The 72,089-nt window shown below is 36.5% G+C and overlaps 1 protein-coding gene across 2 annotated transcripts; it reads right to left on the reverse strand.

The window, feature by feature from the left end:
• Positions 1–12,848: 12,848 nt before the first annotated feature.
• On the reverse strand, positions 12,849–38,248 carry LOC121969949 (tubby-like F-box protein 6). Of its 2 annotated transcripts, none has more exons than XM_042520282.1 (5): positions 37,554–38,248; positions 37,023–37,110; positions 15,304–15,424; positions 14,510–14,689; positions 12,849–13,461 (listed from the first exon to the last, which is right to left on the reverse strand). In XM_042520282.1, the coding sequence occupies exons 1-5, from the start codon at positions 37,905–37,907 to the stop codon at positions 12,999–13,001; spliced, it is 1,206 nt and encodes a 401-aa protein (XP_042376216.1). In that variant the 5' UTR covers positions 37,908–38,248; the 3' UTR covers positions 12,849–12,998. The 2 variants fall into 2 exon arrangements, with proteins under 2 accessions (XP_042376216.1, XP_042376215.1); XM_042520281.1 differs by having other exon boundaries at positions 15,304–15,433.
• Positions 38,249–72,089: the final 33,841 nt, after the last annotated feature.

Here is a 72,089-nt window from a genome sequence, read left to right on the forward strand (position 1 = left end):
AATCCCAGAAAGCTTCTGATCTCACTGGCGTTCTTGGGTCTTTTCCAGTTGCTCACAGCTTCTATCTTACTGGGGTCTACCATGATACCATCCTTTGAGATGATGTGACCCAGGAAGGACACCTGATCTAGCCAAAATTCACATTTGGTGAACTTGGCGTACAGCTGATTCTGCTGAAGGGTCTGCAATACTGTTTTCAGGTGCTCTGCGTGTTCTTCCTGAGTTCCTGAATAGATAAGAATGTCATCGATAAACACAATAAAAAATTTATCTAGGTAATCCCTGAATACCCTGTTCATGAGGTCCATTAAAGTAGCTGGAGCATTTGTCATGCCAAAGGGCATGACTACGAACTCGTAATGTCCGTATCTAGTCTTGAATGTTGTCTTGGATATGTCCCCTTCTTTAACCTTCACCTGATGATAACCTGATCTGAGGTCTATTTTAGAGAACACTGCTGCTCCCTTTAGATGATCAAACAGGTCATCTATTCTGGGAAGAGGATACCTGTTCTTGATTGTGACTTGGTTCAGTGCCCGGTAGTCTATACACAGGCGCATGCTCCCGTCTTTCTTCTTCACGAATAATACAGGTGCTCCCCATGGTGAGTGACTAGGACGGATGAAGCCCTTGTCAAGCAGCTCCTATAATTGCTCATGAAGTTCTTTCAGTTCTGCTGGGGCCATGCGATAAGGCGCTTTGGAAATAGGATTTGTACCGGGAATGAGCTCTATCTCAAATTCTATCTCCCTATCTGGTGCTAAGCCTGGTAACTCTTCAGGGAAGACTGCTGGGTAGTCACATACGACTCGGACCTCTACTAGTTGTCGGTCCTTGTCCTAACTGGTACTGACTACGTGTGCTAAAAACCCCGTACATCCTGAATCCATCAACCTCTGTGCCTTCATAGCTGAGAGAAACTTCTTGGCCTTTCTCTTGGGTTCTCCAACGAATTCGAACTGTGCTTCCGTTTCAGGTTGGAATATGACTTTCTGTTTACGGCACTCGATGGAGGCACCGTATTTGATCAAGAAGTCCATCCCGAAGATGGCGTCGTAGTCGGTCATATTAATCACTATCAGATCACAAAAGAGCTCTCTGTCTGCTATAGTGACCGGCACTGCTCTGAGCCAGTGCGTAGATGCCATAACTTCTCCTGAAGGTAAGGTCGTCAGGAACTGACTACTGAGTACCTCTGGAGGTACTGCTAACTTCTCAGCAAATGCCCTGGATATATATGAATGGGTTGCCCCTGTATCGAATAAGACAGTTGTACTTTGCTGTAAAATACTAATCTGACCTGTAACAACTGTCGAGGCATTTGCTGCGTCCTCTCTGGTGAGTGAGTAGATCCTCGCATTGGTCGTAGCTGGAGGGGCTTCTAATCTGCCCTGGCTGATATGTGGACCATCTAAAGCGGCTTGCATCTGATGTAACTGAGCTGGCTGGCCTCCATACTGAATTAGCTGTGGCTGAGGAAGACTGGTCTTGTTTGGACACTGCTTGGCCATATGCCCTTCCTGTCCGCATTCAAAGCATCCTTGTGTACCCTTACGACAAACTCCAGGATGGAATTTCCCACAAGTAGCACACTTTGGATAACTGGGCTGCTTGCTGGCTGGCCCTCCTTTTGGGTTACTCCCTGGTTTGCGCTTGTTGCTGGAGTTCCCTTTCCAGTTAGAGCCATGGGAGTTGTGGCCCTGCTATTTCTGAGTGTCTGAGCCTCCTTGACCTTTAGCTTCTGAGAGGACTTGCTTCTGCTGCTTGATGCTATTCTGGTAATGCTCAGTGATTAGAGCACTGCTCACTAATTCTTCTGTGGTTTGTGGCCTATGAACGCCACCAGCCACGTTCATTGCTATTTCCGGCCTCAGCATCTTGAGCATCAACCGGGTTCGTTCCCTTTCTGTGCTGACTAATTCAGGGCATAGACGAGCCAACCTGTTGAATTTCTTCACGGCTTCCTCAACTGATAGGTTGCCCTGACGAAACTCAGTGAACTCGTCGTAGTGACGGTTGGTGACCCGCATGTGAAAGAACTCCTCAAAGAATTCCTTCTCGAAGTCAGCCCATGTCATCTGGTTCACTGGGCACTTCGCTCTGATTCTCTCCCACCACATACGTGCATCTCCTGTCAGACAGAAGGAGGCGCACTTCACCTTCTCATGTTCTGGCCAGTCCAGAAGCTCCATCGTACTCTCCAGTGTTTTGAACCATGCCTGAGCATCCCATGGTTCACTGCTGCCTGAGAAGTTCTCTGGTTTGACTCTTTGCCACTGGATCAGATAGGCTTCTCTCTGGGTTCCTGCTGCTGGGGCCACTGGTGCTGCAGGTTGGACTGGTGGAACCTCTAAGACCACTGGTGTCGCTAAATTAGGCCCGGGGTGATAGTGGGAGTGTTCTGCTGACTAGCCTTTAAGGTGGCTATTTCCTGTTGCTGTTCAGCTAGCTGCTGCTGTAACTGAGCCACTAGTGCTGTAAGGTCTGGAGGAGGCACTGAAATGCCTGCCTCATGCTGGGGCTCAGTAGCTGGTGCCCTTCTAGCTGGGCGTCCTCGTGCCATTTCTAAAGGAAGAGAGGACATACATAACTAATACTATCATGTTTACATAGCTAATACTATCATGTTAGTTACTATCACAGATAAGCATGCTTTAGTTATCTAAAACAGGAAAGCAATAAACATAACAAAGTGAGAGGTATTCTTACTTGGAAGCTGTAGGTATAATGCTGATGTGTGTGTAGGAAGTATGGAACACTGCTCTGATACCACTCTGTAACGACCCGCCTCCTACTGACTAGGCTGCGAGGTCGATCGTTACGTAATGCTGTGCTAAATTACTATTGCAGAAATCTGGATTGATTAAAATTTTACTAAACTGATTACTATAAAATCTGAACTTAATATTCTAGGTGTACCTAGGAGTTGTACACATGCTAGGGAAGATAATCTATGCCTCCCGGATGTCCTGCTAGTTGTAATCAGGCATTTCAATCGATCCATGAATCGATTAACTGCGGATCGATCCAAGGATCGATCCACTTGATACGCACGGAGAAAACCACGAATCGATCGGTGACCGATCCATAAGCTACATTCTTCAGTAGGGTGGATCGGTCTATCGACCGATCCAGAGCACACCGATCGGTCGGTAGACGATCGATTAACTCACCGATCGGTCGGTACCGACCGATCGCTGAGCTTTTGTGCTCGCATCCGGATCGATCCGGTGACCGATCCACACACTAACTCTGTTCATCCGGATCGGTCGATCGACCGATCCAAAGGGCATATCTCAGCCTCGATCGATCAGATCGATCCGGTTCGATTTCAAATCGAACCCACGATTTCAAGACTTTCGTGCCTTAATCACCTTACAAGTTCTAAAATGACTAGGAAACATTCTAACAATGACAACTAACATTCTAACATCATAAAAGAAGGGTTCTAAGCATAATAGAGTGCATGGCTAACTAATTCATAGTGATTAACAACTAGAGTGCAAATAATAAAATACTATAAAGTTCTGATGCTTAAACAAAGCTTGCTAAAATTCCCTAGAATCGTTTATTCCAAGTTCCTGCCACACACACCATCTCTGCATTGCCCTCCAGCTTCCTTTGCTAATCCATCTTTCCTTTACCTTTATCTGCAGTATAAGGAAAAATAGAATCTGTAAGCTTAAAGCTTAGTAAGAAACCATCTACCTCACAAAAACATGCATACGGTGCTAATAATAATTTTAAAACATGCTATTTAAAACATATGCTGAACATGTAAAAGATGGCATGGCATACAATCATTCAAACATGTATATCAAACTGAACATGGAGTTATCATGCATATTCACAGGGAAATACTAAGCTGGAGCATGATACTGAGCTAAGCTATTACTGATCTGATACAAAAACTGTACTGAATTTATATAACTATTTTATGAACTTTTGAAAACTATATACATAATAGTTCAAAATAATAATCATGCTGCTGTTTGGGCCCTGCTGTGCGCGCATCCCTAACTAGACCCGGGTTTGCAAGTCCCGAATTTAGAAAGGTTACTAGGTTATCTAAACCTAGGGACGACTGTGGGAGCCCAACCCAATGGATATCTAATCCAGTACAGTGCCACTGAAAATAAAATACTGAATATAGCTAGGAATTGCTTATTTTGCTGTTTCTATGTTATCTGAACCTAGAGCTAGGTTATCTAAACCTAGAGGCGACTGTGGGAGCCCACCCATTGGACCGTAGTCCCATGTAAGCTGGAACTAGACTAATATTCTGATTTAAATGCTACTAATGCATTTAACTAAGCTGTTAAAAATATCTGGAGTAGTACTTAGCTACACTAATCATTTTATCGAACACTCGGTGTGCTCCAACTCTCCCCTCTAATAGGGAGACCACCTCTAGGCACCCGACAACGTCTAGAGCCTCCAACTGAAGGAGAACAACGTGTCTGGCCCATCTAGAGGTGCTCAACTAGATCCCTAATCTGCGAGGAGGGTTTAAACACACCCTATGTGTCGGAACAATCTGCATATAACTAAACTGATGCATAGAAAACCAAACGGAAGCTACTTATACTGCAGGTGAGGGGTTTCTTACCTCCTGTTCGTAATTTCTTACGATTCTAATCGCTAGGTTTCACGGAGGAAAGATCTCTTTGACGATCTTCTCGCGTCTATGCGTTCCTCTCGCGGAGGGGAGCGTCCTCGTGCCCTTGGTGTTGCCGGGAGGTGCTCCTAGAACCCGTAGGATGGAACCCTAGCCTTGCTTGTGGTTGGCGCCGAGAGAGGGAGGAGAGGGAGGGTTGCGGCGTGGCTAGGGTGAGGAAAAGAGAGGTTGCCGATTAAAATCCTATCTCCCCACTTATTAATTCCTATTTATATTAAGGGATTAATTCCCCCAACTCTAATTTAAATAAAATTATCTCCCTTTCCTTTCAGCACGGCCCTGCTGGGTTCATCCGGTTACTAAAGCTATCTATAAGTCGTCGGACCCAATAGGTCTCGGGTTCAATTCCCGCGTAGGCCATTTTCGTTTTATATTTATTTTTGCTACTTCCGCTACTCTAAAAATTCCGTAAAAATATCCTAAAATTCCAGAAAAATCATAGAATATTTCTAAAAATAGTTTTGAGAATTTTCGGGCATTACACACTTGGTTAGCCACGGCTTGGCTCGTGATTGGAGTCACGGGTTCGAATCCTGCCGAACTCCCTTTTTTCCCTCTTCTAATTATTTTCTGTTACCAACTTTTCTTTAAATACCATTTGTTCCATATATGATTAACAAAACGTTTCCAGACCAGTTGGTTGGCTAAGTCCAGATTCGGGTGCGGGGTCTTGGGTTCAAAACCCGGCTTCAACAAATTTTTATTTTTATTAATTTTTTTTTAAACTTCTTCCTCCTGATAAAAATACCAAACGACCTCCAAAAATTACATAAAAATACTCTAAAAATTTCTAAAAATCTCTAGAATATTTCTATAGCATTTCTAAATATTTTTAAGAACGTTTAAAACTCCTAATGGGGAAAATTAGGTCGTTACACCTACTGGTTATGGAGTACCCTAAAAAATTCTTGTTGTTAATTTTGATGTAAATTTACCTAAATAGTCTTTAGTGTTTAGTATGTGGACTTTACATCCAAATACTTTTAGATAATTTAAGTTGGGAATTTTATTGTAGTATATTTCATATGAAGTTTTATTTTAAAATTTATTGATTAATATTCTATTTTGAATGTAATATGTCATATTTATTGCTTCGGCCCAGAATTGATTACTTAGCTTATATTCATTTAACATGGTTCTAGCGATCTTTTGTAATGTTCTATTTTTTTTGTTCTACTAGACCATTTTGTTTTGTTTTTTTTTTAGGGGAAGGTGGGTTCTAGGACATGAAAATTCATGATTATATCCATTAATTTGACAAAATTTGTTAAACCTATGATTGTCAAATTTCCCTCTATGGTCACTTCTAATTCTTTTGATTTTGGTATCTATTTCATTTTCTGTTAACTTGCAAAAAGTCTTAAAGATCTCAAGAGTTTCATCTTTGGTTTTTAAAAATTTTACCAAGTAAATTTTGAGTAATCATCAATTATTACTAAATAATATTGGTTTCTTCTTAGTGACTTGGCTCCATATGAATCAAATAGGTCTAAGTGTAGGAGCTCAAGTAATGAATTAGTTTGATTCAGGTTAGTTGACTTGTAGGTAGACTTAGTTTGTTTACCTTGTTGACAAGTATTACAGATTATATTTTCTAATTTTTTTTTATTTGGGTAAACCTCTAACTAAGTCATTTTGACTCATTTTTGAAATCAGTCCTATGAGTGTGACCTAATCTCCTGTGCCACAACTTAGTTTCCTCTTGTTGTGTCAAAAGATACTTGAGTGAGGAGGTTGGTAGGTTAATTGTGTAGATATTCTTTTTCTACTTCCCTTAAGTGTGATTTCAAGATTTTTGATATTTTTAATTAAGCACTCAGAGTTTGAAACATTACTAAGTATTCAGAATCACACAGTTCACTTATACTAAGTAAATTAAAATTCAATTTATCAACTAATAGAACTTTTCAAATAACAAAATCAGAACTCAGTTCAATATTACCTGTTCCGATTACCTTAAGTGTTTCGTCGTTGCCGAATACAACTGACCCTAGGTTTTTGAATTTTAGCTTGGTGAACATCAATTGGTCTCCAGTCATATATCTAAAGCATCCACTATCCAACATCCATTGGTCCAAATTGTTATGTTCCTACACATAAAGTATTTGATTTAGATCCAATTTAAAAGGATTGTAAGATAGATTGATTAAGTTCAACCCCTTATTCTCCATCTCACCCAGTCTAGGTTGTCAATCATGTTATACCTATTGGTGATAGTGAGATGATTTGATTGAGTTTCACTTAAGTTTGATTTAAGTTTATTGATTGATTGATTAAGTTTGAATTAGATTAATTGATTAATTTATTGGTTTGAATTTGATTAATTTATAGATTAACTGATTATGTTTGAACTTGATTGATTTATTAAGTTAATTGATTAAGTTTGAGTTTGATTAATTTATTAAGTTGATTAATTGATTGAGTTTGAACTTGATTGATTTATTAAGTTAATTGATTGATTGATTAAGTTTGATTAATTGATTAAGTTTGAGTTTGATTAATTAATTGATTAGGTTTGAGTTTGATTAAGTTAATTGATTAGGTTTGAACTAAATTTTATCTAAGTCCATCTCACCCTTTTCTAAATTGTCAATCAAGAATCTTTATAGGTTTTTGTGAGATGGTTAATTTTATCTTCAATTTAGATTATCATCTAAGAATTAATTTACATTTGAGTTAGACTAAGATTTAACAGTTAGTAAATTAAATATTTTATTTCAATGATTAGCTTCCAGGCTGTGGCGAGGCACTAGGCCTTCTTGGATATTAGATCATCAACCACTTCTAAACAAAGCCTTTCAAAAAATTGAATATTTAATTTCCTTTATGAAAATCCTAGGTCTAACTAGTTAAGTGTGAATCAAACCTAAGTCCTTATCTACCCTAGTCTAAACATGTATAGGGAAAGTAGTAACTAAAGCATCAAACAAGTCTATCTAATGATAAAAATGGTCTTTCGATTTGCTCCCCCTGGATTATAGCCTCGATAGAGTCTATCAAGATAGTGGATTTAATCCTTGGGAATCTAATATTGACCAAGTCTAACTTGATTAATCAAGTTAGACTTGGAGACCCATGCTTGGACTATTCTTCTATTTGTACGATTAACAAGAGATAAATATGATTTAAATTTATGTTTGCCTTATATCCAAGTCCAGATCGATTTGTATATGACTCTTTGTTTTCTAAGAATCAGATCAAGATTCTTAAAACCCAAGGTAAACCATTCCAATGTATCCTTTAGTTCCTTAACTTGACTTTTCAGGCTGAAATTTTTTTCCACAAGTTTTGGACTTGAGTTAAAGTTCTAGTCTGAACAGATTTAGTCAAGGAGCTTGGGTTAGTCACTTCCTTAAGGGTTGTTATCTCCTTTTGGAGTGACTTGAACCGGACGTTGGATTTGGCTAGCTTACGATTGAGATAGTTTACTAAGTTATGTAGTTTATTTATTTAAGAAGAACTTATAGTGTGGTTAGGCCCTTCGGAAATGGAAACGGATATGTGGCTTCTCTTAGACTCGATTTTCGACTCACTCTTGATTTCAAATTCGTCGACTTGTTCTCGAGTCGTAAGTGCAAGGAAGCTTGTCTATTCAACCTCTTCGTCAAAATCTTCTAAAGAGGATTCATCCCATGTTGCCTACAATGCCTTCTTCTTCCATTGCTTCTTTGTTTCCTTCTGGTTTGGACAATTGGCTTTAATGTGTCCCTTTTTGTTGTAGCCATAGCAAGTTACTTCAGATTTGGCTTTTGGACTTGGTTGCACTATTTTTAATTGAATCACCTTCTTGATCTCCTTTTTGATGAATCCTTTCTTCTTCTTATAGAGTTTTCGTACAAGGTTGACGAGCTCAGCAGTAATCTTCGTCGTCATCGTCTTCTGAGTCCGGTTCATCTTCGAACTCGAGCCCGGTTCAGCGCTTTGCTTTTGGTTCCTGCATTTTAGTTGTACCTACAACCAAAGTAATATCTTTTTTGACCGGTAGTACATTAGTCTATTCGTGAAGTTTGAATTCAGAAAATAATTCATCTAATTTAATTTGTAAAAGATCCTTAAACACTTTGTAAGCATCTACCATTGATGCCCACAAAGTGTTCCTCGAAAATGCATTGAGTGCATACCTGATGGCGTCACGATTTTTCACCTTTTGTCCAATTGCATGGAGACCGTTGAGGAGGTCTTGGATGCACGCGTGAAGTTGGCTTGCCGATTCACCTTCCTGTATTTTTATATTATAAAGTTTATTTAATATCAAATCATGTTTGTTTACCTTCGTGTTGGAAGTTCTCTCGTGTAGCTCGATCAACTTTTCCCATAATTCTTTCTTGCTTGAAAACGGGCTGACTCAGTTCAGTTTTTCTTTAGTTAGTTTACATTGTAGAGTGCATGTTGCTTTGGCATTGGCCTCGATTTTCTTCATCAAATTTGTGTCCTAGTTCTCACATGATACTGGTTTTCCAGTGCCATTGAGAGGGAGGACGAGGTATATTTAGATGATTATCCACATCTCGACTTGTATCTTGAGGTAGTACTCCATTCAACTCTTCCAGTAGTTGAATTCTTCGTTGGAGAAGAGGGAGGGTGTGCAGTAATATACCCTTTTTGATGGATCATTTAAAAGAATATTCTTGCACAACAAAAATAGGTAGACTTGTCCCAAGACTTGGTCTTGGATTAGTAGTGTGGAATAAAGTATTAATCAAATAAACGAACTCGAGTGGTGTTGCACCAGTTCAAGAAGAAAACTTGATTATGATAAAACTGATTAGAATAAGGCAACTGTACTATTCGATGCGACCCTTCTCTGATACCAATTGTAGGATCATTGCACTAGAGGGGAGTGAATAGCGCTCGTGGCTTTGTCACGCTTTTTCATAAAACACGATCAAAGATAAACGTAGCGGAAAAAAATTCAAGAGCGGATGAAAAACAATTGCTAATAAGTTTGTTTTTACTTGGTTCGAAGTTTGTGCCTACTTCTACTCCAAAACTCACACTCGTTGAGTGTTTACTTTGGCCAATTTACTATCAGTTCAGAAAATCTTTATAAAGAGTAGAACAATGTATTTATGATGTAAGTGGAGTAATTAAAACTATACTGACGACTTTTGAGGATCTAGAAGGTTGTGCTTTCTGTCATCGGAGTCGTGTCACTCAGTCATCGGAGTGATGTCACAGAGTGGCAGGATCATCTTTAGAGCAGCGCACAGTAGAGTAATCATGAAATCAAGTGTTACTGTGCATCTGGTCGAGACTGCCTTATATAGGCTATTGAAGGGGCCTTCAAGCTCCATGGAAGGCGCCTCCAGCTCGGTTCTTATCCCCGCAGTGTTGGAGATGATAGCTTCCGTGATTTGCATTGTTTATCCATCCAAACGTACCTTTAGCCTATGGAAGGTGCCTTCCATCTAGTGTTTAAGGGGCCTTCAGGCTCCTTAAAGGCTCCTTCATGCCTTGCTACGCAAGGCCTTTGGCTAAGGCACCCGAGGCGCCTCTAATAGCCCCGGAGGTGCCTTGGACACTGTTCATCCAAGCTTTTCCTTGAGAAACTCCCTTCCTACAAGGTATATTAGTCCACAAACAAAGTATACCCTACAAAACAAAGTTAGCACAATAAATATGAATAATATAAGTGATTGACAGCCTTCAGACTCTCCGGTTCTGACTTTTGGATTTCTCAAAAACCCTAGGTCGAATTGACGCCTACTCTTCCCTCTTCAGGGAACGCACCCTCACCTACTCTTCTTAGGAGAGTTTACCTTTTTCCAGACCAGTCCTCCATGACCGTCTGGACTTTTGCTTAGCTTCCGATAGTTCAGGTCTTCATGTTGAATGTCCGCTCCAAGACCCGTCCTGACTTCCTGTTAGTGTTAGCCCTAGTACCAATTATGAGATGATTGTAAAGGGCTCATTTTGTATCATATATCATTATTAATAAAAGTTGGTTATTATATTTATTTCAGTTCAGTGCCAATTGAATAAGTATAATAATGTCCTTGGGTAGTAGGTTCTTATCTACAGTATATCAATTGGTTGAATTGATAGTGAGATATTGTAGAGAACACTACTCTTAACTATTCCTAGTCGAGCATTAATATACAAGAACAATATTAATACGTTGAGACTAGCATGTAGGTCAACGGATGACTTGACCTCACAAGTCATGGATATGAGATATCAGATTGACACATGAGTATATATTAGAGAATATATACTGAATGACCCGCCATGAGAATGTTTCATGGATTGTTATATAAGTGTCATAAACATTCTCATGTGACTATTTGTATGAATAGTCCTTAGACCTGAAGTCACTACGGTTCCCTACATAAGGAGTTGTGTACTTTGGTATCGGCAAACGTCACCTGTAACAATGTGGACAATAAAGTCGATCACTGGGTATGCAATGAATTATGCGGAGGGATGTTAGTGATATAGATGGGATCTATCCTTCCATATGACAGAAGCAATATCTGTGGGCCCCTTGATTAGTAGGACACAAAAAAAGCATAGTCATGCTCAAATGAGTCAATATAAGATATTGAGCTTATTTGATTGAGTGTGTCTACTTAGAGATCAAGAAACACAAAGGTTGATAAGAGGATGACACATTCTATGCCTCATTGATCAATCTAGATATCAAGCATAGAAGGACCAAGTCATACAAGATAATAGCCACGAACAGGTTAGGTAGGATCTAGATTTTCTCATCACTTGGGTAGCAATGATGCCTTGCTAGATGTCACTCATTGCTTATGTATCTAAATGTTGATTTAGGTACATTGTCAATGTTACGAGAACCTATTAGTTCACACACAAAGAACAAGTAGATTTGGAGATGGGTTCATATGATGAATCATTGGATTAAGTCTAATCCGAATTGAATTTATTAAGTTAGACTCAATTGGATCTAGTTATTGGATCAAGTCCAATTTAAACCAGACTTGAGGAAGTCAATTCAAATTAATGAAATGGTGATTCATTGAATTTGAATTGTATAAGAATTAATTGAGTAAGACTCAATTGAATTAGACTTGAGTTAGACTCAAGTGAGTTATACTTGAGTTAAACTTAAGTGAGGATAAATGAGAAGTCATTCATTGAATTTTCGAAATTCGATGAATCATTATATTCAATTTTCGAAATTGAATGAAAAATGAGGAGTTTCAAAATGACTCTTAATGGAGAGTGAATACTTATTAAAGCTCATTAATGGAATTAATGGCATTAAGTGTTTTCATTGGATGAAAAATACTTAAGTCATTTTGCTCTCATTTTTACTTACTTTTCATTATTCTTCCTCTTCTTCTTCCTCTCTTGGCCGAAATCACTCTTGGTTGCTGGCACAACCATAAATGTTTTCTTCTCCATTTTTGTAAGTTTGTGAGATAAACGGAGAAACACTTGTTCGTGTGGATACCGAAAGAAGTACGAACGCTTGATCGTGCTAAGATCCGAGCTGTCGGGAGATCATGTACACGCTACAAAGATATATTCTATCATGTTCTTAGATATAAATTTAGTATATGATTTTGTTTCCCTTCGCATGGATTTTCTGGAGGAAATAGATTTTTCCGCTGCGCATTTACGTGTTTAGCAACTTATTTCCTTACAGAATTGACAAAGACGCTAAGGGCGAACATATTTATCTTTTGTCAACTTGTTTAGGCAAGTTTTTTTGGTGGTACCCGTAATCATTTGGTTGTCCGTGTTTGGGATGTTAATAACCGGCAGCGCTGGTACTGGATGATGATCCATGGGTTTATAAATTGGAGTTAGTTTGATCATTCGGGGACAGGTGAGGAAGGGTGAGGCAGCGTGCGCTATTGGAGTGTTGTGCAGTAATTCTTTGGGAGGCTCCCTCAATAATAAATGTAATATAATTTTTTTTATTATTATTATTATTATTTTTATTTTTATTTTTTGGATGCGTGGTTTGTTGCAGAAAACAGAGGAAAGGAGAAAGGACAAAGGACAAAGAAAAAAAACAAATCACCTCTAATAGTCTGAGTCACAGCTAGACCGTGAGCTCGTGGACACTGGTTGTGATTCGTCTGTGAATCCAACGGAGGAAGCTGTCTGGATTTGCAGAAATTTTTAGTAATCGTAAAATTTTGCAGAAATTTCGGATAATAAACTTGGCTTCTTAGCATTAATTTAACACAGAAACTGACTGAAGTCTTCAAATGCATATAGTGAAATCAACGGAAAAAGAACAAGAGTAGTTAGACAAGTATCACATTGGTACTTTGTTGATGCCATCCCAAGTGCCCAGGATAACATTTATAGAGATGAAAGGAAATATGATTTGTCCCGGTCTTCATTCACAAGCTATTTTGGTGTCAAAGCTACTGAGGCAAATAGCAAATGCCTGGAATGCCGATATAGGATAGCCGTAGTCCATTGTGAACAGATCCTTCCCCACCTTGCCAAACTGGAGAACAACCTTCTCGTCCTCCTGTGGGGCTGGCCCATTTTCTTCGGAAGCAACCAACTGGAAGTTCTTAACTGATGCAACAGTCACACGTCCCCTAAAATTCAGGCACCAGCACTGAAGCTGTTCGTGCCATCTTGGATTCTTGTTCTTTAAAATCAAATTATCTTCTTTCATACCAGTCAATGATCCCAAAGAGGTTTCTCTGATGAATGACTTAGATCTGAAGAACGAAAAGGCTTCAACATTCGAATTATGCTGGAATTCTGTCTGTGTCGGAGCCACCCCTCCTGGTTGGATTGAAGAAGCAGGTATTGAGTCCATGACACATTGCATTCTTCGTGGACCTCTGGAGGAAAATCATAATGAATGCACATTTCATAAAGCAAGCAAATAATTTTAATACAAAATTATATTTCCTCGAGTTGGAAATGTCATCATGGTACAAAATTAGATTAGGTAGCCAATGCTACATATCTAGTTAGTCCAAGAAACACATGCCTTGGGAGGGAGCAAGGTAAACTGGCTTTGAATAATGTAGAGACGGAGCACGAAATGTCATGCAAACCAAACAACGAACCACACAAAAGTGCATTTATAAACCAACTGTAGATTTCCATGGTGTATTCTTCTAAACCTTCCAATGGTGATCATGTTCAATAACTTTTCGATGCAATGGACTTTTGGCACAATGGACTCATGTTTTTCGAGCAAGTTCACTTGACCTCATATTTACAACTACCGAGTAGCATAATTTTTATTTTCAGATTGTTATAATGATTTTCAAATAAGTCTGTTGCGTTTCCCACAGTAGTACTCCATGTATATAAGTTTAATGTGCAATGAGTATAATAGCTGACTGCAATAATGCAATTTAAAAAAAAAAAGAAAAAGAAACAGCAACAGCAGATCAATTGCTCTATAACAGCAATTTTTTAACTCACTTGTCAAGACTAAATTGATTCTTGAACAAAGCATGTCTTAACACTCGTAGATATTTTTATTTCTTTACTTTTCATGTTCAAGAAACTTTGCCATGAAGCATTAATTATTTTAACTTGGATAAAATATCTAAGAATGCCATTTACAGGCAAAGTTGAATTTGTCAGTTAAATGCTCCAAAAGTAAATGAATAATTCCAAAATGAGAGGTTGGTTGAATAGGATGGATATATTGCTCATTCCCATTCTAAACAGTGCAATGTCAAGGTACATTTGACGAAAGAGTCAGGATGACAAGGACAGAGACAAAAGAGCACACAACTGGAATTTACAAGTGTAGAGATAAGTATTGAAGTATGCAACAACATTAATTTCTAGAAGGATATAAACCTGCAATGAGCTTTGTTCCTCTGATGCCAAGGAGAACAAACAAATAAAAGTTGGCATACTACTTACCTGGAACCCAAGACATTCAACTCATAAGAAATGTGTGCAACTGGGTAATTTCCAGCAGGAACCCTGGGAGAGATTTGTTTGGAACCAACTTTATGAGTGGAATGACTTCTTGAGATCACAGTTCCAGCATTAGGTGGCTGAACATCATAGACAATGAATTTTGTTCCCAGGAAATTAGATCTGTAAAGATCAGGAACTAATGCAATCAATCCTGACTTAAAAACAAATAAATTATCTATTACAGATAACAAAGTTCTTGTCCTATTTCGCACATGTATCTGATGCAAAAGAATTTAAAATCTCCAGTTTATGACTATTACACATTATGGAAGATTTGTGATGATAGGATGACCTACTTGCACTTTGCTTCAACAACCAAGTTGAAGGCAATAACTAAGTTCTGAAATTTAAGACATATGTAAACACAACAATCGCTGTAACAAGAGTGGATGAATAGCCATTGCCTATGTCTTTGAACACAAAGTTCAAAGAAGTTCGAACTAGAAGAACAAATTCAAGATATTATCTATGTATTCAAGAGTTCAATCTAGGTTAACACAGAAATTAAACTGAGCCTTTCCTATTTATACTGATAATACTTGAAGCAGACTCAATTTCATAGCAACAGATAAAAGGCACATGAAGTAATTCACTGGAGCACATTCCAGTTTCTCTCAATCATTTAACACTATTACTGTACACACACTTGCCCTTCACAAACTCCAGAGATTGAATCCTGACTAGGAATTAACATCTTCATAGAAGAAAAAAATTGGACAGCATTTGACAATCACCTTAATTTTCCAATATATGTACGACTTCCCTTTGACATGTCAAATGCATCAAGAGAAATGAGATAGTCTGTGCATGTAGCCCGCCGACATTTTCGTGCAGAGAGGAGGAATTTGCCATCATCTGCTAATGCTGTTAAAGAATGCATTAATAAGTGATTGGAATAAGAAATTACAAAATTCAAATAAGAGTTAAGCAAGCAAAAACAGATATATTTTTCAAGAAGTCTAATGAGTTAAAGGAAAAGGAGAGAAATATATATAGCAGCCATTAGTATATCCCCAACTAAAATATATGATCATGGTAATTTGTTCTCAGCAAAGTTGGCGACCCTAAATAGAACAAAACACGCTCACACATGTTATGTGAAACAGAATTTCAATTATGTCGAAGGAATTAAATCCAGGTTGATTTGTTCTAAAATAAGAGAGAGAGAGAGAAAAAATCCCTAAACTTAAGGCAAATCTCAAAAATTATGTGAGAAATATAATAGATAAAGAATAGCCTCTAAAAGTAACGAATTATAATACCACTAATTCGGGATTTATTCAATTAACTTTCCAACGCTCCCCCAAGGCTGGTAAATAGGTACCTATCATTCCGAACTTGCTGATGAGTAATTCAAATCCCGATTTTAGCGAGGCTTGGGTTGTGCTCCCAACGGTTGTTTTACACACAAGAGGAAGGGCACCTCATTTAGGATAGTTCTACAACAAAAAATCTATAGCACATATTCACAAATAATCCAATCTTGTTATGGAACAATATAAGCAAATAAATAAGCACACTATTAGAGACAATTTATCTGAAGGAAAACAAGAATGTATTTCACTAATATCATGTAGAGTTCTCACAATATATTTGTCCTTATGGAGTGGACAACCCTCCTACTATTGAAACAATTTTCAAAGGCAATCTCCTTATTAGTCCTAAGTTCTATATATAGATGTAAATAGGTGGTAGTTATCAATGGAAGATATAAACATCTTCCTTATTTGTAAATAGGTGGTATTTATCAATGGAAGTTATAACCATTTTCCTTATGCTTTCTTGTTTCTTCTAGAATATGTATAAATGATGTTCTTCTTATGTGGCACCATAGGCTGATGATGGGGCATTGGTTGATGATGTGAAGGCTAATGATGTGGCATGAAGATTGTATCAATACCCCCTCCTTCAAAAGAGGCCTTTCCTCAAGGCAGAATGATGGAAATTGTGCAGCGGAGTAAATTATAATTCTCCCAACTAGCTTCTTCAAGAGGTCTATCTTGCCATTGGATTAAGAGTTCCAAAGATGGTAGCCCACCTTCAGTTATCCAATGATGATTTAGGACTGTGGTGTCACTAACGACTCCCGTTGGCGTTAATAGGAAATGACGGTGGGCAAAACTATGTTGACCGTAAGCGCGGCGTAGTAGAGAAACATGGAAAACTGGATGAACTTTGAAGGAATGTGGAAGAGAAAGCTCATATGCAACTGGTCCAATTTTCTTGGTGATAGTATATGGCCCAAAGAACCGTGGTGACAACTTTACATACTGGCGCTTGGCTAAGGATTGTTGTTTATAAGGTTGGAGATGTAAGAAAACCAAATCTCCAACTTGAAATTGGATATCACATCGTTTGGCATTGGCGTGTGACCACATACGAGACTAAACCTTGAGAAGATTTTTCTTCAATATGTGCAGCATAGCATCTCATGTTAATAACTGGTCTTCAAGATCAGCAATATTGGTTTCACTAGGGATGTAGTTCGCAAGTGTGGAGGGTCTCTTCCATAGACAATGCGGAAAAAAGAAGTGTCAATTGAACCATGGAACCTGGTATTATACGAATATTCTACCTAAGTTAAACACTTTGACCTTGAATGAGGTTGTTCACTTGTAAAACACAGTAGTCAAGTTTCAAGGCAGCGATTGACAACTTTAGTTTGCCCGTTACTTTGCGGATGGAAGGCAGAGCTCATGCGAAGTCGAGTTTGACTGAGTTTGAACAATTCTTTCCAAAAAGCACCGAGGAAGATCACATCTCTATCAGACACAATGGACTTAGGAATCTCATGGAGGCGAACAATTTCCTTATTCAATAGTGAGCTACATATTTGACAGTAAAGGGATGAGATAATAAAATAAAGTGGGCATATTTGCTTAGTCGATCAACTACAACCATAATAGTATCATAACCCCTCGACTTCAGCAGATTAGTAATAAAGTCCAAGGAAATATCCTCCCAAATTTGGTCACGTATGGATAGTGGTTGTAGCAAACCTGTGGGAACTAAAGCCTCATATTTAGATCCTTGGCAAACTAAACTATTTTGAATCCAAACTTTAACATCATGCTTCATGCATGGTCAGATAAAATAGATAAGTCATGCAGTGTCTTGAGATAGCCGCCATGACCGGCAATGGGTGTGTCATGAGATTCAACTAATAGTTTTTGTCGTAAGGAAGACTGCTATGAGATGACGAGCTTGTTTTTGAAGTAGAGCAAGTGATCAATAACAAAAAAAGATAGATGTGTCGTATCGAAATATCCGTTATCATGGTATGTGTATAAGGATCTTGTTGTAACGCATGCTGCAACTCCAAGAAATCCAAAGGGAAAGAGATGACAATTGACAAAAAGTCAGCGTGTTGGGGATGGCAAGATAAGGCATTAGCTCCTGTATTGTTTGCACGTTTTTTTTTTTTATAAATGATGGAGAAATCAAACAACAACAATTTTAAGAGAAATTGTTGTTGATCATTTGTCGAAGATATTGATCGAGCAAAAACTTGAGGCTACAATGATCAAAAGTGACAATGAAAGGTCGACCCAACAGGTAATGCTTCCATTTTTGTAAGACCAATACCAGCACTAATAACTCACGGTCATAAGTGGATTTTGGAAAAAGATAAACGGTAAACCTTTGTTGAAATAAGAAATAGGATGTCTACGTTGGGAAAGAATGACCCCTATACCTTCTGATGATGCATCACATTCAACAATAAAGGCTACAATAAAATTGAGTAGATGAAGAACTGGAGCGGAAGGGCATATTTCAGCATCTAAAATGTTGTGGTAGCTATCGAATGTCATTTGAAATTATTCTTCTTCATGAGATCAGTTAAAGGCTTGGCAAGTAGATCATAGTTTTTGATAAATCACCAGTAATATCCTGTGAGCCCAAGAAAGTCATGGAGCTCCTTCACAAAATTTAGTAAAGGCCAATAATTAATAGCCTGTATTTTATCTAAATCCATCTCTTCATGTTTGCAGGAAATAGTATGGCCTAAGAACGATAGATGTGCCCAATGAAATAGGCATTTCGACTTCTTAGCATAAAAGTGATTGTAGCGCAAGAGATGGAGAGTGATGGATAGATGTTGCTGATGGTATTGAGTGTTAACACTATACACTAAGATGTCATCAAAGAAAACCAAGATAAACTCACATAAATAAGGCCGAAATAGCTCATTTATTACTGCTTGAAATGTAGACAGAGTATTCATGAGACCAATGGCATGACAATAAACTCGTAGTATCCAGAATGAGTCCGGAAAGTAGTTGTGAATATGTGAGCATTCAGATTTGATGATAGCCGGAGTGAGGTCGATCTTGGAAAAAAACGGTGGCACCATGTAATTCATCCAATAACTCATCTATGTTGGGGATTAGATATTTATCAAGGATAGTATTTTGGTCGAGGCGCCTATAATTAATACACATACGCCAAGATTGATCTTTCTTTTGCACTAAAAGGACAGGACTTGCGAACGGACTAGTACTTGACTGTAAAAATCCTAATTTCAATAATTCAGCCACCTATATTTCAATTTCCATTTTTTGACAATGAGGATAGTGGTATCTCCATGCCACATCAGCAACCTATGCCACATCATCAACCTATGGTGCCACATAAGAACATCATTTATACATATTCTAGAATAAACAAAAAAGAATACTTATAACTTCCATTGTTTACAAGAAGCAACTTGGTGATATTCCTGCGAGTTTGCAAAATATTACAAATATGTTCGTCATGATTGAAATTTTGTCGGACCATAGTTCTCTTGGAAGGCTTTAACTAATTCTTCCCAAATATACCAACGTTCACTCACTATTGATCAATAGATCTAATGCATCATCCTCCAAATACATGGAAGCCATATCTACTTTCAATTCCTTAGGTGTTTGGTAATAACGAAAATATTTTTCTGCTTTTAGAATCCATCCTCTAGGATCACCTCCCTCAAACTTTAGAAAATCCATTTTCGTGTGATGTCAAAGTGGAAAATTATGCTCCCATGAAGGTAATTCGGCGTCAAACTCAATAGCATGGAGTGAATGTTGTTGCTCATCATTCTTGCGGCTCATATCCCTCATCGTAAGAATATGGAATTGTGATTTGAGAACAATCACATTAGCAACTAAGGCATCTATACTATTAAGTTTGGATTTGATAGCCGAAAGTTGTTGCATGATGGCGTCTGGTATAGGAGGAGGAGAAGAGTTTACAAGTTCATTGAGAGTCGGAGTTGATCGAGTATTCACCATTGTGGCAATATGAGGAAGTGGGTGAGGACTTTGTCTCTCTGATACCAAAATGTTAGAGACAAATTATCTGAAGGAAAACAAGAATGTATTTCACTAATATCATGTAGACTTTTCACAATATATTTGTCCTTATGGAGTGGACAACCCTCCTAATATTGAAATAAACAACAATTTTCAAAGATAATCTCCTTATTAGTCCTAAGTTCTATATATAAATGTAAATAGGTGGTAGTTATCAATAGAAGTTATAACCATCTTCCCTATTTGTAAATAGGCGGTAGTTATCAATGGAAGCTATTACCATCTTCCTTATGTTTCTTGTTTCTTCTAGAATATGTATACATGATATTCTTATGTGGCACCATAGACTGATGATGTGGCATGGAGATTATATCACAAAATCTATCACAATAATAAATTCCATAAACAATACTGAGCAAATATAACATCCATATCACAAAATGCAAATAGATATAAATACTAATAACCTTTGACTAACAATATGCATAACATAATAAAACCAATGTATTTAGATAAACAACAAAAAGACTAAAGCATTATCTTGAGCAACTGCCTATCGACTTGACTTAATCTAGTCTGAATCCATTCTACCTATCTATTCAAAGAGTGAAGGTGGGTAGAGTTTATGACTTGGTGGATAACAAAAAGAAAGTGGTGCATGACATAATAAGCTTAGATGGAAAAAAAAGTAAACATGTAATAGCACAAGTTAGCAATTAGCAAATTTTATCTTTTGATCTCTTAATAAAAGTTATCTTCTCTAACTCAAACATCTCAACTCCATCTTTGAGTCATCACCTATGACCACATAAAATATCATCAAATATATGGCCCTTGGAATACATTATTTCTCTTCCACATCTCATCAAATTTTTGCTAAAGTCAATATGTAGCTTATTTTTTGAGGACTACCCTAAATGAACCATTATGAAGGTTTCCCATATTGGTACATATCATTGAAGTACTCCAATTTCCACTCAGGAGCTATCATAGTCACCATGTAGAACAACAAAGTCATGGTATCTAGTATTGCATCTTACGTACTAACAAAAAGGAAATAGAAATAACTATCACAACATCTCATGTCATAGTATAAAGGGAATAGGGATAACTAGGGTGGCATATCATGTAATAGTACAAAGAAAATAAAAATCTATCATGGCATCTCGAGAAAATAGGAGCATGCACCATGGCATCTCACGCAACCCATAGAGAAATCAAGAATACGTATCATGGCATCGCATGCAACACATAAAGGAAACTTATTCATTAGGCACCACATAAAATATTATTTTCTCAAGCTCATTTATCATTAGTAAAGTAATTGCATTTTAGAGTTGATCCTTTAGGAAAAAGTACATTATTTCACATTTCATTTTCTTCATCTCAACTTAAATTACATGCATAAAAAGAAATTTTTTAAAACAATTAGTTACTCGTCTCATAGGAGATACTTGACTAGTGCATGGAACTCTCCGGTTACAACATAGCACAATATACTTGTTATTCTTAATAATAACTTGTTGAGAAAAAAGAGGTATCAAAAATACTTCATTTCTAATTCTGAATTATGCCTTTTTATATAGTTTAGTTAATGATTTGATCCATACAATATCTTTGTAAATTCTTATTTTAAATGTTTTTTCAATCCTATAATAGATTTTAAATAATTGAATGTGCTTAATATACTACTAAGTTTAGATCATTCATGAACTTTTAGCTTGAACATATTACTTACTAATTCGAACTTAACTTTTTAAAATGAATGTATGTTATTATGAGTTTATGTAATAATCTTTAAAATTTGTTCATGAACATCTCATATGAACTTCCAGTATTAAAATCACCTTCTTTTTTAAAATAAAAGAATTATTTTCTTAAATTAATTAAATAAATTTTTATTTAATAAAAGCATCATACCGAACCCTAGCTAGCTGATCCTCAACAAACGAAGCAAAACTAAAAGAAGACAGAGGAGAAGAAGCTGGACACAATCTTCAAGAATCTAAACTCGCACAAACTCTCTCAACCCACCTGAAGTTATAAGTTAGGACACAAAGAAGAAGATTTGCTGATCTTAGATAACTAAATTTTATCCTCTTTAAATTGGCTCATTTTAAATTATTTTTTTAAAAAAATAGATATTAATTAAGCTGAACTATTCTAATATTTTGGATTTTAAAGGTCAAGTGGAAGTCAGTTTAGGATGAGTGGAGTCAATCAAGTAAAAAATATTGATTAGGTTAGATGGATTCAAAAAGAGCTTAATTTGGACTTATTTTAGCTAAATTTAGAACTAAACCAAGTTTATATATTTGATACTTTCATTTAATTATATTTAATTGAATTAGCACAACTTTTAAAAGGTTGAGAATTGTTTATATTCCTCTCTCTCTCTTCCCATAAGCTCCCACTCATCACGTGTCGCTAGCCAGCCACCAATTACCCACCGCTAGTCACCATGTCGTTCATGGACAAGCATCGATCCCCATCTCCGATCTCTAATGTCCCTTCTCTCTCCCTCAATCTCTATCATGGTTCAAAATTTCGTTCCGTGGAATGGATGAAACTTACCTTCCGCCTACGCACCGAAACTGGCACCGAACCGATAATTTCGTCGCATTGTGCTTCACGCGCCGGAGGTATCTCACGGGGCATCGCGGGGCGCCTAAAGCTTCGTGGCGCCGGAGGCGTCGTGACGCTTTTGGTGAAGTCGAAAGCGTCTTAGGACGGTTCCAGCGCTGCCGAAAGCTTCCAGTGCCACCTGAGGCGTCACGTCATGAGGCCTTCAGCGCCGTGTCTGCGGGGTGTCGATCGCAAGCATGGCGGCGTCGAGTTAGGTTTAGGGTTCAAAATTAATATTACAATTTAAATAAATCAAACAATTCCTATTTAAGTGTGATATTTTAAAGAGACTTTCATAAACCCTAATTAAATTATCCAATAAAGCATAAAAAATATAATTAAAATCTTTAAAAAATTAATAAATTTTATTAAATAATATTCTGAAATTGTTTTTACTATTTTATATTTTATTTAAAAATTTTAAAAAAAAATAAAAATTTTATAAAAATTCTAATAAATCAAATTTATATTCTAATATTTTTAATTTTTTAAAAAAAAATTACTGCTTTAATGTTTAATTGATATTCTATTTTTTTACTATTTTAAATATATATTATTTAAATTATGAATTAATTAAATAAATAGTTAATTTATATAATTATTATATATGAAATAGTATTTTATATTAATTTATATAATTTTGATTATTTAATCTGGACATTGGAGAACTATAAATGTTACCTAAGCAAAATATTACAAGAACCAATGCTTCCATCTGATTCACGCCACTCCTTTTAGTATTAGTAAGGTAACATATTATGGTGTATCAATTTTAATTCAAATTATTAATAGATCAATTTTCTTTAAAGAAACTATATTTAATTATTTTTCTAACAATATTAAGTTATTTAATAATGGAGAACTCATATAAAATCAATATACAACTTATTTTTAAATTATACATAATAAATATATTTATCTAATAATTACTATAAATAAATAAAAAAATACCAAAATTGTATCGGCACGGCACGACACAATACTGAAACTGTATCATTTCGGTTTGGGACCGAAACCTCGACACGAGTCGAGATTTTAAACCTTGATCTCTATCCTAGTCTCTCTCCTCTTGCTCTTTGTTGTTAGAATGTATACTAAAAACCTAGCTTTTTGTATAAACATTTATTTTGAAATGACAATCACATTGGTCAAATGTCTGCATTTAGTTAAATGTAATTGTCCATTTAATTTATATTGTAGATAGCATGGTGTGTGGTGTCATACAGAAGATCATGTTATCAGTTCCTTATAAATTATAAATAGAAGCTCACAACCAAAATGGATTAGGACAAACCATTGGAATGGTTGTAATGTAATTTGGTATTAATTTATCTTGACTATAAAATTACACTAGTACACTAAGTGTGTATAGAGCAGGACCATTGAGGTTGTACCTTTTATACTGACCAAGGATATAAATTTCGTTCCATGCCGGGCGGAACGGGCGAAACATACCGTTCCGCCCGCACACTGAAACCGACACCGGCATTCAGAAGGCTTCGAAGCTTACGGCAGGCCTTAGAGGTGGTGCGTGAGCCCTACGGCCACTGAGGAGGCGTCACACGAGCCCCGCAACTGCGGCGAACTCGTCGCGCGAGTCCCTTGGTCGTGACAGACTCGTCACGTAGCACCGTGGCGGTGGCGGCGGGCTCGTCGCGTGAGCCCGAGAGTGGAGTCGCAGAGCACGGCGTCGCGGGGAGAGGCGAGGCGAGGAAATGACGTGCGGGGAACACAGAGACATCGCGAGGAAAAGTTAGGTTTTATAAAATGTTTTAATTATATTATATATATAATATCTAATTTCTAATTAATTATTGTAATTATATATTATATAAATTAATAATTAAATAAATAAACACTTAATTAATTAATATAATTATAATGCATATTTTTATTAAAAATATAAAAAATTAAAATAAAAAATAGATAATTTATATAATATATAGTTATATAATTTAAAATAATTTTTAAAATAAAATTTAAATTATTATTTTATAAATTTAAAATAGATTAAAATTTTATAAAAATATTTAAAATAATTTTAAAATTTTATAAATAATTTTAAAAAAATAATTGTTAAATTTTTTAAATAAATTTGATTTTAGAATTCAATATAAGCTCTATATATATATACACACACTTTAGAATATTTATGAACTATAATTATATATTATATAAATTAATAAATAAATAATTTATATAATTATTAAATATATATTATGATCTTTATGTTAATTTATATAATTATTATAGATAATAATTTTTTTTTAACTTATAAGTAAGATTTGGAACCATGAATATTAACATATTCAGCTCTCTACATTTTAGATTTTCGGTTCCTATCGTAACACATATTTGCTGATATGAATGTCTGATATTTACGTCTAGGAAATACTTTAGATTACATATTCTTTATTTTAGAAGTTTTGAGAAATGTATATGGTTAACTTACATAAAACTAATATAACAACAAACAAGCCTATATATATATATCGAAACTCTATCGGTACGGCACGATACGATACTGAAACCGTATCGTTCCGGTCTAGGACCAAAACCTCGGCACGGGTCGAGAATTTAAACCTTGATACTGACTGCATAAAAGAACAGAACCTCTGTTATTATGGATGTGCGTACTCTTAATCCCGATATAATAACAAACATATGTACTTAGTATTTATTTTTTTAATTTATCAAAGGGTAAGATTTATTCGTTAAATCAATAGGCCCGATAAGTTGGGAAATAATATTATTTATATGATGTGTTGTTGATTATAGAAGGAAACTATATCCTATTTATTAGGATGATGATGTCCCCTTGAGGAGCTCATAAGGATTGTCATGTAAACCCTGCAGGTGGACTTAATTCCGACATGACAATAAAGTTGAGTGGTACTACTCTTGAAGCTAGATGTTAATTAAGTGAGTTGTCAATAACTCATTTAATTAATAGGCATTCGATATCTTAAACACAGGAAGATTAACGCACTCATGATAAGAAGGAGCCTATAATGTAAATGGGATTGGTGCGGTAGTTCAATAATAATTCTTTAGTAGTATGAGTTATTATTGATGAACTTAAGTTAAGTGTTCGGGTCGAACACAGGAAGCTCAAACTCATCAGGAGGCCAAAATTAATTCCTCCTCTAGGTCGCTGTTGTAGCCTCTATGTATAAAACCTCGCATCCACCCAAGTCATCCTTATGGCCGGCCACATCCTTGCTTGGTGCCCAAGCAAGGGGCCGGCCAAGATGGGTTTAAAAGTGAATTTTTAATTTTTTAAATCTTTCTTTTTGTAGTCATCTACAATATTTTAAAAGAGAGATTTTAAATTTTAAAAACTTTCTTTTTTTGAAGTCATCCACATGGTTTTAAAAGAGAGTTTTAAATTTAAAAATTCTTTCCTTTTGTAGCCATCTATAATGGTTTAAAAGAGAAATTTTATTTTTGTTAAAACTTTCCTTTTTTGTAACCATGATTTAAAAGAGAAGTTTTAATTTTAAAAATCTTTTCTTTTTTAGCCATCTACAATGTTTAAAAGAGGAATTTTAATTTTAAAACTTTCCTTTTGTAGCCATCCACAATAGGATTTAAAAGAGATATTTTAATTGTTGTTAAAATCTTTCCTTTTTAGCCATTACCAAAGATTATAAAAGAGGATAGATGGTGCCTTAGAGAAAATAATCATCTACACTATTTCTATTCCTCTTCTATTCTCCTTGTGGTCGACCCCCTCATATTCTTATTCTCCCCTTGCTTTCTCACCTAAGGCCGGCGGCATCAAGAGACTTCAACCATCTTGTGGTCAGCGGGTTGCAAGGAAGAAAGAAGAACAAGAGGTGGTGTTCCTAGCTTTGATCCCTTGGTGGCCGAAAGTCTTGGAAGAAAGAAGAACTTGGGTGGTTTTTGCATCTTGGTAGATCGTCGCACACACGACGTCCAAGGGGAGGAGAGGAATACAGTAGAAGATCAAGAAGTCTTTAAGCTACAAAGAAAGGTATAACTAGTTAATTGTTTCCGTTGTGTACTAGTTTATTTTTCCTTTGTATGGATCCTGAAGTACCAACACAAGAGGCTAGCGATCTTGTGCTTTGATTGATGTCTCTGTAGTTTAACCTTTAAATATTCAATTTCTTTGAAAGGCTTTGACTAGAAAGTGGTGGCTGATCTCATACCCAAGAAGGTCGAGTGCCTCGCCAACGACCTGGAAGTCAATCCTTAAAATAGATATTTAATCAACTTCTGTAATATGGTTTAACTTTTGATGAACACATGGGTTGAACTTGGATTAATAATGTTAAGTTTTGTTTGCAATCCAAATTTAACTTCTGAAAAGCACATAGGTTGCTAGGAAAAGTTCTGTACTTGTACAAATTTTTGTACAGGAAAAACAAAACGGAATTCCGAGTAGCGCCAACATTTGTTTCTGCCACACATGCCATCAATGGTTGGGTATGGATATCAATGTCATCGTATGTGCTAGTTGACAAGACAATTAATTCCATCAATGTTAATCAGTACGACTCAACACTTTAATCTATGAATGCGGTGCATTAATAAATACATGTAGAAAAGTTCCTCAGAGAGGGTACTTCCTTTTGACTTTGATTACAAGAAGAATAGATTGAAACCATTTTAAAAGTATCTGTTGTGAGAAGCAAGGGTAGATAAGTCTTTTTATCTTTTGTTAATAAGTTGATGCTTAGGGTTGTGTGGCTATATAAGCATATATAATTCTCCTGAAATAGTATGAATATTAAAAAACTCTTTATTACAACATGGTATCAGAGCAAAGTTCTGATCCCTAACCCTAACCCTAGCCGTCGGCGCATCTTCTTCCTCTTTGCCCTAGCGCCGACCAAGCTTTCCTCTTCCTTTCTTCATCGCGATCTCCTGGCGCCGACCAAGCTTTCTTCCTTTCTCTCTGCCACGTGTAGATCTCCTTCCCGAAGGTGCCCACAAGGTTGCCACCGCCCCAACTTCACCGGCAAAGCTACAGTGATCTGCTGGTCACCGGAGAGCAGCAGCTCCTTCAAACTACTGTGAATTCCTGCACTTCATCTTCTCTCGAATTCTTTTTCTTCAGCCCAGTCTACTGCCGCCGCCCTTCCAGACAAATTTTAATGGCGGACAACACTAGCGAAACCTCGGGGATTTCTGCGAACCCCCCTATGTCTTCTTCAGGACAGGTACAACCGGTTTTCACAATGGCAGACACTGGAGGGTCCGGTCTTCAGATAGTATCAGAAAAATTGTCTGAGACAAATTATGCATCTTGGGCAGTTGCTGTTGAACTTTATATCGAAGGCCATGATAAACTTGATATTCTTCATGGCAATAAAGTGAAACCAGATGAAAAGGATCCTATCTTTCGCACTTGGCGGCGTGACAATATTCAATTAATGACTTGGATGCTTAACTCTGTTAATTCTGGCATCAAACAAGTCATTCTTCATAACAAAACAGCGTACGACATGTGGAAGACACTGGAGCAGATGTATGGACGTCGACATGATATGCTGCGTACTTATCAGATCAGCAGTCAAATTTTCAAACTTGAACAAGGTTCTATTACAGTCACCAACTATTTTGCTACTCTGAAGGGACTGTGGGATGAGTTTGACTACTACCGGATGAAAAATTAGAGTTCCACTGATGATCATCATAGATATTTAAAGCTTCTGGAAAAAGACAGAATTATTAAATTTTTGAGAGTTTAAAAGGGCAAATTCTTGGTCTTGATCCTACTCCTTCTCTAGAACAGGTTTACTACAAAATTCTAAGTGAAGAAGGTAGAAAAAGGACCATGAACAACAAGGGGATTTCCACTGGAGGTCCTCCGATTGGGGAAACCTCTGTCTTTATTGGTTCTGCAAATAAGTTTCGGCCTGGGGGAACTAAAAGACAAGGGGACAGATTTTGTCGACACTGCAAGAGAACTAATCATGATTCAGATTTCTGTTGGGAAAAATATCCAGAAAAGAAACCTGAAAAATTTAAGCACAATGCTAAGAAGGCTCCTAATAGTGGTAATATTGCTATCCAAAAGTTAGAAAGTGAAGAGACTATTGGTTCCTCTGTGTCCTCTATCACGGGATTGTCTTCTACTGATATTGTTAACCTCCAGCATCTTCTCTCTCGGCTTCAGGCTTCATCTTCGGCCTCTCCTCCTGCAGACTCTACTCCATTTCAAGCGCACACAGGTATCCGTGGCCTGGGATTAAGTGTTACTGGTCCCAGTTTTTACAGCCCCTGGGTTATTGATTCAGGAGCTACGGATCACATGACAAATGCTGCTAACTCCTTTATTTCTTATTCTTTATCCTCTGGACAGGAGAAAGTGATCATTGCAGATGAAACCAAAGCCACTGTTGCTGGTAAAGGTTCCCTAAAACTTACAGATCATTTTTTCCTATCCTCTGCACTTCACGTTCCTTCCGTCTCTATTAATTTACTTTCTGTTAGTAGCATTACTAAACAACTACACTGCTCCGTAACCTTTTTCCCTGATCATTGTGTCTTCCAGGATCTCGAGACCAACCAGACGATTGGGACTGGTCGTGAAGTAGGGGGTCTTTATTATTATCAGCTTGAAACAACATCTGCTTTGAAATCTGCAGCCAAGTGTTTGGGAACTAAGCATCAAGAAATTCTTTTATGGCATTCTCGGTTGGGACATTTGTCTTTTCAGTCTTTGAAAATTTTATTTCCTAGTCTGTTCCTTTCTGTTTCTCTTCAGTCATTTCAATGTGAAATCTGTCAGTTATCCAAACATTGTAAAACACATTTTTCTGAGTCTTTAAAGAAGAGTTTGTCTCCATTTGATCTTGTTCATTCGGATGTGTGGGGGCCCTCTCCTGTGACTTCTTTGGATGGCTATCAAAATTTTTTATCTTTTATTGATGACTACACCCACTGTACATGGCTTTATTTGATGAAAACCAGGGAAGAAGTTCCTCGTCTCATTCAAAATTTTTGTAGAATGGTTGAAACCCAATTTAACTCAAAGGTGAAGATTCTTCGTTCTGACAATGCCCGTGAGTACTTTGCACAGTCTCTAAATACTTTTCTTGAAGACTCAGGAATTCTTCACGAGTCATCTTGTCCCTACACACCACAACAAAATGGAGTGGTCGAGAGAAAGAATCGTCATATTCTTGAAACAGCCCGTGCACTATTATTTCAACGTCACTTACCCAAATATTTATGGGTTGATGCTGTTCTTGCCGCTGCTTATCTCATCAATCGATTACCATCTAAAGGTCTCGGGAACCGGTGTCCTCTCACTATTCTTCATCCTAGCGTAGAGTTGTTCTCCCTTACACCTCGGGTTTTTGGTTCACTTTGTTTTATACATGTTCTTGGTCCCAAATCTTCTAAACTTGATCCTCGTTCTATACGAGGAGTTTTTATAGGGTATTCCACTTGCCAGAAAGGCTACAAGTGTTTTGATCCTATTACTAGGACGAGATATATCTTGAAGGATGTTACTTTCTTTGAGTCTGAGTCTTATTATTCTCTTCAGTCTCATCCTCAGGGGGAGAATATTACCTCTTCCTTTGTGCCTCAAGTGGTCGTTCCTCAAGTTCCTCAAGTGGTTTCTTCTCCTATTCCACTGGATGTCATTGAAAATAGAAAAGATGCCCCATCATTGGGAAAAGATGCTCCATCACTGGGAGCACAGTCTTCACCAGATATTATTACTTATAAACGACGAAGACACAAGCAAGAACCTACTATTGATCGGCTAGTTGAATCGGATGCTCTGGCTCCTGATCCTGTGAAGCAGTTATCCTCATCAGTTGAGCCAATCGCACCTCTAAATATGAACGAGCTGAACCTTCCGGTTGCTGTTAGAAAAGGTGTCAGGTCATGTACTCAGCATCCTATCTCCAACCATGTTTCATACTCTCGTTTGTCTCCTTCATATCATGCATTTGTTTCACAATTATCAAACCATGCTATACCTTCTTCCTATTATGAAGCTCTAAGGGATTCAAGGTGGCAGGAAGCAATGAACGAAGAAATGGAGGCTCTTAACAGAAATGGTACTTGGGAATTAGTTGATCCCCCAAAGGGGAAGAACTTGGTTGGTTCTAAATGGGTCTATGCTATCAAGTATAACTCAGAGGGTGAAGTGATTAGATATAAAGCCAGACTTGTTGCCAAGGGATTCACCCAAATATATGGGGTAGATTACTTGGAAACTTTCGCACCAGTTGCAAAGTTGAACTCGGTCAAGGTAATTATTTCTCTTGCTGCTCAATATGATTGGCCTCTATTTCAGTTAGATGTTAAAAATGTCTTCTTGAATGGTGACCTTTATGAAGAAGTATACATGTTGCCACCGCCTAGAATTGAAACAAAAGGAAAGGTTTGCAAGCTAAGAAAAGCTTTGTATGGGCTTAAACAATCTCCCAGAGCATAGTTTGATAGGTTTTGCAAAGTCATGATATTGTTTGGTTTTAAACAAGGGAATGCTGATCATACACTCTTTATAAAAAGGAAAAAAGACAGCACTACCATTCTTTTGGTTTATGTTGATGATATGATAGTTACAGGGGATGATGAGGTAGAAATCCAGGCTCTTAAGTCTAAGTTAACATCAGAATTTGAAATTAAAGACCTTGGATCATTGAAATACTTCCTGGGTATTGAAGTCGCTCGATCAAAGAAAGGAATCTATGTATGTCAGATAAAATATGTGTTGGACTTACTCAAGGAGACAGGGAAGCTGGGTTCTCGGCCAGCGTCTACTCCTATAGAAGTAAATCATGATCTTACTAGTTCTAGTGGGGAAGATCTTACAAGTCTGGAAAAGGGAACGTATCAAAGGGTGGTTGGAAAATTACTCTATTTATCTATGACTAGGCCTGGCATCACCTATGCTGTTAGCGTAGTAAGCCAGTACATGCATGCTCCTAAAACTATCCACATGAAGGTTGTTGACAGGATTCTAAGGTACTTGAAATCATGTCCTGGAAAAGGCTTGCTGTTTAAAGGAGGTGGTGATCTGAAGGTGGAATGCTATTCTGATGTAGACTGGGCTGGTTCTCGAGATGATAGAAGGTCCACTTCTGGCTATTGCACTTTTTTGGGAGGAAACTTGGTAACTTGGAGGAGTAAGAAACAAAATGTTTGTGCACAGTCCAGTGCTGAAGCTGAATATCGAGCCATGGCACATGGTCTTGCAGAGATGTTGTGGTTGAGTTTTCTGTTGACAGACATAGGATTAAAGGTTGAATTACCTCTCAGGTTGTATTGCGACAACAAGGCAGCAAACAATATTGCAAATAATCCAGTACAACATGACCAGACTAAACACATTGAGATTGATCGTCACTTTATTCGGGAGAGACTTGATTCTGGAGAGCTATGACTGCCTTATGTTAAATCTGAGGATCAACTTGCTGATATGTTTACAAAAGCTATACCTCAAGTTGTGTTTGACTCTTCTCTTAGCAAGTTAAACATGTTTGATATATATGTTCAACTTGAGGAGGAGTGTTGTGAGAAGCAAGGGTAGATAAGTCTTTTTATCTTTTGTTAATAAGTTGATGCTTAGGGTTGTGTGGCTATATAAGCATATGTAATTCTCCTGAAATAGTATGAATATTAAAAAACTCTTTATTACAACAATCCATTTGAGAAATTTGCAAAGAATAGTTATCAAAGAATAATAAGGTGGAGAATCCCGGGAGCTCGCCAAAGGTATGGAGGCAGGAGAAGAATCTGCTATTATTTCTAGTTATGCCAGCTTGGTTTTTTCAGGCTCTGTACCATTCAATACTAATTGGATTTTGAAAATAATCAATAGCACATTCCATCATTCTAAAAGAAATGAATACAAGTTGATTTGTTCCAAAATATGAAATAGAAATAATTCCAGAACTAGAGGTAAACTAGAGTCAAATCCCACAATTATGGAGAATAAAATAGGTAAAAACTAACACCTACAAAAATGAGATCACGATTTTACTATTCCTGGATTTATTCTACTGATTTTCTAACATTGTGATTTTGTTAATGGTATGGCATAATTGGCCAAATCCAACAATCTGTAATAGCATTGCGCAATTCTTGTGGAACTATATGCATTAACTAGTCAATGCAATTTAATATGTCACAGCAAATAACCTCCGTTCCAAAATGGAAGGTAAGATTCGAAGGAGTTTATGCTTGAGCCTTCATGCCTAGATGTGGATAGGTGCAACCCATAAAGGAAAAGAATCTTGTTTTGATCCAAAAGTAAGTTTTCCAACTCCTGCAATGGAATCTATTGAATATTTGGGCTTAGTCAAAATATGATGACAAATGAGTTTTCGAGTGAATGTGCTTGGGCAAATTATACTAACTAGTCATAAAATCAGTTAGCCACTGAATAAATGACAATGTAATTTGGTCAGAACACTTATCGTAACCAGCCATTTGATATTTTATCTACATCAATTACATAGGTTCATTAATTCAATACATTGTGATACACAGATAAACATGAACATTTTGTTATTCATATGATTGTCTGTTTTGTCAATACAAATAATACTAAATATTGCTTTATTATGAATCATATATGGGGCTTATCCACATGACTTGCATTCACCTTTTTAAATCGTCATGGACAAGGTTTAAAATGTATCATGCCAACATTCCGATATATAATATCAAGGGAGAGTTAGAGATGGAAGAAGATGAAGAAGAAAAAAAACAAGAGATTAATACTTTAGTTTAAACTTTATATTCCATCTAGAATGGTAGTGTTGAAAATATCTTGTATGAACCCAATATAAATATAAAAAAACACTATATCAATTCATCTTAATTGTGTTGTAGTATGTTAAGGTCTCAAGTGTCATCATGACATTATTGACATAGTGAGACATTATTGAAATATTGACGCAGAAGATATTGTATGTGTCGTATACTATCGAGCTTCAATACTTTATTAAAACAATATATTTCAACTGACGTGGTATGAGATTGCAAATCATGTTCATAGCAACTCATCCTATTTATCAAATGAGAAACCTGGTAATGTTAAAAAAAAAGTGAGTCTAAAAAATTGTATCCTAATGCCAAAAATTGTATTGATGATGTTTTCATTAAGATTCAAAAATTCATTTTTCCCCCCTTTTTTGGAAGGATGACTTGTTCACAATATAGCATTTTATCCCAAGATTGACTTGAGCAAAATGATCACAAATTGATTGACTCATTTTACATAAGTAGTTTTCTGAATCCTCCAGGGAACTACTGCATGCCAACTTGGATGAACCCTGGAAAAACCCCTAAGCTGGTCTGCAGCTACCTCCATGGTGGTCTAATCCCAAGCCTCATCACCATATTATAAAGCAGGACCTCTTCTGAGCTAATAAAGAAGTCCTCAAAAGATGCAGAGGTAGTGTACTTTTGAGAATATAGCATTCATGGATCAAGTCCAAGATGAAAGTGTTTATGTCCATATGATTTTGGATGAAAATGAAATTCTCCAAGTTTAAGACCTTGACCAGAAACCAACAAACATAGAACCACCAGGCTCCAAGAAATTTCAAGATGGAAAGAGAAAGCCAAGCAATAGGGTAAGAAAATTGAGGAGCTATTCACCTCACACAGGTCTCTTCTTCAGGATTACTACACCAAGAACTTTCTGTTGAACCAGATTAAAGAGGCCCTTCATCATACAAGCAGGCTAATAAATGAACTTATTGAAGCACAAACTGATGAATTATCTCTCTTGGCAATCTAGATTTTTATTAAGGGAACATATGAACCTAGATTTTTGTTTTACGAGTAAATTATTAGCATGATCCATCAGTAATAGGATATTTCATTATTTTAAATATTTTAAAATGTTAAAATGATTTCAAGTAACATAAGATTTCTATAAACATAGCTGATATTTTTTTAGCTAAACTTCATGATTTTATGATTTGATACAACATATGATACACCCACCCCACCTAGTGAGATAAGACTTGGTTGATGTTATACGACTTATGATACTATAATCATAAAAATGATTCATGATATCAACTTTAACATATTAACCTTTCACCAACCCAACTAGTAGACTAATGATGCATGCCATCAACATTTTTTATGCTGACAAACAGAGGCAAACAACCACGGTTTTCGACATGGAATAAGGAATGTTTAGAGATATGACCATAAGTCTATAGTTTAATTTAAAATATATATCTTGCATATATTAATGAGTACTATCATTCAAGAGTAACAAGTAGACGGTGGCTAACTAACAATTGTCATCATCATGAGTTAAAGACCAATGACAATTAACACTTATTGAACTCAACATTAACAAAAACAAACACAATCTAAAACCAACTCTAGTGATTGACAAGAACATCCATCTCAAATAGGTCAGAGGTAAGGATGAAACTGTCAAGATCCAATCAATGTCAATGCTAGCTTCTTCAACAACAATGGACTAGGGTCTCTGCCTTGGACAAGTACTATGGCCACTAGTCTTAATCATCAACCCCAAGCAGAAGATTGTGCACCACAACCTCAAGAGGAGGCCCCTATACTACTTGCATGAAGTAAGTGTAGTTGCTACATCAACAAGGGTTATATCCTTCACCATTGAAACAATCAAAGGAGAGAAAATTAAGAGAATGGATTGTAGAATAAACGCGACAAGGTCTCTTAATTTCCCATTACTTTCTTATCTCAAATTTTTCTCCTCCTCAACGTCCTTAATTTTGTTATATTCTTCTTAAAGAATGTCACTGAATGTGACAACCTTGGAAAAATAGGAACAAGCTTGACTCGTCCATATATGAGTCCTCTTGTTGCAACATGATCCTTTCATTTAATCTATATAAACTCAAATAATATTGAAAAATTTTACTATCTTGTGAAAAACCGTTATAACATAATCTGCAAGAAGCTATACTAAATAAAATGAAAGGTTTACATAAATTAATTGGACAAGAGACAAAATGATTTTCTCTACAATGGAAGGTACACAAGGTCCTACTTGAAGAAAAGGTTTAAAATCTTATTCCAAGATAGGATGACAATCCCTAGCTAGAATGAGACAATTTCATACCATTTTGGTGGTGTTGACAATATAGTGTAAATCGCTCTAATGAGGAGAAGCTTACTTGGAGGCATTGCCAATGCTGAAGAAGTTTTGTATCTCTCTCACATCGCCTCACATTCACAAGGAGTTTACCTAAAAGCAGCACTAATGTTGGTAAAGCTTCGAAATCTAGCTCATGTCTCCTTATATTGTAGTTGATCAACTAGGGTTTTATCAATCTATTATGCACAACCAAAGTCTTCATGATTCATCCTCACTTATGGCACAACTGAAGCCTTCGGTCGTTGTTCTATTGTGACCAAAGCCTCCAATTGTCAATCTATGGCAACCAAAGCATTTAGTCGTTGGTATGTATCTACTGAAGCCTATATAGTTGGTGTTCTATTGGGACCAAAGCCTTGGTGATCCATCTTCCCTCATGATACTTCTCCTGGTCTAGTTGCATTGTTATTTCGTCACAATCAAAGCCTTCATTGTTTCAATGTCATTCTATGTCTTAGTACGGGAGTGGAACAAAAAAACTATGGCATGTTGACTACCACAACTCAAGATTCTAAATCATGCATGAGAGTTAATATTTCAAGACCATAAGTTCATGAACACTTAGATCTTTAATTATATGAATGGTATTCCTTAGGTTGACACAAATGCAAAGCACAATACATGTTCTTCATCCAACTTCTAATCATATAAGTGGAATGAATGACATGCCGACTACTAATATCATTCATAACTTTTTTTTGAATGGCTTTATCATGGCTTCCTATTTGTTGCAACAATATGAAACAACTAGAAAGGCAATAGTGTCCAACTTTTGCTAAAATATAATAATAATAATGTAATTGTTAAACCAGAGAATTCTAAGAGATTTTCATAGACTGTTTATGCAGGAACCAACCAGCTAGGTGAGCAATGCTGTCTGGTTGAATAATGTTCGGGGCATCTAGGTAAAACAGGGTAGATATACAGATATACAGACACGTGACTAATGCAATCACCAAGAATATCGAATGAGACAAAAACATAAATGTAATTTCTGTCACATTCCATCAGAATGCGGCTTCCAATCCTTTCTTAAAATAAAACCAATAATTTAATAATTGGCCAGTTAAACAACAACAGACACAAAATAATTACAAAAGATTAAAAGAAGCTGTCTAAATACACACATCGCAAATGCAAATTACTTGGACATTATATTATTTTGTGCTTGATGGATTAAAACCAATTAAGAGTTGGAACTTATCACTGGAGATCATGAATAAATGTCATTTTTTATCAGATCATTGTTTTCTGCATTAACAGGAATAATCCAAAATAGATGATCTTCTAGAAGTTAAAAATGTATCTAATAAAAAGTTCATGTAGATACTTAAGAGCATATAAAAACAACAAATAGGAACTTAACATTGATCTGCAATGAAAAAAGTTTGAGAAATGGATGTTCGTACATAAAATGATAAAGGCTCACCTTGGGTAAGGCCAAGATAAAGGTGGTAAGTTTGTGTGTTACGATTCCGTCTAATGAAACATTGGAGAGGAAAATCCCTAGGACCAGGCTGCAATTGTATAAAAGAGGTTAATAAATATGTCAAGGTGATGCAATAGGAGCCAACCCCAAAATGTAGGGGCAAACCCAGTTTCTGATGATGATGATAAAGAAGAAGAAAGCGAGAAAGATCTAAGACAACATCAAATGAAGTTGATACGAACATTATATTGTCATGCAAAGGAATAGGATATACCAAACTTCCTTGTGCTTTACCTGATCACAACAAGAGATAAAAACAGAAGAGAAGGAAAAAAATATCCTAGGTCACATCCTTTATAATCACAGATACGTGAAGCAGTAACTTGTTATAAGAAAAGATGTTTTAAGAACTAGCTGATTCTTTAACATATAAATAAGTTGGCAGTAAGAAACAAAATTAAACATTTGTGGCAATACACCAACGGGAAAAACAACCAATCACGACTCAAACCAATCCATTCACTTCAGTACCTGTTTCACTGATATAGGGAAGGTAAGCTTCCCCGACACCTCTGGCGTCTTGACTATATCTTTCATGATGCTCCTCCAACTGCGGCACACCCCTGCACAGGCCACCACACCCTTCCGCAGAGGCCACGAGCCGTCAGCCTCCTCAATCCTAATCAGCACTTCCATTAGTAGTTCGGGTGGCATATTCTCCCAGCAGCTCTGACTCATCCCGTCCGCCAGCGGCAGATCCACCGCATCGTGTATCAACCGGTGCGACCTTGACCTCAATCCATACCCCAGCTTCATCTCGAACCCTTTCCTCGAGATGCTTCCAAATTCATCCCTCATATCCTGAATCATACTCATGAACGACATTGATCCGCCAGCAAATCTCGAAGCAAGCAGCTAATTCTCGATCGACACCGGTCGTATTGTGGTAACCATCCGCATCCAGCTCGTGAGTAGATCTCCAAAATCAGCACGAAAAATCATCGCAACTCCCACCAGGGAGACTGAAAAAGAGAATCAAGAAACCTGCACAAATGAACAGAAATCTCGCAGGCACAAAGAAACCAAAGTCTCCGTCTCCGTCACCCTCGCCGTCGAGATCGCCATCGCCGTTCGTCCCCCAATCTCCTCTCTTCAAAGCTTCGACAGATAGATAAAACACAAATGCTTGGTGATTAAAAATGTCGAGAATAATTAAAGAGCTTCGGCAAAGCAGACTCCGGAAGGGACAGAATGTTATAATATTATTAGCATAATTGCATTTTCGTTCTACAAATTCTATTATTTTTCTTTGAATACCCTATCAACTTAAATAAACACCTGAAGTCCCTCTAGTTTTGCCTCTAACTATTAACTCACTAATATGTTTCATTTGATTCACTAACTAGGCAAGAAATAAGAGAGATAAGAAATAACAAAAAAGTTATTCCGATGGTTTATAGTGGATAAAAATAATGGCAATTTATTGCACCACATAGATAAGTTTTCTTATTATCACATGGTAGTCCCCGGGGTTATAGTATTACAATAAAACATCTAGATTATCATCTAAGTATTTATAATTCAATGCTTAATTATAATTTATTTGTAAGAATTTTTTTCCCTAAATAAGGATCACAATCAAAAATGTTAGATTCTTAGACAACCCGTCACGTGCATATAGTCAATGAGGGACGAATTTATTTACTTTTTGCCAACTTATTATCATATGGTACCGGATTTATAATCATATTAGAGTATCCAAGTTTCATATTTATCAAAATATATATACTCCTTTCCACGTACTCATCCAAACCATCTCATTCAACTGAAGCATGATGCCACAATAATCTTTTCTTCAAGAAAACCTGAACATGAAAGTCATTTACCAAACGCCCCTCCTGGCAAGCTCCGATTATAGCGACGTCTCTATTCCTAATTTTGCTCAGCACTGAATCTTCCAATCGAAGCTCTTTGATCGTGACCATCGCGGTCTTTTTGGATGGGTCTAGTAGTTAGTACATGAAGTATTGTCATCCATGAGGTCTGAGGTTCGAATCTCGATAAAAGTCGAGGTAAATGTCTTCCTTATGTGTTAGTCACTATTCCAAAGGTTAGTAACTACCCGTGATTTACCTTCTCCGTGTTGACCCTGGGACAAATTAACCAATGGCGGAGCCAAGATTTCCAACCCGCCCGGGCTATAAATGTTCTCTAGATAATTCTCCGGGCTAAAGATCATATTTTTGTATTTAGCAATCAAAAATTAATAACATCAAGAGGTAAAATATAATCCATTTTAGCTGGTCCACTCGGGCTACAGCCCGGGGAAGTTGACACCTACCTCCGCCATTGAAATTGACGGGGACGCTAGGGGCAAACGTATTCATCTTATGCCACCAATTGATTGTGACCATCCCATGCAACCAAAACAATCAAGGTTTTGCACACCAAAATTTGTCATCCTACAAGCAACATTTTCAAACATTGTCGGATTAAAATATCGTTTCGATGGCTAAAAAATTCTAAGCATCCAAAAAAAATCCTAAATTACTCTAGCATCGACACTGGCTTTATCGGCGATATCTAAAATCTTGCCTAGGCTCTCCGCAATTTTGTCACAGAACCGATGACATCTTGTGCAGTTTGAAGTTTTTTCACTTTAAACATTCCTATCATAGCAGTGGTGGCATCTAAAATCCGATAGTTTTTCGCTCTGAGCAATCCTATGTATGTTTTCTTCTATAAATCTTTATATGTAGTTTTTTATTTTAAGAATATCATTATTCATTTTTTAAGCTCATTGTGCATCGTGTGAACTTTAAACTTTCTTATTTCTCTTTTCTCTTCTCTATTTTTCATTTTGGTGCTCTCAAAATTTTATCTCATCAGTGCCAATTGGTCTAACCATATTAAATCAACGACTACATGTGTTCATTGGACTCACCTGTTTTTCAAAATGTCACACTCTAATTTCTTTTATTATATATTATTTGAAATATTCACAATTTTAATAGATATTTTTTAATAATATGCTTAAATCTATTTGGATATATATTTCCCTAAAAAATAATGAGTTTTTTTGTTTTACAGCAGATCTTATATAAAGGAATGACACCCTCTATTACTCCAAATATAAATATAAATAAAAAACACTACTAATATGACATCTATCAAAGCAGACCCTAGGATGGTAAAAATGGTATCGGCCCATGGAGCCACACATATGGCGAGACCTAATTAATTTTAGTAATTATTTTATATTGTTTTATATAAAGGTTAACAGGAATAATTTTTGTGTTCATTAAAATAAAAATTAATTATAAATGATCTAATTATAAATTCTAAAATATTATTAACTTTATTTTTTATAAAAGTGCCAAAAAAAAAAAAACAAAAAAACACGTATCAAGCAAACCTTACGTTGCTCCTTTACCAAACTTTTTTCTATTTCTCTCTCCCTAAATCTTAATCTTCTATAATCTACTTTTGCTCACTCTCAAACTCTTCGGCCATGCTGACAGTCACTACTGTCATCTTCCTAGTTCCCATATTATGATTTCCAACATCGCCATTGTAGTATCGTCGCATTGCCGCATTATCGTTTTCCTATTTTTTATAGTATCGATTTTATTATTTTTTATATGAATACAAGTGATTCATTTTTTTTCACCAAACCCTTCAAAGTTTAGGGTCAATCCGGATATCATGGTGAATATTAGAGAGACTAATAATTACATATTCAATTTAAATGAACAAGCTTCAAGTTTTGAGAATGGCCTAGTGTAGGATCACAGAAAAGCACCAGGGGTGAATAGAGTGTGTTGGGTTTTCACTTTTTCAAAGAAACTCGAGATTACATAGCGAAAAATAAAAGAGAACAAGCACAAGCTAGACTAACACCTTTGTTTTTACTTAGTTCAAGCATGAGGAGTATAAATATGGAATGCATTTGAAGATAGTAATAAAATTTATACCAACAACCGAATAATATAGAATCTTGAGCATTGGTTATCAGAGTAGTGTTTCGGTGTCGTAGACTAGTTTTTGGAGAAGCACACAAGCACATAAGTTATAGAGAAATTGATTATAGAGGTGCTAGTCAAACGCTTCTTTTATAGCCCTTTCTAGGCATTTGGATCCCTTCCAAACACCTTAATCAAGGTTGACATGGCATAATCTCAGTGAAGCTCTGTCCATCAAAACTTATCTGGACCCAGACACCTAGAAGTTGACGTGCTCCGGCAAATTAGAAGATGTCACCTCATCTTGCCGTCGAGATGGGTTTAGGGCACTTAGATCCCTTCCAGGCATCCAGATCAGCTGTTCTCATAATTTAACTCCTACAACATAGAGTTAACACAGAATAATAATAATAATAATAATAATAATATGCAAAGCAGTCAGTATAATTTGGATTATCTAGTATTGACTTTTAGGTTTCTAGTGAAACCCTAAGTTAGACTGACGCCTACTATTTCTCTCGGGGAATACATTCTCACCCACTCCTCTCAGGAGATATTACATATTTGCCAAACATCTAGTCCTTCAGACCTATTTGAACTTTTGCTTAGCATCCGATCTTGACCTTCAAAATTTCCTGCTAAATGTTCCGTCCTTGACCCGTCAAGACTTCTGCCTAGTGTCCTCTGTTAGGACCAAAAGATTTCAGATATTTCTACAATAGTATAATATTGTTCACTTTGGGCCTAAGCCCTCATGGATTTTTTTTTGTCTCTTCCCAAAAGGCCTCTACCAATAGAGATATCTTTTTCTTATAAACTCATGACATTTCCCATGTGTTTTCAATGTGGGACTATGTTTGTAACCTTACAACCCCAACAATGCCCCCTTAAAAAAAGGACCACATGACCCCCCTCAAGAATCGGGTTACTCTTGACCTACTTGGGGCCTCCCCTACTTCATTCAAGATTACACTCATATGGTTCGATCTTAGATCATGGCTCTGGCTCGTGCTTCTTTCAGCGGTTAGTCTGGTGAAGACCAACCTCGCTCTGATACCAATTATTGAACCATAAAGTCGTTAGAGGGGGGTGAATAGCGTTCCTCAAAAATCATGAGTTAAAATGAGCTACGCAGTGGAAAAGGGAAACAAACAACACAATATTAATAATACCAAGTTTTACTTGGTTCAGAGCCTGTGACGACTCCTACTCCAAAGCTCGCGATGGTCGATCACTTTTGTTGGGTAATCCACTAATAGTTCGAAAAGATACAATAATGAAGTACAAGAACTATATATGAAAATTTACCAACAATAGAGAAAACTAAGTAAAGCTTGATGTCCGGTTGTCGGTGGAGCGTTACAATGTCGTAGGATCCTTTTTGAAGCAATGCGCATAAAAGAAAGTCATAGTTGATGTTGTCCTGAAGCTGCTGATCGAAGGCCCTAATATAGGTCTATTCCGAGCGCCTATAATCCCTCTGGGGGCCTGGACCATGCTGATGCGGCGAGCTTTCGCCGAAACTTCATACACGAAGTTTTATCCACCTCCGAACACCTGGGACCCCCTCTGAGAACCTGGACTGTTTACATGGGCTCGACTAGTTGTCACACTCCAACTCAGCTTTTAGATATTTTTTCTGGTCCGAGCGGCCAGACCAGCTCTGGGCCTCCATACTCCGAGCACTCGGATCACTTCCAGGTGCCCAAACTCCTCTTTTTCGCACTTTTCTTTCCTGCAAAAAAGAGTTAATCAAGCAACAAAAAATATGTTTATCTTGTAAAATAGTGTTAGCATAATAAAGTAGTAGTAATTAAATCATATCTCCTCGAGACTAGGATCTAGTCAAGGTCTCAACTTAGGTTTCCCAAATGGAGCTAAGTTGGATCGACACCATAGTTCCCTCAATCGGGAATACGTCCTCATTGGATCTCTCCTCCAATTGCTTACCTCCATTTACCAACTGCAATTGTTTGACTTACCTTTGACCCACTAGGTCTTCTCGCCAGTTGTCAGGTCCCGCGAACCTAATTAGACTTCGACCAGTTGTTAGGTCCCGTAGACCCAACCAGACTTCCCGCCAGATACCGAGTCCCGCAAACCTATCTGGACTTCGCACTAGCTATCAGGTTTCACAAACCTAGCTGAATTGCAGCCTAGTATTAGATCCTTCTGACCAGTCAACTCCTGCACACTTGGTAAAAAGGTTAGACAAATAACACATCTAACTTTAACCTATTTATCATACATTAAAATCTGATTATCAGTGCAACCTACACTAACAATTTCTCTCTTTTTGATGTAATGATAATTTGGGTTAAAGTTAGAAAAAATACAATTAGATCATAAAATACTCTAACTTTAATCCATTTATCATTCATCAAAACCTAAGTTAGATCATTAGTTCAAATTGCACCAACAATCTCCTCCTTTTTGATTCAATGACAACTTGAATTAAAGTTAGAAAAAATAATATTGAAAGACAATATACAAAATGCAAACAAATGATCTAAGTTAATTTTGAATTTGTTTACTTGATTAAATTTATTTTTTCTTTTTCTACATTAACCTTTTGTTGGTAGTTTTGAGAGCATGAAACTAAAACAATACAAAGATAAAATAAAATGATGTGGTAATTATAAACTTACAGTGATCTCCCGAAGTGCTGTTGAAAACGCTGGCGGTCGAAGAAGAGGATGCCGCAGTCGGAGGCACGATCACGGAGCAACCGGAAAGTGCTTCAACGTTCATGAACCAAATCCCAGCCGAATGCTCTCCCTTTGCTCTCCCTCGATCTCTCGATGCTCCATGATCACCTCGCCAAAAGCTCTCCTTGTCGATCTGCACTTGGATGCCTCTTATAAGAAGGCTAAGGAAGACGAAGGGGAAAGGACGCCCCTTCATCTCCCTGGCGTTTGCAGCAGCGAAAGGGACGAACCCTTTCATCTGCCAAGTGTAACGCCCAACATCTCCCACTCGTCCAAGTCAATCCATATGGTCACATAGACCATGTCAGTCACATAGACTACAAGGTGATCAAGTCACGAAGACCGGAGCGAAATTAGTCACAAAAACCAAATAAGTCACGAAGACTTTATGAGGATCAAATCACGAAGACCAGAGCAAAATTTAGTCACAAAGACCAAATAAGTCACACAGACTTTATGAGAATCAAGTCACGAAGACCAGATCAGAACATTCATTCCATACATTAGGGAAAATGGTTCGTGCGACAGCAAGCACAGTGAGCATTCAATTACTAAGAAGATTGTCACACCTTACTTAGCTGCTCCATAGAACAAATCAGAGACATAAATGTCCATAGAACGAATCATAGACATAAATGGCTTGCCTTTACCCCAGATTAAATTATTTACATCATCATGAACATCTCTAATCCCTCATATTGACCATTTGTCAAAAGCATGTTCAACACCTCCAATCAAACAAATTATTCACAATTACATTTTATGTACTGAACTAAAAATGTAACCGGTACCAGTGAATAAATGTCACAGATGTAAATCAATCTTAATCTTCCTTTTTAGCTAGAATCCATTCATTCTAATCAGTTGCTTTCCTAGTTATGCTCCATAGACCGAATCATCCATAACCAATAGGAAACATGCTAAAGTAGCAGACACTGATAAGAACTTCAAGTAGACAACTAAATAGTCACTTAGGATAAAATCGAGATTAACTTATAATCTCAAGGGTCTCACATAGTAGAGAAGCAGGGATCCATTCTCCTACAACCCTTCTTGTCGCCATAGCACATGTGGTATGAATTACATGCTACGATGTTATTCTCTTTACCAAAAAGAGCGCATGTTTTTCCCAATTTTAACATCGTACAGATTTCGATCTAGACATTCCCAATGTCTAATCCTGAATTTAACATATGAATTCTAATCTGGCTTCAAGCAGATTCAGTAAATGGTGGATGCATTTACTCCAATCATTACATAAATGATCTCATCTTGACACAAATATCAAGGCGACCTTAACTTATGGGTATGTCTCTATTCACAGCTACAAAAAGTTGTCCCATAAGCAACGGTCTTACCTCTATTCATACTTAACAAATAGAGATGATTGTCCATGTGAGTGGATCAATCCCAATCTGCCAACATGCTTATCGAGACTTTTATTCGAATGTAACTAAGACATATACACTAAATAGATCATGAAATTTTTTATTTATCAAAATATCTTTACAATTGTTACATTCTTCGAAGTCCCAAAGACTTCATATGCCCATGAAATGACTCTTTAGTCAATGGCTTAATAAAAGGATCAGCAAGCATATTTCGTGTAGGGATGTACTCAAGAATAATCTTTTTCTTGTCAACAATATCCCTTACAAAATTATACTTAATTTCTATATGCTTGCCTTTGCTGTGATATTTGGGATCCTTGGAAAAAGCTATCGCAGCTTGACTGCCACAGTACACAGTAACAGGACTCCCACTATCCTCAGCAATCCTCAGATGCTTCAGGAACCTTCTTAGCCAGACAACCTCTTGCACAGCCGCTGCACAAGCCACATACTCAGTTTCCATTGTCGACAAGGCTACACAAGCCTGCTTCTTGCTGTTCCATGAGATGGCGCCATCATTCAGCAAGAAGACATAGCCAGATGTGGATTTTCTGTCATCAAGGTCCCCTGCCCAATCTGCATCTGAGTAGCCACTTAGACTCATATCTGATCCTTGGAAACAGAGACAATAATCAGCTGTTCCTTTAAGATATCTGAATATCCTCTTCACCACTTTCCAGTGTCTCGATCCTGGGTTTGACTGGAAACGACTAACTAAGCCAACAACATAACTTATATCGGGACGAGTACACAACATAGTGTACATCAAACTACCAATAGCACTGGCATATGGTTTCTTCTTCATTTCGACTATTTCCTCAGGAGTCTTGGGATACATACTTTTGCTCAAGATAGTACCTTTCGCAATAGGCGTCTGTTCAATGTTGCAATCTGACATATTGAAGTGTTGTAGCATCTTAGTGATATAAACTTCTTGAGACAAACCTAAAAGCCTCTTTGATCGGTCTCTAACGATCTTCACTCCTAAGATGTACTCTGCTTCTCCCATATCTATTATGTCAAATTGTGATGAAAGCCAACTTTTGACTTCTATCACACTCTTTATGTCACTTCCAGCTATTAGCATATCATCAACATATAATGATAAAATGACAAGCTTTCCTTTTTCCTTTCTTAGGTAAACACAATGATCCTCATTGATCATTTCGAAACCATAAGATAATATTACTTCATTAAATCTTATGTTCCATTGTCTTGACGCTTGCTTTAGCCCATATATAGACTTCCAAAGTCTACATACTCTTTTCTCTTGGCCTTCAGCAACATAACCTTCTGGTTGTACCATATAGATTTCTTCATCAAGATTACTATTAAGGAAAGCCGTTTTTACATCCATCTGATGTAATTCCATGTCATAGTGTGCTACTATAGCTAGGATGACACGTATTGACACAAACTTTACAACTGGGGAGAATGTCTCTTCAAAGTCAATACCCTCCATTTGGGTATATCCTTTTGCAACTAATCGAGCTTTGTATCGATTAATCGATCCATCTGCTTTCCTCTTTACTTTGAGAATCCACTTATTCCCAATAGCCCTTCAGCCCGGAGGAAGATCGACTAAATCCCAAACTTGATTCTTCCTCATTGACTCCATTTCTTCATCCATTGCAATTTTCCATTCTTTTCTAACTGAGCTTCTCAAAGCTTCCTCAACTGTTCGAGGTTTCTCATCATCAACTGGGAGAACCATTAATGCTTCATTCTCAATATCAAACCTTCTTCGAGGAATAATCTGACGACTACTTTTTCGAAGGTTAGACTATTGAGAAACTGACTCATTCAGTGGCAAATTACTCCCACTCGGTTGACTGGATTCAGGCATCTCCTGATTCGTTGATAAAGGAACATTATCCTCCTCCTCTATCTCATATAGAGGAATTGTCTTATCAACTTCACCTCGTGTTGGGAACTCAGTTTCTAGAAAAGTAGCATCTCTTGACTCTATCTCAGAGATGGTTCCATCTTGTCACTCACCAATAAAAACATAACCCTTAGAAGTCTCAGAGTACCTTATAAAGATACACTTCTTACCTCTGGGTCCTAATTTTCCATATTCGTGAGTCTTATCATGAACATAGGTAGTTGACCCTCAAGGTCTCAGATTACTCAAATCCGGTTTTCTGCCTGTCCAACGTTCATGTAGGGTAGATGGAACTGACTTTGAAGGCACTTTGTTAAGTATATAGGTCGCAACTAATAATGCATCTCCCCAATAGGAGATTGGCAAATTAGCCTGCGCCATCATAGACCTAACCATTTCAAGAAGAGTCCTATTTCTTCTTTCAACAACCCCATTTTGCTGTGGAGTTCCAGGGATAGTAAGCTGTCTAATAATCCCTTTCTCATTACACATTGTCTTGAACTGATCAGACAAATATTCTTCTCCACGGTCAGTGCGCAAGGTTTTAACCTTACGTTCCAATTGATTCTCAACTTCGTTCAAGTAACGAATAAAGCAATCCAATGCTTCAGATTTGTGAGAAATCAAATACACATGACCAAAACGTGTGAAGTCATCGATAAATGTAATGAAATAAGAACTCCCATTTCTAGCCTTCATATTCATCGGACCACAAATATCCGAATGATTTAATTGCAATGGTGATTCAACCCTAATAGCCTTACCAAACGGTTTCTTAGTCATCTTTCCAGCAAGACAATGCTCACATACAGACAAGTTAATCTTAGCATGAGTGCCTAATAGGCCCTCCTTAGCTAATCTATTCATTTGTTCTTGTCCTATATGTCCCAATCTAGCATGCCAAATTTCATCATTAACATCAGTATTACTAGTAAGAGCAATGTTTGAAAAATAACTATTATTATTTGGTTCTACATCAAGAACCATAAAACCATTTGTTACATAACCATATCCAATTAACATAGAGTTAATTCGAAGTTCCACACAACGGCTATAAAAATTTACATTGTAACCTAAATCAAGAAGACAAATAACGGAAAACAGATTTCGTCGAATCTCAGGAGCGTACAGGACATCATGTAGAAACAAGGTGCCTCCACCACGTAGGTTGAGCTTGCAAGTGTCAATTCCTTTGACTTCAATTCTTGCATTGTTTCCTACATATATCCATTTGTTGCCAGCTGGTACCCAACGGTACTCCACATATGTAGCTCGATCATGAGCTACGTGGTTCGTTGCTCCTGAATCTACAATCCACAAAGGATAAGAATCAGCTGACAACACTGCACTTGCAATATATTGCTCGTGGAAAGAAGACAAAATTGGATTTACCTTTTTAACCTCAGTACAATCCCGAGCAAAATGGCCCTTCTTGCCACAGTTGAAGCAAGTCAACCTGCTCTTAGGTTTTTGTCCATATTTCTTTCCTTTCTTCTTGATTTGATTTTTCGCAGCAACAGCATTAGCCTCCTTTCCTTTCCCCTTTCTTTTCTTGAACCACTTGTTCTTATTCTTGGAACCAGAACCTTCAGCTACAAAAGCTTGACCCGAAATCCTTGCGGATTCAATCCTCTCCGCCTCAAGTTCCACATGGCGTGAGACATCAGTGAATGTCTTGATACTCTCACTATGGGTCAGGTTCTGTTTCATCGTTTCCCAAGAATCAGGAAGGGAACGGATAACTGCCTGAACCTGTTGTTCATCGGTCAACGTATAACCAGCAGTCTTAAGCTCTCGAATCATGTTACCCATCTCCCTGAGATGTTGAGCCATGGTAACATTCAAGCGCTTCTTACAACTATCAAACTTAATAGTTAGCTGACAGAGCTTACTCAGACTGACTTCACTGTACTTCTCTCTAAGGGCTACCCAGACAGCATGAGCCGATGGTAATGGCTCATATTCAAATACCAGGTCATCCACCATTGAACTAATCAATATACCCTTAGCAATGGAGTCCTTCCTTTTCCATGCCTTATAGGCATCAAAGTCACGTCTGTGCTGTGCTGTGGAACCATCAACCGGTTCCTCCATAATTTGGTTTACAACCTTTAGAACTTCTTGTTCCTCAAGAACATATTGTATCTTGAGGTGCCAGATTTTATAGTTATCCCCATATAATTTCTCACCCTTATTGAGTTCAGCTATGATGTTTTTAGTTGCCATAATCTACATAAATAAACAAATTATTTATTATTTCAGTATAATTCATATATGTGCAACTATTTATTGACTCAGTGTAAATTAGAGTTAGTTTACAAAATCATGTGATAACATTGTTTCCACTCATCATTTGTATGTTCTAATCTAATCAACACTGATCAATTATATGACACATATCCCAACTAATGAACAAATCATTTTATATGAACGAATCATATCATAAAATGAACTAATCATTTCCAAGTTAGTTAACATATAACATAACTTTTATTATATAATTCTGTTCGTACAAAACAACAGAAATTATTACATGACTCAAAAACTAGATGAGCTAACACTGCTCGTACATAACAACAGCAAACAGAACACTAATAATCTAGATAGGCCAGCACTGCTCCCACTAGGACAAACACTAGTATAGCAGCCAACACTATCCCTATTAACCTGGACTCATTTAGGATAATCTCAGATGGGGTAGCTTCAGGATTCTCCATTAGATCCATTTCTGGATCTTTCTCGAGCATCTCCTGGTCCTCTTCAGACTCTTCTTCACCCATATGATGAAGTAGTTCCTCACATAGTACTGAATATGTGACAGGCCCTTGATGACACCCCCATACATAGTCTGCTATTATCTTGGGATACTCTGGCAATGAATGCATCAATGCCCAGATCCTATAACTGTCCAGGACTAGAAACTCTTCTTGCTCAAGTTCCCAAAATAGTCTATCCAACCGTCTAACATGTCCGTCAACTCCATAAGCAGACTTATACTCTATCTCCTGAATCTCCTCTCAGAGCTGGTTTCGCCGCACTTCGCGACGAGTCAATGTGGTAATCGTCCGTGCCATCTGAAAAATTGAATTTAAATAAGTCAGTACAAAACCGACTAACCAGTACAAAACCAGTTTAATTCAATTTATACAGGCATACCATCATTATAAATCAAGAAAAACAAATCTTCTCGATTTTCAGGAGTTTAAGTCGACTGACCCATTAGACCGGTCAATCAGGAGTCTGGATGTCAAACTTAGTCTATTGTCCTCATTAGAACTAATCTAATTAGACCTATATTCTGTTATCGTTTAAGCCCATTTGAGTCAATCACAGACTTATTAATCAAACTCAGGTTCGTTTGACTCGTCCAATTGGCCATTGGATTACGTCTGACTCATTAGAACAAATCCAATGTTTCTGATCAAATTTGACACAATGGAACTAATCTGGTCATATTTGATCAGCCCAACTTCTGTAATCAAGAATACGCAATTAATTCAATAATAAACCGGATTGGTTAAACCAACAAATGATTTAAACCAGCTTTAGGTATCATTGAATCAAATTGGTCTGCCTAAATCAATTAATAATTTAAACCAGACCTGGGTTTGATTGATCAAGTTGGTAGGGTTCTATTTTCGATAAATTGAACCATAATTTAATTAAATATTTATTTATTAATTAATAATACATTCCTATATGTATTTAATTAATTAATAAAAATATTTAATTAAATTTACCTACTGTTTGTGAAAAAAAAAATAAAGGTGTGCATGCCTTTTTTTTTCTTACACGTTTTTTTTATATATATTTAATCGATTCAAATTTGTAATTGAATCGATTCAAAAATAAAAAAAATATGCATGCTGCACTGTGCTTCGTCAAATTCAAGCACTATTCATTCCGTTTTCTTTCAAATCTTGAATCGATTCATGAATCGATTTAGTGAGTTTTTTTTCTTACTGATTCGAAAAACACGGACATACTGTGCACTACGATTTTGAATCGATTGAAATTTATTTCAATCAATTTAATTAAATCGAATCGATTAATGAATCGATTCATGCACAGTTTGCGTTATTTTTTTTCTCTCTGTCATGATTTTGAATCGATTGGAAAGAAAATTCAATCGATTCAATTTATTGTTCACCTTCTTCTTCGCGACAGAAGAAGAAAAAACGCAAGCTTTTTCGCGTCGATTTCCATACTTTCAAAACTATACATGCTCTAATACCATTGTTGGTGATTTGAGAGCATGAAATCGAAACTATACAAAGATAAAACAAAGCGATGCGGTAATTACAAACTCACAGTGATCTCCCGAAGAACCGCAACCAAAGACACCGATCGATGAAGAGATTGCCGCTGTCGGAAGCGCGATCACGGAGCAATCGGAAAGCGCTTCAAAGTTCACGAGCCAAATCCCAGCCGAATGCTCTCCCTTTGCTCTCACACAATCTCTCGGTGCTCCCTGATCACCTTGCCAAAAGCTCTCCTTGTCGATCTGCACTTGGACGCCTCTTATAAAAAGGCTAAGGAAGACGAAGGGGAAAGGACGCCCCTTCGTCTCCCTGGCATTTGTAGCAAACATGCGTTTGCAGCAGCGAAAGGGACGAACCCTTTCGTCTGCCAAGTGTAACGCCCAACACCTTTCCCCTCCACCTTTGACATTCATAAAAAAAAAATGAGGGTAAAGGAAATACAAGCAAGAGAATGGTAATGTCAGATATTGATATAGAAAATGGCTGAAAGTAAATACTTTGTGTATCTCAGAATTAGAGAGAGATTTTGAACACAAATTCAGTCAAATAATTAAAAGCATTTTGTAAGTAAAATTTTTAGCAAAATTATTTTCCAAGTAGGGCTTTTAAAAAAAAACTCTCAAGGAATTTTTTTCACAATTCTTGATTAAATATTTCTAAGTCCACTTTTTTAAAGTAAGGAAAAAAAAAGCATAAGTGAACTTTTTCAAAAATATCGAAATAAAACTTTTTCAAAAATTTATAAATAAACCTCCAAAAATTTCTAAGTAAATATTTGTAAAGAAAAGTTTTCTAATAAAGATTTTCAAAAGGAGAAATATTTAAAATAATTTTAAAGAGAATTTTCTAATCAAAATTGTTAAAGTAATGTTAAGAAAAAAGATCAAAATTTAAAATTTTTGATAAATGATGAGTTCCTTCCCCTAAATTTGTTATTGTTATGTAACACAAGAAACACATAATAATTGGAGGATACAAAGTATCAAGCATAATATGATAAGTGAATTAAACAGCTAGTGACTAAATGAAAGCCAAATAACAGTATGCCATGAAAAAATAACATAGAATGAACTACTAAGAAGACGGGGAAGAGGGGGATGAACTCCAAGATCATAACATGTCCATCAACTCAGTATGACAAGTCTGTCGCTCCTCTTGAAGACTGGAAATATCCTGTTGAAGATTGGAGACCTCCTGTCGAAGACCGGAGACCTCCTATCAAAGACTCATCATGGACTTCTCAAGTCCAATAACTCTGTCATCTAAAGTACGAGACGGTGGAGGCGGGGCAACCCAAAAAGATCATCATGAGATCGTGTATCTCTGCCTCCTCTCCTAGAGCTGGGTTAGGCTGTGGCTGGGTTGCGGGGTCTGGCTATGGCTATACTACGGGATCTGGCTGATGTTGGGCCTCTTTCCTCCAAGATAGGACACCATGATCATCTATATAAACACCAGTTAACGATAGGTTCTTAGCACCTACTATGTCAAACTCATTTAGGACTCTAACATCACCTGTGGTGAAATCAATATCCAATGATGCTAAGTAGGAGGCCAAGATATAGCAATAAGGCATATGAACCCGCGGGCTAGTGGTAATGCCTATCGAATAAATGATGGAATGAAATATACACAAACTAATCTCTATATCTAGCCTTTGACATAATGTATAAAGAAGAAATGGATGAAATGGACACATCATGGCTATGTCGCTGTAGTCAGAGGCAGAATGCATGTGACTAGGACCCTATAGAGAATATAGTCCTAGATCCTAAAGGTGGCAGATCTAAACTGAGTCACAATCGGTATGCGTTGTCCCCAATACGAGTATATTATATAAAGTGTAATATGTGAATAAGGATCACCAAATGGCAGATCTCTAGGGGGTAACACAAAAAAGGACACGCAAAGGGTCGTAATCCTAAGAAATCTCTAATGATAATAGGTGATAACGTAATGTTCGTACTGGCGACCCTAGAGGAATATGCGACATCATTAACTCTAACTAAAGTATTATATAGTTAAGCACAAAGACTTATGTTTATGAAACTAGAATAATATACTAAATACTGCAACCTATAATAGTCAATAACCTCTACAAAGGAAATGCATGATCGCATGAAGAAATGTCTATCTAGATATCTAGAAAGTAAAGGAACATATATAGTGGAGGAAAATCTAATCCTAAGTTCTTCGGTTGGAAACCTAGGATCCGTACTAGGAGTTGAGGGACTAGCACCAATATTTTGCTTTTTCCTAATTAACAAAATAATTCTAAAATAAAATTTTAAATTAAACAAATAAAAGGAAAGTTTAAGTTTAAAATATTACTGATACATTATGAATATTTATAATGGAACTAATGACCTCGGTTGACTCCCGACAGCGTAGCTTGAAAATCGAGAATCGGAAGGAGAAAAATTTATGAGTTGTGAGGAAAAAGTTTGCACCGGATGCCCGAGTTCGATAAAGGTTATTTTTAAAAAAAATTAAGCTAGTTAAACAATTTAATTTAATTTAATATTTTAATTAAAAATTAATTAAGTTGTTTACAATATAATTTAACTTAAAAAATTAATTAAGTTGTTTAAAAATTAATTTAAGTTAAAAATTAATTAAGTTAAAGATTAATTAATTGAGTTGTCAAGAAATTAATTTAAGTTAAAAGTTAATTAAGTTGTTAAGAAATTAATTTAAGTTAAGAAATTAAGTTAGTTGTTTAAAAATTTATTTAAGGAATTAATTTAGGCTAAAAATTAATCAGGTTGTTTAAAATTTAATTTAAGTTAAAAATTATTTAAATCAAAGATTAATTAATTAAGTTGTTAAGAAACTAATTTGAGTTATGAATTAATTAAGTTGTTGAAAAATTTATTTAAGTTAAGAAATTAATTAAGTTGTTTAAAAATTTATTTAAGGAATTAATTTAAATTAAAAGTTAATTAAGTTGTTTAAAATTTAACTAGGGTTAAATTGAAGTTGAGAAAATTAATTAGAGGAGATTTTAATTAACAATATTAATTAAGTTGAAAGATAGATTTAAGTTAAAAATTAATTAAGTTAAGTTAAAAATTAATTTTAAGTTAAGAAATTAATTAAGTTAAGTTAAAAGTTGATTTTAAGTTAAGAGTTTATTAAGGTAAGTTAAAAAGTAATTTAAGTTCAGAATAATTTAGTTAAATTAAAACTTAATAATAATAAAATCTTAGTTTTAAAATTATTCATCTAAAATTGGTTCTTAAATGTCTAACCTTTAATTACTAACTAACTATCAGAAGATAGTAGTATTCACCTGATTAGTCAAGTTAAGTATTAATGTCCAGTTAAAATTTATTGAAAAAAGGACTGCTTAACTTGATCAATGTACTATTATATTTTTCACCAAGACTTATATTGATACACTGATATAAGCATTTGAAGTCCTGGAAAAAGGTCTACGCATCTCATGTCATTCTATGTTTTTGAATACACAATCAAAGTAAACCTAATGTGTTTGTGGCATGTTTGATTCCTAGATCTATAAGATCATACTTTTTATGAGTAAGATCTAGACTAAGGTCAAAATAATTTTAAAATACTAGGTGATACGAGTTATGATGAGCATATTCGAGAAATGACAGGGATATTAAAGTCAAGATGAGGTGGTGATCAAGGTTGGGACAGGGTGATATTTGTTACTTAGTTTTATTGATCGCCCTGCATCAAAGTCCTAAAAGCATGCCCGAGCAGGATGCTCAGATAGGGTCGACCAGTTATAAACCTTATCTAACATAAGGCTACCTATGTGTCACGTCTCGTGACCTAGCCGCGTGACACTGGCATTGCTAGCGAATATAAATACTCGAAAAAAATAAGCCTCATAAAGTGCATATCAAACCAATAATAATATAATAAAAATATTGTATTTAGAATCCAAAAGTGAAAACGTACAAATAAAAATAACATGAACTAAAAGGATGAATCACTTGGACATGGCTTCATTACCAGCCCCAAAACATCTCTTGCTCCTCCTTCTCGACTTGTTCCTCATCTTTATCTGGAGATGGGAGTAAGAGGGGGGGGGGGGGTGAGTGCTTGAAAAAACACTTAGTAAATGAGATCGATTGAACATAATACGACAGAATATAAAACATAGCAAGACATTCAGAATTCATGACAAAATCATATTTCATGAACCATGATAGAAACATAACTTAATCGAAAACATATACTTTTAGCAAGACATTCAAAATTCATGATAGAAACATAACTTAAAAAAGCATAGCAAGAAATTCAAAATTCATGATGAAATCATATTTCATGAAACATGACAGAAATATAACTTAATCGAAAACATATACTTTTAGCAAAACATTCAAAATTCATGATAGAAACATAACTTAAAAAAATATAGTAAGACATTCAGAATTCATGATGAAATCATATTTCATGAAACATGATAGAAACATAACTTAATCGAAAACATATACTTTTAGCAAGACATTCAAAATTTATGACAAAAACATAACTTAAAAAAATATAGCATTGTTAATCATCTTATTTTTCATGGTATTACTGATCAGTCCCCTATATGTAATTCCTTTAAGGGGTGAGGCCATATATTGGTTATTATTACCCACCGCATTAGGGTCATAATCATGTTTTCAGAAATTTTCATTATTGATCAGTCCCCTATATGTAATTCCTCTAAGGGATGAGGCCATATATTGGATATTATTAATTACCCACCGCATCAGGGCTATAACTTGTCATATCTTATCATATTTTCAGAAATTCCCTTTACTATATCTAACTTGAGTCATAACAGTGCATCTTAGAATAAAAAGAAATAAATTTGTAATATAAAATGATGAAATGTAAACATATTTTGTAGCTATACTCGAAACGAAAAACCCACTTACTTGGTCAAAAACTTCTTCAGTTTTGGACAGAAATTTTATGAGATTTGAACTTACACTTGTTGATCGAAACTTGTGAAGAAACTTGCATGAAATATGGATGAGGTTTGGACGAATTTCTGCAGCACTTGGACAAGAAGAAGTTTTTCAAAGGATTCAAGTGTGCCTTTGGAAGCCAATGCCTTGGCTATTTATAGGCCAACCATGGTTAGATGAAGGGGTGGCCAAGGCATATGAAGAGATGGCTAGATGGAGAGTCATTCATTAAAAGGCTAGGTGAAGGGTCATGGCTAGATGAAGGGTTATTCATTAAAAATGCTAGGTAAAAGGTCATGGCTGGATGAAGGGTCATGGCTAGATGAAGGGGTGGCCAAGGCATATGAAGAGATGGCTAGATGGAGAGTCATTCATTAAAAGGCTAGGTGGAAGGTCACCATACCATTACAACATAACACATGAAACATAGGCATAGTTAGAATAAGTCCAAATTACATAAAAGGATTGGCACATGATGTTGGATCGAGTAATTCGCTAGAGGGGGGGGGGGGTGAATAGCGATTTAAGGATTCAAGAAGAAGATCGAGTACGCAGCGGAAAAATCAAAAATAGAATAATGCTAACATAAATAATTTTTTACTTAGTTCGAAGCCTTCGTCGACTCCTACTCCAAGGCCCACACTCGTTGAGTGCTTTCGTTGGGCAATCCACTAGCAATTTGAAAAAGTAGTTACAGAATGAAAGCACAGGAATGCTAAAAGAAATGAAGTACCGACAATAATTAAGAAACGAAAAAGACAGTGTATTTGTCGGAGAAGCTTCAGCGTCGCAAGAGCACAACATGATAGAGCAAGCATTGGAAGGCTTTGTTGTCAGTTGATTCTTTGCTCCAGGGTGCATCTTCCTTATATAGGAGGCTCCGGGCGCCTGGAGTATGACAAGCTCGGCCAATCATGAAGCTCCACATGGCGACGCGACGAGGGGATAACGTTTGCATTTTGGGCGCCCGGACTCCTTCCAGGCGCCTAAACCTCCGGGCGCTCGGATCCCTTCCGGGCGCCCGGACCTCTATTTTCCAGCAACCTGTAAGAAAATGTTAGTCCGAGGTAAAATGTAAAACTATCCTGCAAAATAAAGTGTTAGCATAGTACAGTTATAATAATAAAAAACAGTAATGAGATTCTGTCTCACCGAGACTGGAATCTAGTCAAGATCTCAACTTAGAGTTCCGAAATAATTCTAAGTTGGATCGGCGCCTAAGTTCCCTTCCTGGAAATGCGTCCTCACAGCCACTCCCCTCTAGTGATTTACCTCAACTTACCTGCCAAACGTCCGGTCAGCCCGTTGAACCGTCTGGACTTCGTGTTAGACATTCGGTCATCCCTTTTAACCTGTCTGGACTTTGTGTCAGCTATCCAGTCAGCCCGTCGACCTAGCTGGGCTTCGTACCAGACATTCGGTCAGCCTGTCGACCTATTTGGACTTCGTGCAAGCTATCCGGTCATCCCGTTGACCTAGCTGGGCTTCTTCTGCATACTTAGTCACAGTATTAGATTACAATGAAACTTACTTAACCTACTTTGTCATTCATCAAAACTTGAGTTAGACCATTAGTGCTAACTGCACCAACAATCATCCCCTTTTTGATGCAATGACAATCTGAGTTAAGTTAGTGAAAAGTATGCAAGTAAAACAAGCAATTATAAGGTTTTTAAGTTCGTTTTGGTTTATAGGTTTTTAAGTTAGTCTTGTTTTATATTTGGTATTTTGTTGTTTTAACTTTTTTTTAACTAACTTAAACCACCTAACCCTCCCCCTTTGACATTCATCAAAAGCAACACAGAAAAAGTAAGGAAGAAGATGCAATAAAAAATTTAAAGTCGGATTGACTTGGGGGAGTTTAACATTTTTTTTTTAAATAGCTAAAAAAAATTGTTAACTCAGAAAGATAACTTTGTAAATTTTAGAGTAATTTTTAAAGATAAACCTTGCAGAATTAACCTAATTTTCAAAATAAGCTTTGCAAATTTAAAACACTTTTTAAACATAATTTTCAAAAATAAGTTTTATAAAGGCTAATTTTAAATTATACTGACTTTACAAAAATAAATTTATCAAAGCCAAGTTTACAAAATCAAATCCAACTAAGTTTGTAAAATCTAATTTTCAAATCCAACTTTCAAAAACCAAAGTAAGATCTATTTTTTAAAAATAAGTTTGTAAAATCCGATTTTCAAAACTAATTTTCAAAACTAAGTAAGATCCAATTAAAAAAAAACTTAGTTAGTTTAAAAGGATTTAAAATACTTTTAAGGAAATATCTTTCAAAAACTAAGTATGAAAAATAATTAATTCTCCCCCTGAACCTGACATAAAAACTATCTAACCAATTAGTTATTTACTAACTATCAGAGGACAGTAGCTTTCACTTGATTAGTCAAGTTAAGTTATTTGTAACCAGTTAGTGTTTGACTAAGCTAAATCACTTAACCTGATTGATGTTTGTTTTGTATTTAACGCCCAAACTTATATCGATGCATTGAAATAAGCATCTTAAGTCCAGGTAATCTGCCTATGCATCTCACCCTTTTCTATGTTTAACAATCACAAACTGTTGGACCCCATGGTTGTTTTGATGTGATCAACCAAGTTTAGGTTAGGTCCTGTTTGTCTGATCCCTATGTCTAAGTGTGCAGGAGCTTAGGAGCGTAGGAAGTCGAGTAGAAGACGCAGCTAGCAAGAAGGACAGCACGGGAAGGGAGCCGACGGGCTCGGTGCGCCCGAAGGACAAGAAAGCTGCGGAAGAGTACACCGGTGGGCGAGAAGAACATGCACGGTGTTTGAGGGACGTAAAGCAGGGACGAAAGACTGCTCGAGGAGAAGGCCGAGAATTGGGTTCGGGTGAGCCCTATTCTGGTTGGCCGAAATCACCCAAGCAAACTGAACCAGAGCAAGTCAACCGGGAGTTGACTTAACAAGTGTTCGGTCGACCGAACGCCATGATCAGTCGACAGAACCCCTATCTTCAGTAGCCAGCTGTTGCAGCCACGTCAGCTACCAGTCGTTGGTTGATCGGTCGACCGGACCCTCTGATCGATCGACCGAACTGAAAATAAACCCAAGACTCAATCAAGCATTCTGATCGGGCCAGCTCAGGGAAGGATCGTTGGTTGATCGATCGACCAAACAATGTGATCGGTCGACCGAACGCAGGCTCGATCCACACAGACTGCATTTGGACAGATGGCTGGCCAAGTACGCAGGTTCGATCGACCGAACCTGGGGATCGATCGACCGATCCCTCTCGAGTCAAAACCTGATCCCGAAGATCAGGTGATCTAATAAGTTCTGGAACCCCTATATAAAGGGGTCCGAACAACTATTCAAAATCAACTCTATACTTTAATTCTCTAAGCAACTTCTGTGCTTTCTAATTGTGTAAAAGGCTTCTCCGCCTTTAGAGAAGGAGACTCTTTTAGTGCGCCTTTCCACCGCCTTGGATTAACAACCATCTTGGTTGTAACCAAGTCAAAATCGCTGAGTCATCTCTCTTTGTTTTTGTTATTTAATTTAATTACTCTTATTGCTTTTATTTTTGAGTTGAAGTTCTTTGAGGAGGGTATACTCTTTGATTGCAGGCAATTCACCCCCCTCTTGCCGGCCCCGCTACACCAACACAAATAAGGTAGTTCTAGTGTGTTTGGTGAGATGCTCAAGTACTAACCCTATAGGAATATGCTTTCTAAGAAATTGATCTAGTCTAAGGCTAAAATTGATTTTTGAAATTCTAAAAATGGGAAGTTTTGAAAGTTTTATCCTAGAATTTAAAAACAACCATTTTTGAAAATAATTTTAAGAATCCTAGTCTATTAAACACATCCCTAATTTTCGACGTAGATTGCTAAACTCACTTTCAAGTATGGGTTTGGTAAATATGTCAGCTAAATTAGACTTGGACTAAATGTATTTGAGTTCAATATCTCCTTTAGTGACATGATCCCTAATAAAGTGATGCCTAATTTCAATATGTTTGGTTCTTGAATGATGCACAGGATTTTTTGTTAAGTTAATTGAGCTAATATTGTCAATTAATACTTTTACATTTGTAAGGTTTAAATTAAAATCTTTCAGGGTGTGCATCATCCATAATAGTTGTGCGACACATTCACCTATAGCTATATACTCTAACTCAGTTGTAGATAGGGCAACACAGTGTTACTTTCTACTAAACTAACTGACAAATGATGAACCTAGTAGTTGACATTCACCACTTGTGCTTTTGTTGTCTAATTTACATCCAGCGTAATCTGAATCAAAATAGCCTATTAATTCAAAATTATTAGTTCTAGGATACCAAATTTCTACATTTAAAGTTCCTTTAAGGTATCTGAAGATTCTTTTGACTTGAGTTAAATGAGATTCTTTAGCACACGTTTGGTATCTAGCACACATACTAACCGCAAATAAAATATCGGGTCGACTTGTAGTTAAGTATAGTAGGTTACCTATGACACTTCTACAATATTTTAAGTCAACTAATTTTCCATTGGGGTCGTCATCTAGAATTGTGTTAACTCCCATAGGTATTTTTATTTCTTTAGTGTTTTCCATCTTAAATTTTTTAAGTAATTATTTGGTGTATTTTTGTTGATAAATATAATTTCCCTCATTTGTTTGTTTGATTTGTAATCCTAAAAAGTAAGTTAATTTACCTACTAGACTTATTTCAAACTCTTGTTCATTAGATTAGTAAATTATTCTAAAAATTTTGAGTTAGTTGAGCCAAAGATTATATCATCACATAGATTTGGGCTATGATGATATTCTAAAAATTTAATGAATAGGGTTGTGTCAATTTGACTTTGGTTGAACCCTTTAGCTATTAGGTAAGAGGTTAACCTTTCATACCATGCTTTGGGTACTTGCTTAAGTCTGTATAAGGCCTTTTTTAGCTTAAAAACATAGTCTGGGTGTTCTAGATTTTCAAATCCAGGTGGTTGTCCTATATAGACTTCTTCTTTTATTAGTCCATTTAGAAAGGTGGATTTGACATCCATTTGATACAGTCTGAACCCTTTATGGGCTGCATAACTTATTAACATTCTAATGAACTCTAATCTGGCTACTGGGACATAAGTTTCATCATAGTCAAGTCCCTCTACTTGACTAAACCCTTTAGCAACTAGCCTAGCTTTGTTTCTAGTAATTTCTCTAGTTTCGCTTAACTTATTTCTAACGCCCATTTTGTTTCTATTATCTTTTTATTTTTGGGTGGTGGCACTAAATCCTAAACTTCATTTCTCTCAAATTGAGCTAGTTCCTCTTGCATAACTATGACCTAGTCTGGGTCAATTAAAGATTCAGCTATAGTTTTGGGTTCAATTTTTGAAATCAGAGAAATTTGACTTAGATTTCTAAAGGATGATCTAGTTTGCACCCTTAAGTTTGTATCACCAATTATTTGGTCAATTGGATGATTTGGGTTGAACCTTATGGTTCTAGGAGGTTGATTCTCTTGAGGTTCTACTTCTTCTTCGTGATTTAGATATTCATTGGTTCTTTCTTGATTATTGTTGCCTTGAATAAATTCAATTGGCTGAATTTGGGTTTGTTCTAGGGTTTGTTTGGATTCCTTAAATTTTACATTTGTGGTTTCTTCAATTCTTAGTGTAACCTTATTGTATATTCTGTAACCCCTACTATTTAGTGAATATCTTACAAAGATTCCATTTTCTATTTTAGAAGTGAATTTTTCTAAGTGTTCTCTTGTATTTAGTATGAAGGCTGAACACCCAAATACTTTAAAGTATTTTATGTTGAATTGTTTATTATAATATATTTCAAAAAAGGTTTTGTTATGTGTTTTATTTATTGTTGTTCTATTTTGCACATAATAGGTTGTACTAACAATTTCTGCCCAAAAGTACTTAAGTAGATTATATTCATTTAGCATAGCCCTAGAGGCTTCAAGTAGGGTTATATTTTTTTTTTTCTACAATTCTATTTTGTTGAGGTGTTTTAGAACACGAAAATTCATGATGATATCCGTTGTCAAGACAAAATTGATTAAAGTTATTATTTTTAAATTCACCCCCAGTGTCACTTCTAAGTCTTTTAATTTTAAGGTCTTTTTCATTTTTAACTTGCTTGCAAAAGTTTGTAAAAGTTTCAAAAGTTTCATCCTTATTTTTTAAAAATTTTACCCAAGTGAACCTAGAATATTCGTCTATTATTACTAGACAATACAAACTTCCATTTATTGATTTGACCCCATGAGAGTCAAATAAGTCTAAATGTAGAAGTTCTAGTATTGAGTTAGTTTGAGGTTGATTAGTTGGTTTGTGAATAGATTTTATTTGTTTTTCTTGTTGATAAGCATTACATATTGTTAAGTCTAAGTTAGTTAATTTTGGTAATCCTCTAACTAGTCCTTTTAATTTTCTTATATTTCTGAAATTTGTGTGTGGCATTCTTCTATGCCATAACCAAGTTTCTTCTTTTTGTGTTAAATAACACTTATTTGAAGAAGTGGTTAAGTTAATTGCATAGATGTTATCTTTTCTAAACCCTTTTAGACTTATTGTAGGGTTATCTAAGTGCTTGATTAAACATTCTTGAGATAAAAACCTAACCTTATATCTAGTGTCACACAATTGACTAATACTAAGAAGATTATACTTGAAATTTTCAACAAGTAATACATTTGTAATAATAAAGTCAATTTTAAGCTCAATGTTACCTATACCAATTATCTTGAGTTTGTCATTGTTTCCAAAGGCAACTGTTCCTAAGATTTTGTAGGTAAGTTGGGTGAATTTGGTGTGATCTCCAATAATATATTTGGAGCAACCACTGTCTAAGATCCACTTGGTTTCCTACAATAGATAGGAATTAGGGTTAGTCTAAGTTTTTTTACTTAAAATGCTTTTTAGTTTAAAAAAAATTAAGATAAATTTTTAAGTTAAAAAGATTTTTTTAAAACAATTTTTTTAAGTTTAAAAAAATTAAGATAAATTAAGTTTAAAAATATTTTTTAAAATAAAATTTTTAAGTTAAAAAGATTAAAAAAATATTTTAGGATAAATTTTTAAGTTAAAAGGATTTTTTAAACAAATTTTTAAGTTTAAAAAAATTTTAAGATAAATTTTCTTAAGTTAAAAGGATTTTTAAAATAAATTTTTTAAAAAAAATTTAAGTTAAACTTTTCAAGTTAAAACGATTTAAGGAAAATTTTAAGTTAAATTTTCAAGTTAAAAAGTTTTTTTAAAAAAAATTTAAGAAAGAATTTTTTAAGTTAAAAAAATTTAAGGAAAATTTTAAGATAAATTTTTAAGCTAAATTTTTTTTTAAAAAAATAATTATTAAAAATTTTAAGTTAAAAATATTTTTAAAAAATTTTAAGATAAATTTTTAATTTAATTTTTAATTAATTTTTTTAAAATTTAATTTACTTTTTAATTTTTAATTTAATTTAATTTAATTTAATTTTTTAAAAAAATTAATTTGATTTGGTTTAATTCGATTCGATTTGAAGTCCTTAGTCATCTCACCCGCTCTATGTTTTCAATAAGGGAAACCTATAATTTTTGTGAGATGATGTTACGTTTAATTTTAGGGTTTGGTTTAACTTTGTGTTAAATTCAAATTTTGCTTTGGGCTTCACAAATAGACATTCTTTGGATAAACTTCTGGACTATGGTGAGTCACTTGGACATTATTAGAGTAATCATGCCTTCGAGGTTTTCCAAATAGTCCTATCCACTGAAGTTAGTGCAAAACCTTAGTCTAACTAGCTAGGATCCGTAAGGGGTAGATTCAGTTAGTTCCACTTAGCCAAATGCACCAGTCGAAGCTATATCTTCCTAAAAATGCATAGACTAAGCTTCCCTAACATACTATCATTCAATACTTCACCAGTACCATAGGTCAAGTTAAATTTTGTCCCATTTTACTCTAATCCTAATTACCCTACTGGGTAGGTTAGTTTTGGTTACCCTGTCGAGTAGATTATTTTTGGAGGTGCCAGCTATTCTGAAGTCTCCCCTTGAATTATTGGCCTATATTTTTAAGTTATAGTTCTAGGTTTATGTCTGTTACTTTTATAATTATATTTAACTTGATGATAATCAGATTTTTGATGGGTTCTAAAATTTTTCAATTTTGATTTTGTTGGTCTAGGTTTGTGTTTTGATTTTTGACTTGGTTTATCAGATTTTATATAGTATATTTTATCTTTAGGTATGTAATGTTGGTTAATTCCTACTTGCGTGGTTAAGCACGCTTTCGGAACCCAAGCTTTATTTTGTTGTTTATGTTGGGTTATTAGTGATTTAAACATTTTATTTGAACTTGACTTGTAGCCAAGCCCGATTTTATTGTAGACTACTTTTTGACTATTTAAAATAAGATCTAAATTTTTAGATCTTGTTGTAAATTTTTCTAAAATACTTCTTAATTTATTATTTTCTATTTTTTAGTGTTAAATTTTCCTCCTCAAGTGTGTTCCTTGAGGTTTTGGTTTTCCTCAAGGAGCAATTTATTATCATTTTTAGTTGCAGTTAATTTCTTATTTAAAAAATTAATAATTTTTAAAAATTTCTTGTTCAAATTAAAATATACCTTTTCGGGACCTTCGGAAATGAGTACGGACTCGTGGCTCGATTCGGGTTCGGACCCGTCTTCCGATTCGCCCTCTAATTCTACTTCGCGGGCCATCAACGCGAGTGGCTTTGATGCTTCTGATCTTCAGTCTCCGATTCTTCTTAGGATGAGTCATCCCAGGTCGCTTTGAGAGCCTTCTTCTTGGATGTATTTGACTTGTCGCTCTTCAATCTCAGACACTCGTTCTTGTAGTGGCCTTTCTTATTGCACCCGAAGAAAATCACGTTCCTTGGTTCAGTCGGGGAGTTGATCTTCTGCAGGTCCTTCTTGCTGAAGCTTTTCTTCCTCCTGGTGAACATCTTCCTTACCAGGTTCACCAGGTACTCTTCGTCTTCAGAATCTTGATCGGACTCATCTTCAAGTTCAGGCTTGGTCTTTGTCCTTTCCTTGGAGGAACCTACAAACAAAGCAATACCTTTCTCGGTTCTGGCGTTAGTATGCTCGTGTAGTTCAAGTTCGCAGAATAATTCGTCTAGATTTAATTTAGATAATTTTTTTTGAAATTTTGTAGGCATCTACGATATATGCCCACAATGTATTTCGTGGAAAAGCATTTAATGCATACCTGATTAAGTCGTGATTTTCCATTTGGTGGCCTATCACATGGAGTCCGTTGAGGATGTCTTTGATTCTCGGATGGAGTTGACTCGTTGTTTCTCCTTTCTATATTTTAATATTAAATAATTTATTTAACAAAAGGTCACGCTTTGTTACCTTGGCATCACCCATTCCTTCGTGTAGTTCGATCAGCTTATCCCATAATTCTTTCGTATTTTGGTGCGGTCCCACTCGGTTCAGCTCTTCCTTCACCAGCCTACATTGCAGTGTGTTGAGAGCTTTGAAGTCTGTCAAGGATTTCTTTCTCATGTCTGGAGTCCACTGTTCCGGGTCTAGTAGATTTCCGGAATTATCGACTGACACCTTGTAGCCTCTGGTGATGCTGAACCACTGGTTGAAGTCGGTCTTTAAGTAAACCTCCATTCGCTTCTTCTAGTAGGGGAAGTCATCCCCGTTGAATAGGGGGGACAAACTATACTGAAGTCTTCGACTTGAGACATTTTATCCTGCACACAAATAAATAAAGAAACGAGGAATCCTAAGACTTGGTCTTGGATTAGTAGTGCAGTATAAAATTAGAAAGAATCTAAAATTGAATTGGTGTTGCACCAATTCAGCTTAAGTACTACGAAAAAGATTTCCAGAAAAATAACGATACCAGTTTGGATTTATAACGTAAAATTGAAAATCGGAAAGAAAATTAAAAAAAATTCACCCCCTGTCTGACTGGTGGTTGCACCAAATCAGAGCGGTACCTGCTCTAATAACACTTTTTAGATCAAGTAATTCGCTAGAAGGGGGTGATGTGCGTAAATATTATGCTCATTTATGCATGTTTTAATGCACATTCACTTTCTTTATGCGTATATATTCTTTGCATGATAATCTCTTTTATCATATACTCATCATAAATATTCTTTTGTTCGGAGATCTACTTTTTGTTTGGTTTTGTATTGATAGGGACAACTTTCGGAGCAAAAACAATGATTGTCGACACACCGGAACAAGGCAGGTAACACGACCGTGCAACCTCGCACGACCGTGCGGCTAAACAGAGGAAGGACAGTGCAAGCTTGTGCAACTCTGGCATGACCGTGAGGCCAAACAGAGGTGGATCCGGGTATAGCCGTGCAAACCTGCACGACCATGCCCCCCATGACAACAGCCAAGCCATACACGACCGTGCGATCCTGCATGACCGTGTCCCAGGAGCCGATCCCCAGATCCACACGACCATGCCAATTGGCACAGTCGTGCAGCATGGCCAGAAGCAAAAGAAGGCACGGTCGTGCCACATCTACACGGTCGTGCCACGACGCCGTACCCTAGCCTATAAAAAGGGCTCTAACCCTTCTCCTCGGGGGGGGGGGGGGGGGGGGGGGGGGCCGTCAAAGGGAGAATTGCCTTGGTGTCGTTCCACGCCGTCCAGGACCTCCGTCTAATGATCCTTCATCACCACATCAACTCCAGAAGCAAAGGATTGAATCCAAAGATCACTTGTCGTCGTTGGATAAGCATCCTTTCTCTTTCTCTCTTCTTGTTTGAGGATTGTATGCGTGATTACATTATATCTTCGGATTTTTCTCCGGCATCTATGGAATAGATTCCTTGTTCTAAGATTAGGGAGTAGTTGTGGATTGGTTTTGATATAAGACTCATATTTATGCCTTTATTCATTGGATGATTTCACTTGCTTTGTTTCAACTACTATGCATGAGACTTGTTGCTAGATTTCTATATCGTATTAGTTGATTGTGTAGGAATTGCTAACCTCGTAGAGAGAGTATCCTAGATCGTATACCTGAGGGGCCCTAGTGACAGGGGTAACCCGTTTATAGACATCTAGGGTATTTCCTTGAAAGGAGAGACAACTTCTCTATAAGGAAGTAAGAGACCAAACCAAGCCCTTATTTCTATCCTTAATCACACCAATTAGAGTTGCGTTCTTGTGATCTACCGAGGCACCCTATTGACAGGGGTTAATCGTAACAGGATTTCACAGGGACCTTCTCTATTTAGTGCTTAAGGATGGTTGCTTTAGCTTTTGACGAATGCATGTTGATGGACAATGAGTAAAGGATAGAAAGTGATACATCAATACCATCACAATGAAACCGAACTCCTAGAACTCTTCATAAACCAAGTTAATTACTCTCTCTTAACTAGTTCTCGTTTCCGCTTCTCAATCTCTTTTCTTTAGATAACTTACAATCATTGGTAGTTTAGCTAATCCTAAGTGAACCATTGCTAGTGCTTAAAACCAGTTCTCGTGGGATCGATAATCTTTATTACTGACGACGAATCCGTGCACTTGTGGAATCGTAACAAGTTTTTGGCGCCGTTGCCGGGGACTACGTCTATAACATTAGCAAAAATCATATTAGATTAGACTAAACTTTATTTTTTTCTTTATCTCTCCTTTTTGTAATATTCTTCATTTTAGAGATAAATAATTTTATTTTTGTTTTTCTTTATTTTCTGCATTTTTATTAAAATGCTAAAAAAATATATAATATTATTCCAACTTTTTTTTTTTACTTTATTTTGCTTAATTTTACATTCGAAATATTCCATATCTTGTTTTTTTTGCATGCGAAGAGCTAATCTTTCAGGACAACTTCTACCATTCGATCCAGAGATCGATAGAACTTTCCTGAGAAGAAGAAACTTACAAAAAGCATTTTAAGATGAACAAGAACCTTCAGAAATAGCTGACAAACTGTTGAAGGATTACGCAACACCTTATGCACGAGGGGTTCGGTCTAGCATCACTCAACCGCTAATCAAAGCTAACAATTTTGAAATCAAGCCTGCAGTAATCTACATGGTCTAGTAGAATCAATTTGGAGGAGGACCGCACGATGATCCAAATAATCACTTAGAGCTTTTCTATGAGATTTACGGTACTATAAAAGTGAATGGGGTCCCTCCAGAATCAGTAAGGTTACTTCTTTTTGGATTTTCCCTGAAAGACAGAGCCAAGCAGTAGCTAAATTCTCTTCCAGCAAACATCATAACGTCTTGGGAGCAGTGTGAGCAGAAATTTCTAGACAATTCTACCCGCCAAGTAAAACTGCCCACATGAGGAATTTGATCGCAAGCTTCAAATATATAGAATCAGAATCATTATTTGAAGCTTGGGACAGATTCAAAAGTATGCTGAGACAGTGCCCCTATCATGACCTTGAGAAATGGTTGGTTCTACACACATTCTACAATGGAATCAACTATCACACAAAGGTATCCCTCGATTCTGCTGCAGGAGGAGCATTAATGAACAAGAGCCTTGATGAAGCTGAAGAGATCATAGAGAATGTGGCATAGAATCACCATTAGTGGGCAACTGAAAAATCTAGTGGTTCTTTCTCAGGGAATCCAATAAAGGCGTCAGGAAAATTTGATATAGATACAATCATACTCATATCTGCAAAGCTGGATGCTCTGACCAAGAAACTTGAGGCCATGGGAAACAACACGACCAATGCAATAGTATGTGTTTGCGAAACTTGTGGAAGTATGGATCACACTCAATATACTTGGCCCCTAGGGCCAATACAAGCACAACTAAACCAACTTGAGCAATGCGATGCGATAGTCAGTTACAACCAAAAGTAAAACAATCCGTACTCTAACACATACAACCCTAGATGGAGGAACCACCTAAATTTTTTGTACCAGATTAATCAGGACCAAGGACCAGCAAAACAAAGCTATCAACCTGGGCGACAGAGCTACTCATCTGGACAACAGACTTATCAACAATAGCAACCTTCACAACTATCCAGAATCGAAAAGATGCTTGAAGAAGCTCTCTCAGAGAAAAAAGAGATGAAGAATGAAATCAAGCAATTGACTCAAAGACTGGAAAATTCCGAAAAACATCAGAAGATGCAAGACAGCCAGATAGCCCAAATATCCCAATCCTTTTCAAAAGCACAGAGAATATTTCCTGGAAAGCCCGATATAAACCTGGTGGAACACTCGGAGACCCCCAAATCACTATTCAAAAAGGACTTGACTCAGAGGAAGAGACCTCTCCCCTCATGCCCAATCAAATCCAGAACAAGGATAGAGAGGAGATCACCAAGAAGATTGAAGGAACTCTTCAAATTCCCCCACAAAGTTAGATAATTCCTTTCCCTCAAAAACTGATAACTTCCTAAAAGGATGAAGAGTTCAACCGATTCCTGAAGAAGATTAAGTAAATTTATGTAGAAGTACCTCTGATAGATGCACTACACTAAATGCTGAAGTTTGCAAAATTTTTAAAGGGTATTTTATCTAACAGGAGGCAGAAGGGCGACTTCGGGACCGTAGCATTAACGAAAAATTACAACGCTCTACTTATGGCAAATATTTCATCGAAACTTCAGGATCCAGGGAGTTTTACCATACCTTGTAAAATTAGTTCTGAACTCATACAAAAAGCTTTTTGCGACTTAGGAGCCATCATCAGCTTACTTCCGTACTCATTATGTAAGAAGCTAGGACTCCAGAATATTAAACTGACTACTATAGCATTACAATTAGCTGACCATTCATGTAGATACCCAATGGGAATAGTGGAAGATGTGCCAGTAGAAGTAGGCGGATGCATCATTCCCACAGATTTCATTGTCCTGGACATGGAGGAGGATCCCAAGATACCAATCATCCTTGGGAGACCATTCCTTGCCACCGCTGAAGCTCTCATTGATGTGAAAAGTCACAAATTATCCTTGGAGATCGGCAAGGAAGGTTAGAATTTGATTTATCTGATTCTTCTAACTACGTCTCCTCTTCTCAGGGAAATTCTAGCAAGATGAATGTAACGTCCCGCCTTCTACTACTAAGCTGTAAGGTCGAATCACTACAGTTATGCTGTGCTATACTGTGCGGAAAGCTGGGCTAATTAAAAATTTTTGCTAAACTATTAACTTCGGATCGATCCACAGACCGATTTACTGATACTGGTACGGTAGGAAACTCTGGATCGTTCAACCGACCGATCCATAACTAGGCTGTAATTCTGTAAGCTGCTGGATCGGTCTGCCGACCGATCCAGCCGGCCCCTGATCGGTCTGCTGACCGATCAGTGAACCGCGATCCAGCTCCTGATCGATCCACGGATCGATCAGGGAACGAACAGAAAGTTTCTGTTCGCAGAAACCAGATCGCTGATCGGTCTACCGACCGATCAGAGGCTTCCCAGCTCCTGATCGATCCACAGATCGATCAGAATACGAACAGAAAGTTGCTGTTCGCAGAAATCAGGTCCCTGATCGGTCTACTGACCGATCAGGGGTTTCTGATTTCAGGCTGAAACTCTGATTTCAGCAGATTTCGTGCCAAAATCAGTGAAACACTCTACAAATGCTAATAACTATTCTATCATGCATTGGGTAACATTCAAGACATAATATTAAGCATGTTCACTAGTTCATACCATTAACCATACCAGGATGCGAAGCATAAGGGAAAAGCGACCAGACTTTAATAACTATACTTGCTACAAGTTCTAATGCGTAGTAAAATAAAACTAGATCCCTAGGATCTTCATTCCAGTTCCTGCCACACACACCATCCTTTGCATTGTCCTCTAGCCTCCACTGCTAGTCCATCTTTCCTTTACCTTTATCTGCAGTATAAGGAAAAGTAGAATCTGTAAGCTTAAAGCTTAGTAAGAAACCATCTACCTCACAAAAACATGCAACGATGCAAATATGATTTTAAATCATGCTATTTGAAAAGAACATACTGAATATGCAAGCATGGCATGGCATGGTATCGTACAAAGCATGGCATAACATAAGCTGAACATAAGCTATCATAAGGTATAAACAAGGAAGAGCTAAACTGAAGCTAATCTGATATTGAAATCAACCTCAACTAATATAACAAGTTTTGAGTTTTGAAAACTATTTCATAGTAAGTGAAAATACATAATCATGCTGTTTGGGCCCGACAACTGTACTTGCTGTGTGCGCATCCCTAACTAGACCCGGGTTTGCAAGTCCCGAATTTAGTAGGGTTAACTAGGTTATCTAAACCTAGAGACGACTGTGGGAGTCCAACCCAATGGATATCTGATCCAGTACAGTGCCGCTGAAAATAAAATACTGAATATAGCTAACTGTTCTATCTTGCTGATTCTAGGTTATTTGAACCTAGAGCTAGGTTGTCTGAACCTAGAGGCGACTATAGAAGCCCACCCATTGGACCGTAGTCCCATATAAGCTAAAATACACTGATTTACTATTTTAAACGCTTCTAATGCATTTAACTGAGCTATTAAACATAACTGAGGTGGTATTTAGCTACACTAACATTTTACCGAACACTTGGTGTGCTCCAACTCTCTCCTCTAATAGGGAGGTCACCTCTAGGCACCCGACAACGTCTAGAATCTCCAACTAAAGGAGAACAACGTGTCTGGCCCGTCTAGAGGTGCTCAACTAGATCCCTAATCCTCGAGGAGGGTTTAAACACACCCTAAGTGCCGAAAAAAACTGCATATAGCTAAAACTAATGCGTAGGAAATCAAACGGAGCTATTATACTGCAGGTGAGGGGTTTCTTACCTCCTATTCGTAATTTCTTACGATTCTATTCGCTAGAATTCCGGTGGAGATGAACTTCTCGACGATCCGATCACGTCTTCGCGTTCCTCTCGCGGAGAAGAACCTCTTTCGTGTTGGAGTCGTCGCCGGAAGATGAACCTATTGACCTTGGGCTAGGGCGCCGAGAGAAGGAGAGGGAGAGGTGTG

The sequence above is a fragment of the Zingiber officinale genome, chromosome 4A (assembly GCF_018446385.1).
Source record: "Zingiber officinale cultivar Zhangliang chromosome 4A, Zo_v1.1, whole genome shotgun sequence".
Taxonomy (NCBI): Eukaryota; Viridiplantae; Streptophyta; class Magnoliopsida; order Zingiberales; family Zingiberaceae; genus Zingiber; species Zingiber officinale.

Excerpts from the sequence above, each read along its gene's own strand:
- LOC121969949 (XM_042520281.1), bottom strand. The coding sequence starts at position 37,907 with ATGTCGTTCATGAGTATGATTCAGGATATGAGGGATGAATTTGGAAGC. Across the intron at positions 37,111-37,553 it reads TCCCTATATCAGTGAAACAG|CCTGGTCCTAGGGATTTTCC; the intron begins GTACTGAAGTGA and ends ATACAATTGCAG. Across the intron at positions 13,462-14,509 it reads TTGAATGTCTTGGGTTCCAG|AGGTCCACGAAGAATGCAAT; the intron begins GTAAGTAGTATG and ends ATTTTCCTCCAG.